Below are 71,906 nucleotides of genomic sequence, written 5' to 3' on the forward strand. Positions count from 1 at the left end.
AGCTGGGAAATTTTTCAAATTTTTGCCACCAATATTTTGTTCAGGGATAATTTAGAGCCCGATAATATATAAGTACTTAATATTAATTGCCAGGCACTAACCGGCAAGCGGCTAGGCAGACTGAAAACCAACACATTTCCATAAATAATTTAGAGTTGCATGAGCTTTAGCGTGCTTAAAAGCAGCTAAAAATATACTATTATCTGCTCTTCTCACCAGCTCTGGAATAAAGCTGAAAGCAAAGCTGATTATTCGAACAAAAATGCATACAAATATTAGCTGAATGCAGCTTCTATGCAGCCGCAACTTCAAATTGTTCTAATATGACATTTGTCATACGTGCAATCCATGCCAGTTTTTTCATAATCAGAAGTGCTCTCATGGAAGGTAAAATGAATTGAGAACAAAACTTTGATGCGACCAATTTTAAGATTGAGTAATTTAATCCCAGGATGAAAGTTAAGATTTTTGCTTTCGATTGCTGGGTTTTCTCTTTTTGTTCGAGTCGTAAATACGACCTCTAAAAAACAAGTTACTCTACTTTTTCCCATTTGATTAAAATCTGACAAGAATGACGGAGCGCAAAACCATCGCATCTCAATGACATGCAATTTTTACTCGAGACTCATTGCCAGGTTCATCATCAAACAAAACTGTTCGTGTTGCAAAATTCAACTTTTTAACAGCGTATGTATTATTATCACGTTATAATCAGACCAGGTAAGCTTCTGCAGAAATAATTACGTTCCTGAATAATATTCTAAAAAAACGATCGAACTCAAACTTACATTCTAAAAATCGACAGAATTTCTAAATTCGTTGCAGTCATACAAACAATCCTATAGTTTTCAACACAGGTCGAGTGGTGAGATTAATTAATGCGCGTAAAGAACTATCTATTCAGCACTTGCAGCTATGATCATCAAGGCCAACTTCATAGTGCAAAACTGTATGACAGAAGTAGCGATGCAGAATGACCGGGAATGCAACCGGGAAGTCCAAGTTCTTCAACACATGCCGCAATGACAAGATGCCTACACGAATGAACAGAATAATAAATTATAAAATTTAATCACTTTACTTTATTTTTTAATAATTTTTAATAATTTAACATTTTAAACCTTTTCTTGTACATTTTCTTAGCAACTCCTTTAAAAACATAAATTGCTTTTGATCTTTTCTCTGTTTGTGCTCGTATTGGATTTATTTTGTTTCCATCATACTATGATATTACGGTTGAATTTTTTTTGGTTATCAGACGACGGGAAAGTTGGTGCTCGATAGAAGGTTGGGTCGTCTAGAAAATCTTCTAGACGCTTGCTATCTGGACTGTTTGTTTGTTTTCGCCACAAGCCAATTCAGGGTCCGGTCATGGAAGATTGAAGAACTGTTTTGTTTTCGGCTTCCGGCATAGTTTTTTTATCATGTTGTAGTTTCATTGATGATTAACCTTTGACCACTGAACAACCACAGTTTACGAAATGTTTAATTGGATTTTTCCCCAACATTTTACCTTTCAACTTTAAGTCAAGATAAATTTCATGATATTTTTTCCTATACCTGCTTTGCTGCTTAATATTCCAGATTAGAAACGAGCGGAAATAGCATTAGAATAGCGGTATTTATTTGATATTCTTAGGATTTTAAAGTTGAAATTAGTAATCTAGTTACCTCAAATTACTTATAAAAAAATTTTCTAGAGCATTATTATGAAGCACAAAAGTAACAAGATTACTATCATTTTCAATTATTTTTAGTAATTATTATTAAGACTACAAGTTATTAGTTATTGTTATTCCAGCGCATTATGGCACCTATTTTAAAATGAAGGCAGCATTTTTTAGCAAAATTCTTGATGCGGTTATCAGTATTTAATTTCTTGAAAACGTATTTTATCTGCTATCTTCGAAAATTAACATTTTCACAATACAAAAAGCAGTTTATGGTCAATCGTTTCTCAAGTTCAAAGTCTTTGTCCTAGATATTTTCAAGGCGCTTTTAATTGTTGTAGATTCTCAACGAATATGCCCATCCGGACTTAACTTCGTCTCACATGCAATCTCACAATCAATCAAATGCTTCACAATAACCTACATCTATTGATCCTCACTTTAGTTTGCACAATGTATAACCACTTTGTACCACGATCCTGGCAAAATTAACTTTGTGCCATGATCCAGGCACAGTTTACTTTGTCCTGGCACAATTCGCTTTGTGCCACGATCCTATCGCAATTAACTTTATGTCACAATCCTGACGCTATCAGCTTGTGCCTCAATCTCAACTATTGAAGGCCGTAATTGATAATTATTGCACGCTCTCTCGTAACATTAAACATTTATCCAAAGACAAAAATAATCTTAAAAAGTTAATAAAAACAATATAACACGATTACGAGTTTGCGACTTTGACGTGAGCTAAATTTCCTGGAAATAGACAAACGAGCAATCAAGCTCGTTATAATCGCGTTAAGGAACAAACTCTTGCAAGTTGATCTCGACTGAAGTTGATTACAATGCAAAGCGGCTTACTTTGTTACGTCGACAAGAAGAGCGTCTTTGTCAGTTACGTATCAAGACTTCATGAGATACATGTCAAGATCGTGTCGAGATCATTTCAAGGTCATGAAATACATGTAAAAGTCACAAGTTTCTGTTTGGGCATTAGTTGAATCATCAGCGTTGCAGAAATGGTCAGGCTTCTTCGGATAACTTTCAGCTAGACTCCTGCGTCTCGAAATAATTTTCTCGAAATGAACCGGGACAAACTGGACGAGACGAGAAATTGCAGGGACAAAATTAACGGGAGAGAAGGTAAAATTTGTCCCGGAATAAATGTATGAATCGGGACAAGACTTGTGTACCGTACTTTGAAACTTGTGTCCCGGCAATTATGAAATGATACGAGACAGGTAGAAATGAAACGAGAATTCACGTAACGAGACGAGACATACCGTGAATTTTCGAGACAAAACGAGACGTTCTGAGCGAGCAGATAAAGGAATAACATATAAGCTCCTGATTGTTAATGAGCAGTTGCGGTAATTTGCAGATATGGAGACATTTCACTGCCAAACTAATTTGGCATTTAAATTAGTGGGCGGAGTAGGCGATGTATGGCTGAATATTGAGTGAATAATGTAGCAGTCTAGCCTTTAATCGCGCCTTACGCGAGAATTGTACGAGTTTAGTACGAGTTCCATACGAGTTCAGGCGCGCATCGCGAATTAGTGACACATTTTCACTAACTAAGTCAGACAATTAGATGACTGCGGAATGGTTCTCTTTTCTCTAGTCGTGTAAGATGCCAAGAGTCATAGGCAATATTAGTTTAGCAAGTCAACCGATGTCATCAGCAAGTACGGCCTCCTCCAGAACCTCTAAGACTACAAATGTCATTTTGCAGGTGCAGGTATTACATCACTTATCACTAAATACACGAGTCCAAATGGAAATAAATCCAATGCAAGGGCTGTCACTCGAGACCCTGTTGCTGGTCCATCGAGTGCTCCAACTGATGGACCTTAACTAGCGGAAAGTTATTTAAATTATAGACTTTATCCCTGAAGACTTTTCTTAACTCTTCATCATGAAAAAATTTATTTAATGTGCGTTACAGTACAACATCGCAAATGGAAAATAAAATATGAAAATTTTCATTATAATTTTTGTTTGCCTTGTCAAGAATAAGTGTCATGTTGAATTACGACATGTAGCAAAAACAATTTTAACTGCCGAGGCCATGATCGGAATTGTCAACGAATATGTCTCAAGTTATTGTACATGTCTGTAAACTAAAAACAAAGTCTACATCCCATAATTAAGTGGTTCGTCTCGTTATGTCTCGTTATGTCCCGCTATAAAAGATATCAATCCCGGAAAATGTTTACCCTCCTATTTTAACCGGGACGTCTCGTCTCATCTCGGTATCGTCCCGGAATTCCCACCGAGTGCTGAAAATCGTCCCGGTTTTTATTGCGAGCCAGGACAAAGCTGATTGTCCAAAGCATTGCCTAAAAGTTCCAAACGCAGGAGTCTACTTTCAGCTGTATAGTTTATGTAAAAGTAAAGTTTGCGACCAAATCATGAGAAGTGATTTTATTGTCACGGTTTTAGCACCTGAAGATCAAAGTTCAATTTGGTTCGGAATGAAGCTTCGTACAAGTAACAGTTTGCAAAAAACCGAGCGTTTGCGAGCAGCTGTGAGATGTCTAGGCTGACATTGATTAAACAAGTTTTCATCAAATGATCGCACAATTTTATGAAATAGCAATTTCTAAATACCTATTATCTTATAATATTTTAGACGCGACATCAATGACTAAATTCAACATCTTCGAGCACTCAGTTCAGAAACATGAAAGTTATGGATATTTTCATGTACTTATTACTAATGTAAGTGAACGCAGGTCTGGTTCCGCACGTAGATCTTTTTATGAATGGTACACGGCCAACGTTTCCTTCCTCAATACGGTTAATTTGAGGGGAAATATAGACTGAGACTTGTGTACGTAATTTCATTTCGATCTGCAATGGACAAATTTGACTAAAATCCCTACAAATTTAAAAGTCACTGCACCGAGCCCAGTGTAACTCATTATATGTGATATATTTTGACGCACTATTAGTTGTATACGGTATTATAGACAATTCCAAAAAATCAGCCGATGAGCTGAAAAAAACTATTTTCAATCGAAAAAACAAATTTCAGATCAATATTTGAAGACAGTTTGAACTGAAATACTTATACGATGGAGAACGAATATTTCTTTGAAATGACGGAAGAGATTGCGAGTTTCATTGGAGTCGGGAATCTTTCAGTGAAGGCAACGGATTATCGACAGCCGATACGCCATGTAAAATACTCGCCAAGTCCTTCCTGGCCGATGAACATCAGCGCAAAAACTTCGCCTAAGGATTCTATTGGGAAAAGAGTAATGCTGCTGGGAATAACACTGGAATTGCCCACGTCCTATCGGAGGCTTGACTATCATGGCAGCTTGTGAAGAATGCGATTTATTAATCGAGAATGCGAGTTGGTTTTGCATTCCTGGCACGATTCGAAACCGTAAGAAGCATTGCCTAGACACAAATGTTGAAATAATCTACTGAGTTCCATTAAATATTATAAGAACACCACTAATATGATGAGTAATTAAAAATACGCTGTAGCTAACTTCAACTGGAGCCTTAAACTCTAATCTCACTAATTTTACCGCGCAAAATTATATTCCCTCGAAAAGTTACACATTCAACTTCAAAACCAATCCTTTTTTAGATGAATATTAACGTTTTAACTATCGAGTATTGTCATTAATACACGGTTCACTCAGAGCAATGAGTGCGTCAAATTTTCCAAATAGTGACCTCTGTCTTATCCACAGCATGAGTGAGCAGAGTACGGAGGTAGCACTGATACATCCTTTAGCCGGGCTCAACTGTGTCAGGATGACTCACAAAAGCGCAAAAAAGTACATAGCTATTTGGAAAAAAATTAACACATTTCTCTGTTTGCAAACGATACACTTCACGGCTGGATTAAATACAGGCGTAGGACAGATAAACACTCGTAGGCGTATAGCTTTGTTCGTATGCGAGGGCACGTCTCGAGGGGAGCGTGTACAGCTCTCGTAATTAGCTCGGTGCAGCTCACGCTTTAATGAGCCCGTCGAACAACGCGTGCTCATCTAAGTCTACCTTAAACAAATTTAGCACGGTTAACGCCTCCCATGGGTACCTTTGAGTCTTGTAATATGGGTAACATCTTATTTTATCTGCTCATCTTCTTAGGCGCTTTTGGAAATTTGGGTATCTTATTACCATCAATTTCGTATTTCTGTTTGTTCAGTTAATTATACTAGTCAGCTTTAAGCAACGAATAATAATATAATAATTAAGCATAAACTAATTTTGAATTACCTGAAAAATTTGTAGTAGCCACCGCTTGTCAATTTAGGGATAATAACGTTTAATAAAATAATAGCATTTCAACAACTGCTACTTGTGTTTAAAATTAAATTTAAATCGCATGAGATCATCATATCCTTATTCATTCCCGGACTCTTATTTTTTAAGTTTATTATTCAGAGCTGGTGCAACCAGCCAGCTAGCTACGGTCACATTAACGAAACTCGAGTTTTCTATCCTTCAAATCAAATCATGTGCATCGTTTGAAGCCCTTTGAATTGACGAAATAAAGTTTCATCGGAAACTCTCGACATAAAATTTTATCAGTCTAATAAAAATCGAATCAAAGGCCAAAAGTCCTCCGCAAGTCCGTCATTGGCTTCGTGAGGTCTCCAATGTAACGAGGCTAGAAAACGGCAAAAATTCTTAGCCAAGTTTCCTTAGAAGAAAAAACATGACGCACTTCAGTCAAACTTGACACGCCCTTTGGTCGAGCTGGCCTTTAATGAGGGCCTTTTACAGTACCGTATCTTAAGACGCTTCCCTCTCGCATGTTATTTAATATGTTGCTCCAATGCCATCATGGACTTCGATTCAAAGAAATACTTGCTAGAAGACGTGAATGGTTCCCAGCTAAACCAATAATTTCTTTATCCATGGAATTCAGAATCAAGAAAAACTCTATTTGTTATATATGTCAGACCTGACTTGGATATAGTAATAGAGGATTAATAAAGCTGGGAACGCTTTTAATAGGAGATGGTCAGTTCTATTTAAAGAAGAGTCAACGAGAGCTGAATGTATAATGCCGTTCTATCCATTAAAAATCGAAATGCTTCAAGGGATTTATGCTTCTGAATTTCTTGCGTTCGTTTACCTCATTGTCGTAAATTTTTTTTTTTTTTGAAGCGTAAATGTGTTAACCAATCAATGCCCATGCACTTCTTTCGCTAGCAACTAACACATTCCATCCATAGCATACTTTTTCAGTATAAAAATACGGCTAAAACAATTGAAATATCATCCGTTTATGATGAAGTTTCTATTGATATAATATCAGCTTTGGTTAATGATTAAAATCACAGTTCTGTTTGGCACGGCTCGTGTGGGAACTCTAAGTGCCGGAAACCTCCCGCCTGAGAAAACAGGATTAAGCAAAATTGCTCAAATTTTACCCGGTACAAAAGGAAGCATGAGGCGAAAATTCGGACTGTCAACAGCTCGGAGCGAGCAGCCATATTCCAATTCGGTTTCGGCATAAAAATGGTTATTTTTCAAACGTCGATCATGCAAATTGGACCGAGAGAACACCCGAAGCTGCCATAACTATTCTTGACTGTAACTCACCAAGTGCTTAGGAAATTGAAAATGAAATTATTTCGTCCGACTTCATTGGGAAAAACTTGAGCGAATTAACATCTACAGCTTTAAGCCTGTCCATAAAAATAAATCTCCTATATAAAATTTATGATATAGGGTCAACGACCGAACAACCAATTTTTGAATTTCTTAAAGAATTAGCAATTTTATTAACTACTTACGTTCTTAGCAACTATCTAAAGGTGGTTTATTCGAAATTCTACTTTTTCTACTTCATCTGCACATCATTTAAATTCTACATCATCAAAACCTGTTTACATTTTGTCTGGCTCTATTCTTTTATCTCGGGCTCTCTTCACTCATAGTACAGCGAGTTATGAAATCGTGTGCTCAGAGTGCTTGTATATTCTTCACAGGCAGCTTGTCGTGATTATTTCGCTGTTCACGTGCAGTTGGTCGAACAATTCAGATGGCCAAATGTCGAAATGCTTTGGAAACTTCAACCACCAGATACTATAGTAATAAGCTCCAAGCCTCAGATTTACATTTGCAATGTATGAGCCCTTTAGCAAGGGCATGAAGCACTTTCACAAATTTATTTTTTTTAATATATTCACATGCAATCATGGTTGGCCCATCCCTACATATAATTGCAAGTTACAGCAAAGTAAACATACATACATTTTCGGTCATTCAATCGTTTTGAGCATTCCCAAGTGCATGGTTCTAGGGATACTAAAAATCGTTTATTCGTTTGTTAATGGCCATGTTTTGTTCAATTGAGAAAATTAACTGTCGCTACGTGTTACTTTGTAAGTAATTCTGCCCTCAGTCTCAAAAACTTCTGTATATAAGTCACGTATTTCATGTTCCGGCTGCGCAGGAAGCGGGTGAAATTTCTGCTTATAATTACACACATATGTTTAGTAAATATCCTGAGACTGTCTCGCAAATTAATTAAAGTATCTTGATAGTTTTCCCAGCGCTCTCATTACAAGCTTTGTTCCTATAATCCTCGACATCTCAAGTGCACCTGATGCGATCATCAAGATTAATTATGGCTGCAATAGCACCATTCTCGGTCCATATCGTACCTGCTTCAGTAATAACATTAACCGCAGTGTTGCCATTCGACTGAACTATGGAGCCTTGATAACACCAGTCGTCGATTATGTCACAACATTGCTAGCGGCTCGAAATTATTATCCCCGGTGTACCATTGAGGCTTATGCTGCAGCTCTAAATACACGGCCAACAGCTGCTTTTTGCTTTATAGAGCCGTACTGCCCACTAAATTCCCATGTTCAGATCCGGTAGTAAACTAAACAGGAATTCCAGCCTGCCACGTGCAAGCGATGCTGACTCGGCAGAACAGCTTGCACCGAGCCATTGTTCCTCCGTCTATTTCATAGGTGCAATGTGATCACATAAACGGGAATTTATCATATTTGTATTATTATTTTACTTAAATTATAGATAAACATACTTATAAAGATTGCAAGAAATTACCACTCTTGATTATCGATTGCTTGATAAATTACCACATCGTTGTTGTTGCTTTAATTGTCCATGCTCGTAGTGGCGACTAGGGAGAGAAGTGATAGGCCAATTTTCAGGGGGCATTCAGGCCACAGTTTTTTCTACGACCTTTACTGGCTGGCAGACCCGCCAGAATCATTTTGATTTCATTATACAACACCCTGCATAAGCCAAAAACTAATTAATTAACCAGAATTCGATGAAGCTGAGCTTCTCGGAAGATTATATGTCCTCAGGTCGAGACACTCAAACCCGGTAGCTGGGTGCGAAAGACGGAATCTCTCATCACTGCACCACCGTACAGCTCTTGCCCCTACTGCCTGGTGACGAGGCAGCGCAATACCTTCCAATTCACGTGAACCAAAGGGATGCATCGTCGCCTGTAGCAACATTGATCCAGAGCAACGATTTTCGCCGCCGTATTAGCTTCAAATGGAAGGGTTTGTCTAATGATCGTGAATCCTAGCAAAGATTTTTTTGTACTCTCTGAATATTTGATTAAATGAAATTATTTATTATTATTATTTTATCTTTAATGTGGAATGTTTCTCAAGATATGATATATTCGCGGCTCAGTGAAATTTAGGTTTGGAGTTAAATAACACTGAGCGTACATTAAATTTACATGAGCCTCCTTCCTACCTTCTGACACTCCTACCTCCTACCCTCCATCCTACCTTCTGCCACTACTACCTACTACCCTCCCTCCTACCTTCTGCCACTCCTACCTCCTACCCTCCATCCTACCTCTGTCTCTTATACACATCTAGATGTGTATAAGAGACAGGATTTATGCTTCTGAATTTNTTCTGCCACTACTACCTACTACCCTCCCTCCTACCTTCTGCCACTCTTCCCTCCTACCCTCCCTCCTACCTTCTGCCACTCCTACCTACTACCTTCTGCCACTCCTACCTTCTACCGCTCCTGCCTTCTACCGCTCATTAAGTGAGCTTCCTTTGCTTGTCGTAATCCCGGTTGCTCACTTAGTTCACTAAATTTAAGAGTATACTCATTAAAATGTATGAAATTAAAGTGAATATTGGCTTGATTATTTCAGGTTGAACGCCAGTTTTTATAGGGGTTGAAATTGTTTTTTTACAGCATAGCGAGGTACTGTAGATCCTGCAAATGAAGAATCCTACGGTCGATCCTGACTTGTCTCAGGAGAACTAAAAACTTTCACTGGTCCTGCAAGAACTTTTTGAGTCCGGATGGACCAGTCTCGGCAAAACGAAAGGGAAGCAGAGACCAAGAACATTTATTAAAAATAATTCAGTTGCGGAAACCTAACGAATATATTATTCTCCTAAAAAATATTCATTTGAATTATGTTTCACTTAAAACTATGGTACGAGATCTGAAAATATCGTACACGCTTATGAAACTGCAAAATATTAAATACCTGCTTTTAAAGTACGCTCACGAATGATTTTGCTGGTATATGAACGTCGGAGTATGACAGAATATACTTCTGAATTTCATAGGAACTGAGTTAATTCAGTGACGCATCTTAATAGTGTATGCTTAGTAAAAAGACATTAAAAAGCGTAGACCGTAATGAATAACATTCAAGATTTGTTATCAAATAATAGAATAGGCGAAAGTTCCAATCAAGCTCGATAGCTAAAATAGTAATATATAAATTCTATTGTGAAAAAGAAGGAAAGAAAGTGAAATCAAGGAATTACCCTGGAAATTTCACGAGATATCACTGATTAGTGGATACATTTCTTTGATATATTGTCATTCGGATGAGATCGTTATGCATGAACAAAAAATTCTTACGAACGAACCATGAACTACGAAAAGCCGTATTCTATTAAAGAAAAGCTCTTTTAATTTGATAAACTTTAAAAATATTTTAAACATAACGAGAAAATCGATTAAGTAAATTTATTAAAATTAAAAACCATTATCCACTTTCAAATTTCCAATCAGAGGGATTTATGACAGAAAATAAGATTACTAGCTAGAACACTTTCTTAACCATTGACAAATAATTGTGTACTCATCAATTATTTTTGTTTATTATCATTGATAATAAGATGAACTTGAGCGCGCAATTGATTCTTAAACGTGTAAGCATTGCAATTCAGTAACAACGCGGACATTCTCTAAAGTTATTTTCCACTAATTCAGTCCACTGTACACGTATGCACCTGACGCGTAGCTGTGAAAATGTAACCAGGTAATCTGGAGCTCATTTGCCCTGAAAGACTTGGGTAATGTTGAAGCGATGTAACCTCAACTTCAGGGTCTTTAGGGCTAATGAGTCCCCAAGCTCAGCTCATTAAAGACAATGGCTGGACATCAGACTACGCCGGTAAAAAAAAGAACCTTAGTTCCTGGTGATATAAAAGCCTGATAAGTCTGAATCACAGGACCTCAGAGAGCGCCTCCTTGCGAGATCGTCCTTCCGGAGCCATTAAAGTTGGGCGCACTAAGTGATTTTCCGCTCAAAACTGCGTAAAAGAAATTCAATCGGCCACATGCGACTCGGAAATTCAATTTGATTTGGACAGCGAAGGAAATTAAACGAGTAAATATCTCGCTTAAAAACGTCCTTTCAAATCATGGAGCCGTTATATAGATCTTAGTTCGCACTTCTTGAACAGGCTTAGATACAAATGGATAAGATAAAAATCGCTGGATAATATTCTAGATACAATTATTGGACGATCAATGTCAAGCTTGATATAATTTTATGTGCATTGGCTATGCATGCAAAATTGAGATCAACCTAACCTATACTGTTAATTGAAATCAATTAGAAAAATGTCGTCACGCTGATTGCAAGTTCCACGGCATACAGCATTAGTCCTACAGCATCCAAATATACTGATGAATACTTCGCCACTCTAATACTTTGTATTAACGCAATTCTTAACTTATAACAGTTATCTCTAGCACTATGATCGATAAAATTTCTTATAATGGGACGAATGGCAGTGATAAAAGCACTTTACAGTGTTCTGCCTTAATAATGGGTTTTATTCGTAATCCCGTGAGAAATTTTAGAAATCAATAACCGCCAAGATCTTCGATTTTTCAGAGCTGCCAAGAGTGAGCCTTTGTTGAGGCTATGAAATGTTGTAGTCTATGTTTAAAACATTTTCGTGACAATGCAACATTCTGAGTAAGTTTAATGGTACGGTGCCGGAAGACGTTCACAGATGTCGCTCACTCATCACGCTACAACAAACGATGTTACGTTGCTGCATGCGAGAAAACATGGGAGTCATTTGGCTGTCATGCCTGCGATAAAATTCTGATTAGCAGGACATGAACCCAAAATTTGGCTCTGAATAATTAATGGCAACTCTCTCACAAATTGAAGCCTAGATTGTGCGAGTAATGCCGAAGTTGCGAGCGCTCCCGCAAGCACAGATTTGAAGGCCAGCTCTTCGTGTCCATGCTAGTTGCAGCCTCGGAAAATTAATGACAAATTCATGACTGGAAAAACCTGCGTTTGACTGATGATGAAGGATGGCTGTTGCTGATGACAATGTTCCTCTAAGCGTTTGCATCAGATTCATCAGCTGACTTATCTTAGAACGCAATCAACACGCAGAGGTGGGCAGTAGTGCGCTACATGTAGCGGCCGCTATATTTTCAGTAGAGGTAGCGGTAGCGACGTATACATTTAAAGCAATTGTAGCGGTAGCGCCTGCTACATACAGAGCATGTAGCGGTAGCGGTAGCGGCCGCTACATTTCAAAGTAGCGCTGCCCAGCTCTGTCAACACGTATTGTTCGTGCATCGCATTTATCAGGCGTTCATCATGCACCACATTTATTGGGCGCTTGTCATGTACCTTATTCATTAGTTGATTACTATATAACACATTTATCAGGTACATATCATGTATCTTATTCATTAGTTGATTATTATGCAACATATTTATCAGGTACATATCATGTGTCTTATTCATTAGTTGATTACTATATAACATATTTATCAGGTACATATCATGTATCTTATTCATTAGGTGATTTTTATGCAACATATTCATCAGGTGCTTTCAGTTACAATAAAACTGATGGTTTGAAAGTTATCATTATTATGTTTGTTTGTAGGTTATTTCTTTCTGTCTTTGATCAAGTAATTGCCTTTAATCTCCCAATGCATTATGTAATGCATTTTCTATTATTTTCGGTAAAAGCGTAGAGTCCGAATCAATAATTGAAGCTTAAGTAATTAAAACAATTAGGAGGAGCATCGCGTGAACGAAATTAACATGAATCACCAGAACGAAGTTTCATGTCGGAAAATTATTGGTATAGTAATAAAAGTAACTGGAATGTCAATACGAGTATATGTAATAAAGTACCACAAACACTGCCACGTTCAATATGATGGTTGGCAGAAAGTGTACCGAAATATCAGGCGCCATGAAAATAGTATGATGCATTTTTTTCCATCAACAATTGATCTATTAGCATTAAAATTATTTCAAGGAAAAGCCTAATTAATTTTTTAAACTTATTTAGGCAAAAACTTTTCATAAGCGAAAATAATACAAGCTTAGAAAGTACAACGAAAAAAAAAACAGAAAATAACTCCAACAGCCTTCGGGCAAATTAAAAGGTTAACAGCATTCATACCGGGCTTAACAATGCTCCTATATCTTAATTTAAAGTATACCTGCTGCGTAGCGTTAATACTTCATTTTACACGAAATATTTAGTATTGGGCGTATTCAATCCTACATTATGCGCGAAAAATATGTAATGCTAGTTCAACTGAACACCCAAGAAGATATTTCAATAATTTTGTTGTTTGCTTTTGCAACGGGTTGAAAGGTGCTTTCATTGGCATTCGTAGATAAAAAAAAAGCTTTCAAAAGACGTTTTAAATATCATAGACGTTCGATTATTACTGATTATCAAGTAAAATGAAGGATTTTCGGTGTTTAAAATTGCGATTGCGAAACAAGTACAAACGTTGGGTGCTATGGATTACTCAAATATTAAAACATGATATGATCCTTATTTAAGCTAATTTCAATATGGTGGTAAATCCGGTGGTTTGAAAGTCGATGCCTGGAGAATCAGGCCCGTCTTGTAGTATTGAGGCGCCACATGCTGATGCTGGTGAAATCTTCTCGTGCCGCGCGAGTAATGGTTAACTAGAGAGCAGCCCTCGAGTGGTAGAGAGCCGCCCTCGAGTGGTTTCTTAGGCTTCTTTGATAGAGTTCACATTAAATACTACTTCTGCCGTACTATACCTAATAGAAAATTAGCGTATAAAATAGGTGTACAGTTCAAAAGCAACACTGAGCCGCTGGGTTCAGGTACGTAGCGAATGAAAACTTGAGAATCGTTGCCAGATTATCTTCTTTGGGTATTAAACTATTTTGTTAAGGAAGAAATTACCGAGCAGCTATCGTTCATGAACAAGCGTACCAGCTGCAATGGCTATCGGTGATATGAGCACCTCAGTTTGGGAATCACTGGCATTGACGGACTCGCTCACTTTGAACTTCATTGATCGTCGCTTGTGGCGCCTTCGGAAACCTGAGAGGTTTATGAAGGTTTTAACCTCCCTCTAACCCAGACAGGGTTGGAGGAAGCATATCACCACCAACCAACATGGACAAAACAATGGCAATAGAATTCAGCAAGGCATTTGACACTGTGCCTCACGCTCAGCTCATCTCTCACATCGCCTCCAATCCCCACCGCGCCAATATCACTCGCTAGCTGATCTGCTACATCGGAGGCAGGTGAGATAGGTGCTCCTACAACAGCTGCATCTCTTCCCCACGCCCAGTCCACGGTGGAATCCCACAAGGCTCCGTCATCTCCCCCGTCCCCTTCAATTCCTGTTACACAGGAATTGAAGAGGACGGGCGAGATGTCGTAGCCTTGTGGGGCTCCATAAGTTTCAGACTTCCAGTCCACCCCTTTGATCGCCTCCTATATATGCGGGCGACTTCAGAGCCGCTGCAGGGGCCGTGCAGATCTCCGAGGCGTCTGCTGTCCTCTCTTCCACTGTGGCGAAGAGAGTGGGTGGGAAGAGAGAAGCTCTCTCTCACTGTGGCTCTCTTCCAATGTGACGGCATGGGCTCGTCGGAAGAGGATGTTTGGATCCATCCCCAAATCTCACACCACCCTTTTCACCTCCGACACCCATCAATCACAAACAGACCCTCATTTCAGCTGGGAGGGGCCTGACCTTCCACTCTGTCGGACCCCGAAGATCCTCGGGGTCACTTTTGACCCCCACTTCACCTTCTCTCCACACATCGCTGCAATATGTCAGAGAGCCCGCCCGCGCCTCAACATCCTCAAATCTCTTGCCGGAACCAACTAGGGACAGCAAAAGGGAAGCCTCATTGTGACTTTCAATGCCCTATATTTCTCTCATCACATTCGCTGCCCCAGTGTGATTATGATAACCTAACGCCTCTCCTTCGGCAATCTCTAAGTTGCAAACCATACAGAATTCTACTCTCCGCATGGCCACGATTTTTTTTTCAAATTTCCTCCGCTTCCCACCTGCACAGCGAAACTGAGGTCTTACCCGTTGCCGAACACCTCTCTCTGCTCTGCTCACAGTACCTTGCCAGCGCCCTACGACCACACCATCCCTGCCACACTATCGTCACCCAGAGACATCTGGGCCTCGTTCCATGGATCACACGTACGCATCAAACCCGCTTCTTGCCTTCAGTCTCTCATATGCTAGAGAAGGGGTCGCTCCCCTCCGACTCCTACTCATCGCCCTCAGCACCCTGCACAGCTTAGCTGTCTCCTCCTACCTGTCTTCAGCACCTCATAGCAAGGTGTTGCTGATCCCAGCCCCCTTTATCTCATCCAGCGAGCTATCCCTCCCCAGGGCGGCCAAAACGACCTTTCCTAGCTCCGCTCTGGCTACTCATCGCTACTCAACTCGTACCTTGCTCGCATTGGAGCAGCAAATAGCCATTTCAGCCCTGAGTGTGACCTAATGGATTAGGAGCACGTGGTGATGACGAGGTGTCAGGAGCACGTGGCGATGACGAGGTGTCAGGAGCACGTGGCGATGACGAGGTGTCAGGAGCACGTGGTGATGACGAAGTGTCAGGAGCACGTGGTGATGACGAAGAGGTGTCAGGAGCACGTGGTGTGGTGAGATGCAGGTGGCGTGATGAGAATCACGTGGAGTTGCAATACGCACGTGGGGTTGCACGTGTTGGAGTAGTGCTGTTATAGGGGCAGCAAAGTGTGCTTAGTTAATGCGGACATGATGTTGCACGATCCTACAACAGCAGCTGCTGGAATAGAAGTGAGCTGCGAGAGATCGACCAGAAATAAGTGTTGCCTACTGAAGCAGTGTTTCGCTAGCATGAATTGTCTTTACACGCTTTTCTTAAATATAAAAGTAGTTATGTAGCGAGATCCGCGACAGCAGCATTTCCCCTTGCATGAGTAACTTACTGACTGCAGGATCCTGACATGCATCAGGTAGTACATTAAAGCATACGTTACTACCCATAGTTTCAGTACTATCGCGCACTCCATCTTCTGTGACGTCACCGTAGTGAGACTCTATTCAAGCTCACCGCCAGTCAATCATAGGCCTAGCCTCTTAGCTGCAGTCCACTCGCAGCACAACTGCAGACGTGCACACTACGTCTATCCTATCGACTCCGGCACTAACTAACCTATTGCGATAGTGTTGTAAACTCCACCTTCTTAGCGAACTTGTATAAAACATACTCCGACCTCAACTTGTAATCATCTTGATATAAGTAATAATATTATGTCAATCTCTCATTCTCCTGCTATAGCGTATGGATAATAATAAGAACTCTGGAACTCATAAAAATCTAATATAAATCGTCTCAGTATAAATGTATCAAAGTACAAAACTTTAGATTGACACAGAAAAAAATACTGACAAATGCGAGCCGAGCTTTGTGTCCGCACGTGAGTTTCTTCTCACCTTTAATATTCCACTCGAGGCAGTAATGATAACAGTACAGAATAAACCCCTGCGTTTGGTACTTTATTTCATTCGAGCTGACACAAGAGGGTTTGTCCCGGTTTGCAATAAACACTGGGAAAATTTTCAGCACTCCGTGGGAATTCCGGGACAATAGAGACGAGACGACCCGGTTAAAATATGAGTTATAATATTTTCCGGAAATTTCATCTTTTATAACGAGACATTGTGAGTCCTACTAGTTAATCCTCACTACGCCGTTAGAATAGTAAATTGTTTCAGACAATATCTGATCAACTGTTTGTCTGTTCATAACGTTTCAGGTATATTGATATGCAAAATGACATCGCTATTGCCTATCTAGCACATGTGAAGGGCAAGAGTGAAATTGAAAACATAATTGTTAGAAATGCGAAGCGGGAGGAATTATTAGATTTCTAAGTCACTTCGTTTTCTGTTTGAAAGAAAAAAATTCAATCAACTGACTAGCGCACAAGTCCCTCAGTTCTGAACGGATCTGATGAAATTTTATAACATACATATCTAATTAATCGCCAGACTTCGACGCAAATTTGTGAATCGAATTCTGGAATACGTGCCGAAGTCTGGAAGGAATCGACGCAAATTTGTGCGTTGCTTTGTTATAACCATAGTTTAAATCGATTTAAACTACGATCTGTAATAATCATAATATATATAATATAACATAATGGTTTCAGCGTTTATTACGCCGAAGGCCTGTCGTCGATTTTTAGCTGCATCGCAGAACATCCACAGGTTGTTGTGGGCTCGAACTCGCAACTCACCGATTCAAATTTTCTTTGCTTGATCGCCCGGCCTCCTTGCCGATTCTGACCAGAAACTGGCGCACGGAGCTGGGATCGAACCCGCATCTCTCTGCTCCAAACTTGGAACTCTGAACTTTAACCACTGGGCCTGATTACCATGCTAGTTGCCTAGTGTACAAGGGTACTACTGCCTGCCTTCAGGGATTAATAGCAAGTAGCGTCTAGTAGCTACCCTACTTCCAGCTAGCAAATTTTTACGCGATATCAGTCAGGGAAAACTATACTTGTTTTTTAACAATATATGGAGTAGAATAAAATGACCGAGAGGTCAAACAAGCAAGTTCAGAGAGCGTACGGTTGTACGGTCCCCTTTGGTTGGAACTAATTTCTCTCATATGAGGTAGGTTACAGGTGGTGATGGCATTGCTTTGCTTGGGTGAGTTAACTTTGTTTTCCTTAACCGCGCGTTCGGAAAGTTCAATTTTGTGCTCGTATAGGAAGAAATATCTTATTTTGTCTAGAATATTTAAGAAATGTCTCGTCTCGAGTCATATAATATTTTACGTCTCGTATTTTTCAGAATTACCAGGACACGTCTGGTCCCAGTTCATACGTTTATTCCGGGACAAATTTTACACTTTCTCCCGTTATTTTTTTACCGTTAATTTCTCGTCTCGTCCCGGTCGTCATAGTTCATTTCGAGAAAATTATTCGGAAACGCAGGAGTCTAGAACAGAGTGCACTTGAATTTCTGTTTGCGGGAACACGGCGACTGACACTGCTGCACGCGCTTCACATGGCCGGTTGCACGAATGTCAGCATTCCGGGTCGCACGAATGTCAGCATTCCGGGTCGCACGAAAGTCAGCATTCCGGGTCGCATGAATGTCAGCTTTCCGGGTCGCAAGAATGTCAGCACTCCGGGTCGCATGAATGTCAGAGCAAGAATGTCAGCATTCCGAGGCGCACAACGCAAATTGTCATCATTCCAGGTCGCACAAATACAAATGTCATCATCCCAGGTCGCACGAATGTCAGCATTTGGGGTCGCAAGAATGTCAGCATTCCGGGTCGCAAGAATGTCAGCATTCCGAGGCGCAAGAATGTCAGCATTCCGAGGCGCAAGAATGTCAGCATTCCGAGGCGCAAGAATGTCAGCATTCCCGGTCGTACGAATGTCAGCATTCCCGGTCGTACGAATGTCAGCATTCCGGGTCGCAAGAATGTCAGCATTCCAGGTCGCACAAATACAAATGTCAGCATTCCAGGGCCGAGTGCAGCCGCATTCTGGACTCATGGTCCAGAAGTCTTCACCAGTCTTGACAGCAACCTTGCGATCAGGATGGCTCTGGCATTTGAGGACGAGCGCATCACCAAGGCCATCGATTTTCTTCAAGGCTTCTTCAATTTTCCTCCAAAGAGCAGAGCTCCGGCAAAGTTGCTGCATGTTGCCAATGATGAAGAGTCCGAGTTTGGCACGCGACAGAGCGACGCACACACGGTTCGCGATCTTTAAGAAGCCAATGTTGCCCGAGTCGTTGCTGCGAACCATGGACAACAGAATGATGTCGTTCTCCTCGCCTTGGTAGTTGTCAACAGTGGAGACGCACATATTGTCGCAGGTAGGGCTGTAGTTCCTTTGCTCCTGTGTAAAAGTAGGCAAAATTAGTAGGAAGGCTCAGAGAAGTTGTGTGGAAATAGAGGAAATACACTCCTAAAAATCTAGCAATGCTTCTACCGAATCGTTTTCCCGAGTCCATATAATTGCCTCTCTTATTATGAGGCAATTATATGGACTCTCTTAATTATGAGGCAAACCGATTATAACAGATGCCCATTATACAGGTATTAATTTCACTCCTGTTAACTGGTGAAAACGTATTGTTACACCAAAAGCATAGAAGAGAAATATGTCACTTTCCCAAGATCTGAGTATGTTATTCAAAATTCATAAGTAAAAAAATTAAAAGTACAAATTATCGAAGATGGAATTTAAAGAGAGTTATTCTATTAAATCTCATACAGGGGAGTTTGGCTAATTTCATATTGAATGTAAGTTTAGGGTAGGAATAAGGCCCTTCATTCTTTATCCAGCAGGAAGAACTGGCCGGAGTAGGGCGTGAGGACATCAGGGTCGTAGCCTCACTTACTTTACGCAGCAGGAAGAACTGGCCGGAGTAGGGCGTGAGGACAGTGATCTGCTCAGGGTCGTAGCCTTGCCGGACGAGGTAACGAGCCAGGCCCATTATGAACGCAGCTTCGTGAACGTTGCTGTGACTGTTATTATCATCACCTTCCTGTGGACGGATATTGAACTGTTATCATTTTTTTAGGACACGATTGTTTATCTGCTGCAATCTCCAGTTTTCTAGGGTCAATCTACCACCAGTGAGACCACGAAATCTACCCTATGATACGTAATTAATCAACAACGAGACCACCGCACGCGATCAAACATTTCAGGACGCATGTGGTCTATACAAATTTTCATTATTGCATTTTCGAAACGTCGCAATCCATTGAAATGTCATTTGGTAACCTGCATTTTGATCTCCCGGCGACAGCAAGAAATTTTGTTCGACTCATTGAAAAAATAAATAAGAACATTATTAAAAATATATATATAGGTATATATAAGTATTTAAGACAAGGGTAAGCTTTTTATTAACAATTTTCTTATTGCTTTATCAATAAGCCGAAATTTCTTGCTGGTGGCGGAAGTCTCAAGATCATCGATGAACTCAACAGGCTCCGTGACGCCTTTGACATTAATGTCAAACCATGGAACTTTACGCAGCAAAGGCCCCAGCAAACGAGCAAGAGTTCTCCAGCAATCTGGTGTAATCTTTGAATTTTGCTTCAAAGAAGGTTGAGGACTTCTTCATTATTTGGACTACATAAGAGTAATTGGAGTAACTGCTGCAACCATGAGCAGCCGTTTATCCTGCCACGTGAGACAAGCTCGTAACCAGACCAGGTCTCAAAGTATTACAATCGAGCAACTTCATCTCAATATTCGCGATGAATTCAACAGGCTCCGTGACACTCCTAACAACGCCAAACTAAACGAGACCGTCACTCACACTGGGCTGGAGGAACCCAACAGCATCGTCTTCCAGGAGTGGCCCGACATCATCCGACCGACGATAGCTGAAGCCCTCGTCTCTACGGAATGGACTCCAGCTATCCAACTCATAACTACCGGATTTTCTAAGCTTTGAGATCGTTTCACAATTATTTTCACGGCTCCAAATTTTCGTGTTGTATCATTTACATATATCATGTTCTTATTTCCAGCAAAATTTCTGAATTCAATGCTTTCTATATAACTCGAAAATTAATGTTGTTGCGTTCTAAATGTCGTTAATAAATTAAAATTACTTCTTAATACCTACATTTTGATCAGCCAACGTCATTTGAATAATTATTCGACCCTAAAAATTTCAATCCATCAATTCTGTGGTCATTAACCGCCATAGTTAAAACAAGCTAATTCTGCCTTCTAATACTAATCTATTTATAAATAATCCCAACGAATTAATTAGGATTGAATTTTGGAATCCAATTGAGGTCTTAAACTCTACACTAAGATTGTGCTACGAACTTCTTGCTCCTTCTCGAGGTGAGACACGAAGAAGACGCTCCTCTCGACACCCCGGATGTGATCTCGGCCTTGCACTGATGGATGATCCTCGAGTTCCGGGTAGATGGCAGGGACCAGGAGAGATGAAATCTCAGGACGCATGCGGTGCTGATACTGCAGGGTATCGTACCTTATGTAACAAATTCTAATTAGGTCACAGTTACTCACAATCAATCTATAGATTGAATTGATTGATACAGCCAAATGAACCAACAGTTCAGTTTGTAATACTGTCATAGAAGAAAATTGCCTTACAGTATCATATAAATTGCATTTCATCCCAGAAAATTGCCAGGATTTCTTGAAAGAAACAGAAATATTCATAATAAAGCTAGCACGCACGCGACTCCGTTGTTGATCATCCGCTCGAAGAGCGACGTGTCGAGCCCGTAGTCCGTGGCGAGCTGGTGAACTGCAGGGCTTGGCTTCAGCTGCTGATGGTCACCTGCACAGTTCTATAAGAAATTATGTATTGAATTGAGCGAGACCTTGTAGAATAAGTTTAGTTTTAAGTTGATTTCTAGATAGCTAGGAACCATTAAAAACAAGAGGATTTTGGAGGCGTGAGCGATTGGTGATACCTAAGTGTTCTGGACTGTTGATTTCTTTATCAACTTTCGAGTGCAATATCATCCTATCTCTTACTAATTAACTTGAATTAATGCATGACATGGGCCCTTTTGGCATTTAATGCATGCAACGTTACCTCTTTGGTTTGGCCCAACAATTTAAAGTCGTCTTTGACGCATTANATTGAGACTAGCCACCGGCTGCCTCAAAATGGCCCCGATCTCCCACCTTCACCAGGAGACTGGCGTCCTCCCATTAGCCGCGCATCTGGACCTGGCTTGTGCCCAGTTCCTCGCCAGCGCCCTCCAGCCCTCTCATACCTCATTCCGTAGCGTTTCTGCCCCCCGGGTGACCGCCCCATGAAAGCCTCCATCCAGTCGAGGTTCGGTCATCTGGTCACACCTTTCTTGGATAATGGCATGATGCCCATGGGTGCCTACGGAGAGACCAAGCGGGCCCTCCGCAGGGAGATCGCCTCCCGCGTTACGGCGACTGACGCCATAAACGCCGTACTCGCAGCCCCGCCACCGCCGATTGCATCAGTGGAGACCTCACTCCCTCGCCCCTACCGCTCAGCGCTATCCCAGCTCCGCTCGGGATACTGCAGCTCCCTGGCGTCCTATTCCGCCAGGATCGGACGCTCCCCTAGCTCCGCTTGCCCGGAGTGCGGGGATCCCCTCCAGTCGGTCCAGCATCTCTTCGTCTGCCCCACCTTCCCCACGTCTCTCAGCGTCTCCTCACTGTGGGACAACCCCGCGGAGGCAGCGGCTTTCCTGGCCACCCTCCCTGCCTTCGCCCATCTCCCCCCTCTTCCGGTGCCAGCCCCCCGCCCACCACCAGAGCCTCCCCCCCGGCGAGCGTGATGGTCGCAACAAACAACAACAACAGTTCTTCATTGCAGCCTAAAATTTTTCAAGTACCGTAATCAAAATTTGAGAATTGAAAAAATAGAGAAATGTGGGATGCATCAGTGTATTTCGTGAGCGAGGAATAATGAGAAATGCCTAGCGGTTCTTTTAAGCATCAAAATATCCTTCCTGCAAGTACAATTCTGTTTATCAGAGAAAGAGAGAGGACACAAATGCTGGTACTATTCAACATGCCGAACTATTGGACTCCCAACTTATACACTTGTTTAAGCAGCTACCGCTTCCAAGCTCTGTGGACAAATGGCCGAAATAATCAAACTTGAATTTAAATAAACAATTCAGCCAAAATAATTCTTCATAATCTCACCGATCATTATGAGATGCTCGCAGTTGGCGTTGAGAGATGCCACGACATGGGCCTCTAATATCTCGGCAGCCTCTTCAATGATCACTGAAATGAACACAAAATATACATCGCAGTTATTATCACTATTCACTAGCGTGGTCGAAACAGAATAAGCATATCAAATCTCTGGGACGAAGTGATATTAAATTGGTACAGAATATAGAACTAATAAGGATGTAATCCAGTATACGGTACAGCAAAACGTCGAAATTGAATTCCTGCTCAACACATAGAAGATAGAACACTCATTCTATAGCAAAGCGAGCTTTTAATCTGCAGATCTATTTCCATGTTGTCTACAGTTAACAAAATAGTACCCTACATTTAGTACCCACAGTTCCTAGACGACGTTCTTTTATTAATGTTGATATTGATCAATGTCCAATCCGACTAATATCAAGATTTTTAGCCACTCGAATTGAGTCATTTTTTTTAATTAAGGTGCAACGTAGTCAATCTTTTTATCCCCACGAGATTTTCTCGTTCGACGCTTAACTAAAGTGAATTTGACCCTGCTCATGGACCATCAGGCCTGACCCCCCAAAAAACATATGACAGGCCTGACCCCCTAAAAAACATATGACTTAACTCAAAGTAATACCGGACATTAGACCAAGATGCTTCATTTGAAGAAGTAATGAGTCTCATGCAAGGCACTCTAACCTAATTTCATCCCCTTACTTTAGAGTGTCCATCAATATATCTCAATAGAAATATTCCCTTGACACTGCGACGACAATAGTAACGCAGACGCTGCCTATGTAACTCCTTACATTGAATGGTACTCAAAGCAAGACTTTATCATAATGCAGAATATCATGATTATGCGATCGCAAGTGCCAAAGTCTTTGCTACGGGAGGTATAGATAAAGCAAAAATATAGCACCTCATATCAGAACATTGCATCTATGGCGTTACTTGAGAAAACATAAAAATTTCGGTAACAAGGGACAGCTGTTTCTCAAGTAGAACATTTATCTTGGCTGAACGTAACACGATTTAAATCAGTTACATTAAAGTTATTATAATTTCGGTCAGAGCTTGAAGATAAACCATAATATTAGGCGAAGACAAAATTATTAAAATATTCATAGTTTGAGACTCGCCTATCCTGGGCTTGAGTTCCTGGATGAAGTCCTGGAACTGCGCAGCTCCCGTGGTGGTGAGGCCCACAACGTCCGCCTGACGCGCCACGTACAGATACTCGGAGTTCTTCACCTCATACGTCCTTTCCCTGAGCCTCTGTATGTTCTCCTCGTGAGTGCGGATGAACTCGTGAGTACGGATGAACTCAAAAGTAGGCATGGTCTCGCGCATTGGCAGCTGAGCTTCTAGTTGCAGCTGAGCTTCTATCTTTTTCAGCTGAGCATATTGACTACTAAACTCAGTTTCGGCGTCATTTAATCTTTTCCGTATTTCATAGCTAGCCTTGCGGAGGGTTGAAGGAAGTTGCCGTTGTTTTTTCAAGGAACTAACAAACTGGTTGATTTGGTATCTCTTGATTATTTCACTATTGCTTCTGCTTCCGATTCGGACTACTCTTCGAGTGAATTTGAGCATGCCTTCCAAAAACTGATCCAACGCATGGTTTTTCTGGCAAATGACGAGAATGGGCGATGTCACGTCTACATCAACTGTTTCTACCAACCTGTCTTCTTGATGCCAAGGAAGAGGTCGAATTTCGTTTTCCTTCCTAGACCATGCCTGCGAATTGTGGAGCAGAACTTGAGCGATTTTCAGACCTAAATAAGTTTTGCCAGTTCCTGGTGGGCCTTGAATCACAACCAGCCGCTTTGTGAGCGCCGAGTGCAGTGCTTGACGTTGGGGTGGGTCGAGACCCAAGACGGAGCATGTCGGCCACTTTTCTATCTCAGCGTTCCTTATGGGAATGGACTGAAGATCTCGGCAATTATTAGGTGGTTCTGTGGTATCACACATTGGAAAAATGTTGCAAGCTTCGGCACGAGCTTTCATGTAATTGGTTTGCAAAACCACACGCAGATCGTAATGCACATTGGCTCTGTTTAGCACATACTGAGGAGGTTGAACAGCTTTCTTAGCGAAGACAATGTGCTCGACAAGCGGGAAGGTATTTTTGTCCTTGGATTGAAGAGCTCTCAGGACGTGATTGTACGGGGTGAAGAAAGTCCTTGACTCAACAGCTGTGTACTCAAGACTGGCGTCCAGTTTAGACACTGAAAGCAGCTTTATGCCAACTAGTCCCTTCTTCAGTTTGTCAGGGTCATGGCTTGCAACAGTTGCCCGAAAATAAGAGGTAAAATTATCCGCACTGAAGCACATGATGTTGCCAAACAGCAGTTGCTTTGAGGATTCATCTTTAAAATTCTTTGGCAAATTTAGCTTCACTAAATGCACAAGATGACCATTCACAACTTCGGCGTCCTGAAATTTTACTTTCAGATACACACGGACATCTTTTACGTCTTTTGAACCACATTTTACTTGGCCAATGCCATTACGCAGAGGGCGAATAAAGTCTTCACGCAGAAGCCTAAAATGCACATCGAGGTAATGGTGCACTCCTCTGTAGGCCCCCTTTGTAATGTTTCTCCTTATGAAAGGAGCCTTAACCTGCAGTAGTTCATTGTCAGTAGGTTCAATAGGGATGTCGCGATAGTCGTCATCAGGTTCCAAGTCGTCGAGGTCTGCAAGTGTTGCAACAGTTGTTCCAACAGGGAAATTTCTCTTTGAGTTATGGGCTGTATTATATTGTTTTCCTTTACCACGTTTGACGTTGTTTTGTCTCTCACGTTTGCGAGGGTGCCCTCTGAAAAGCGCAGTCAATGAAACATGGTTGTGAATTAGGAAGTTTAAATTCATTTTAGCAAGTCAGATTTGAGTGATTGTGAAACATACAAAAAGTGCTTTAATGACAGACATCTGATTAGGAAAAAATATCAAAGTTTTTATTAATTAAGGTTATTATTAATTGGCAATGAGGCTCAGGATTTGAATGGTAATCCAGTAACTTGCGTCAAAATTGAAAACGATCTAGATACTAATTATTCATGTATATATATAAACCTTGTCAGAATGCACACACTGCAAATAAAATTTATAGTTATCAAAATGTCACACAAGCTGAAATTACATATAAATAAACTATTTATTTTACATGAAGAAATAATAAATGAACTCACCAATTTAAAACACAAATTGATTCTAAAAATATAATTTAAATTACTGTAAATTTAACGGAGTCAAGTAGGTACCGTATATACAGTATATAATAGATATGTACCAGATAATATAGTATTTCAAGTGAACATGGATTAAAAAACAGTGGAGCTATGAACAATAACACCAACATATACTTGATGCTTGTTCTATTATGAACACAATAAAGGAGACAACTTTTCGAAATTTTTGGCACCTCTCTCTAAATTCATGTTGGTTCCAGTTGCCTCTTCTCCAAGTTTAGCTTCTACACGGACCAATCTGACAGCATTAGGACATAAAGCCATTAGACAGATCAACCCGCTTTCTCTAGAAACACCTTACCTTTTGTTTTGATGACTGCTAGGCGCACCATAGTCATTGTAGTTTTGCACATTTCTGTGGTTCCATTGGCTGTGTCCATGATATCCAAAACGCCCACGACTGTAATTGGTGCATTATAGTTGAAAATACTAAGCAATGCACAGCATTAGTTTACAACAAGCAGGTATTAGCACAAAATAGATTGATTGGTGTAGCTACACAACAATCAATATTTGATGCACAGACAATGATATAAAATAGATGGCCACAAGAATACCTATTTCATCAAAGGCTTTAGGATGGCTAATATCACCTGGGACTCGAAATTGGTTGCTCTGGTACTAACCAATTAAGTCTGTAATCAAAATGTATCACATACAGTGAAACCTTTAAAAAAGATTAGGTACCTATAACACACAAAAATTACAGTATTTCTGAATGAATTGCAAATCAACCAGAACCAATATTGAAGAACAAAAGTGAGCTAAAAAAAACTATACACTCATTTCATGAGATAGATGAGATATGTAGATCAGTGACAAGAGGAAGATTACTGCTGAAAAATATGGGGTCTGAGATATAAAACATAGCTTCTGAGTCAATTTGGCTATTTTAATGCAAATAGCATGACACTTGAATGAGATTACTTGTCCATGATTCAGATTCATAAAATAGGAAGAAAAATATTCCAATCAAGACAATCACACCCAAATAATATTTCCTAGTTAGCAACCCATGATTTGGTCCTCTTGCTGCAGTGTTGATGGATCCCTGACGAGTTTTAGATCTTGCCCCTTGTTGAGGAGCTGTACGGCTGCTTCTGCCATGATCTCTCTGTCTTGCCTCTGCAGCATCTTGTCTGCTACTGACCAATCCATCTTCTAATTTGAGTAAAAAGAAACATAATACACCAGCAAAGATGGGACCAGCAATCATAATATCAGAATCAGAGTCATAATCAGTGGGAACAACAGGACAAGATGGAATACTCTGGAAACATGGATGTTCACGAAGGTATGCAGGTGGCTCATGGAAAGCCTTGACTTGTCGGTAGTGGACCGACTTCTGCAAGACAGAACCATCTTCTGCCTGCTTCTCAACCACGTATGTCACACCATTGTCATGAACTTTCGCCAGACGATAAGGGCCCGAAAACCTGGGTTTCAACTTGTTCACTGTGAGATTGCCTGGTTGCTGTACTTTTAGCATCACTCGTTGATCAACAACAAAAGGTTCAAAACGAGGGTGACCTGGTTTCCAGATATCCCTGGTATCATTGGTAACAAGAGGTCTGGATTTCACGTCATGTGCTTTAGATAACAAATACTCAGCTGGTGACAACCTAGTTCACAATGCAGTGTGTTATTATACACCATTACAGCATGAGGGAGATGTAAATCCCACTGCTTACCATCTGGAACCAGCCCTCTCAGCATTTCAGCTATGGTCCGATTTGCACGTTCAATTCCGCCATTTGAAGCAGGGCAATATGGCGTTGAGTACGTGTGTTTCACAGAAAACTTCACAAGAACATCATTGAAACTAGCACAACGAAACTCGGGACCGTTGTCTGAGAGGAGTCTGACAGGACAACGTGGAAGAACAGGTAAGACATTAAACTCCAACGCATGTGCAACAGTGAGACCCTTCTTATCCTTCAATGGAACCGCAACCAACCATTTCGAATTCTGATCAACAACCATCAACACAGACACAAAACCTCTAGACGACCGTGGAAACTCGATCAAATCGACAGAAACCAAATCAAAGGGACAAGAAGTGCTCAACTTGAGCATTGGAGGTGCAACTGTTTGGTGCGAAATCTTGAACATCTGACATCTGAGACAGGATGAGCACACATCACGTGCAACTCTCTCAACATCTGGATGCCATACCTACTTGAGCAGCCAAGATCTGCACAAGTTTATGTCGACCAATATGTGCCATGTGTTCATGAACAGTGTAAGCAATTTCAACCAAAAAGTGAACCGTGATAACTGGAACTGATCTTTCACCAACTGTGCACCACAACAGATCGTTCAAGAACACTAAGCGGGAGAAAAACCGGCTGAACCTCTGCAACATTGGCTCTTGCCAATGCCTTGGATCCTCCTTCATAACAACCTTCTCAGCAAGAGTCTGCAAGGTCAAATCACCTGCCTGCAATGCTGCTATGTCAGTTTCAGCAACGATCAAGGGTTGTAACTTAGGGTCAGCAACAGAAGAGTCATGTATCTCATGTGCAAAACACAGCTGAACCGGAGCAGAGTATGCTTCTTGAGGCCGGAAAGGACAGAAAAAGGCTTCATCTTCTAGCTTAAATGACATAGTTCGGTTTGCAAAGTCCAGCTTCACACCATATGACCGAATAAAGTTTGCTCCCAACACAACACAAAACGGCAGCCTATCACAAGCTATCACCGCAAACGGAAAAGGCTCAGTAAACTCATGATCAAGTATCTTGAATCTTAGCAAGACAACACCCTTTACACCTGTGATATCTTCTCCAACTCCACTCAAAGTCAGACCTGACGTGTCAGAGTCTGAATCAAGTTTCATTTCATCTGGTAATGAGCGTAAAACATCTTCCCGAATCACAGAAACCTGAGCTCCTGTATCAACCAATGCACAAAGATGGACAGAACCGAATTACACCACAACTGTTGAACACCACGAATTACCGGGTACCACAATTACAAGACGAATCAACCCACTGAGCACCCACAACCACTTCAGGACTCTCTTCCAACTCATCAACATGGTCCAATAAACAATCTGCGGGAGATGACAAAGCCGGTAATGGAGCAGAGGTGATACCCAAATACTGCCTGGTTTCCTCAACAGGATTATAATGCACCCCAGCCAACCACTGCAAGTGCACTCTACCACCAACATCTGCCAGAGGAGCGCCATGGAAGCGCATGTATTATTGGCTTCTCCATTCCACAATGGACCCAAACTTGCAAACTATACAGTCCACAAAACGCCAAAAGAGCTTCCTTGCACAAGAGTTGACCAGGACTCTTCATGACCATAAGTTCACCCACACCAGGATCAGCAATACCTTCAACACCATCATCATCTGGACGCACCACAGCATGACCCAACACAGAACGAGATTCCTCTGCCATCCTGACACAACACACGCAAAAAAATATAATTACCAGAAAAATACAAAGATTACAAGAAAAGAAAATGGGTCTGGGCACCAAAATGTTGGGGGTCAGCCCCTCTAAAGGTCAACGGTCCGGCCGGTATAGTACCAGCACGTGAAGCCAAGCAAAATAAACTCAGGGAAACAAACGGAGGAAGAACCAGGCAAAAATATATTAAATAGAATCAGTGGTACATGACGGTGAAATATGATGGTTAGTAGGTTAGTGAAGATGGGACAGCCCAGGGCTATGAGTGATGGGGTGAACCTAGCATGAGAACATAAATAACCAGCAGCCCAAACTGGTTGAACAGGAAAGAATAAACAAGGATAACTAGCAAATGATCAAAACTGGGCCAGGATAATGAGTGAACTAAATCTAATCAAAAATACACAAGAGAAGATTGCAGTCTTGAAAATTGGTCTTGAGTTTAAGCTTGGCTTTATCAATCCTCAGGCCAGGGTCTGGGAATATCAGTGAGCAGAGTCCATAGGAAAACAAGAACGCAGTGATCTTACCGGTGGTAAGTAGTGGAGGGAACAGAATGGGCTTGCCGCAGTGGTTACAGCAGGAGTAAGCAGACTGAACGTGGCTGGGCATAAACGAGTCCCCAACACTGACTCCAAACTTGGATTGTATATGGCACCCGAGTGGCCCAAGACTCTGCTGACATGCAGTTCTGATGCTCGTCCAGAAGCGGCAACACTCGCCCAAAGATTTGTCCCAGACTGGACTAGAACGCGCTCCAAACTAGCCAAGAATATGCTCCACGTTGGCCGCTCTGCAAAAGTGCAGGAACAACAACACATAAAACCTATCCAACAAAACACTTGAAACACATACATACACTTGAAACGCATAAATACACATTAGCTACCTACTACTAAATTCTAGAACAATTTAAAGGGATGATTGATATTTACAAACATTTACTGATAACATTCAATAATTAAAATTTAGGACTGAGATGTGTGGCGAGAGTATTCCCTTTACTCACCTATTTAAGAGCCATGATATTCATATCAGGTCAGTGATGAGTCAGCATGGCAGTAAATGACCAGGAAGCAGGTTTGTTTATAGCAGGTTAATCAGCACGAAATAGCAGCAGATCAGTATTGCACTGCTTCACTCAACTAGTCAGACTGTCAATGAATGTGATTTTACACTAATCTGAATTTATCTGGCTGTCGCTCAAGTAATCACACACTGGGACAATAGAAAGAGAGGATTAATACAAGACACTGGTAACAATTACTAAATAGTTTATATACCAGCATGTGGCCCCTAACACCATAGTTTTTTTTATACGCATTTTTCTCATTTTCCCCCTCCCCCCTTCACCCCCATATATAAGACGAACCATACACAAATTTAAAAAAAAGATGTTTGAGTCAATAGGTATAGTCTTTACGAATCAAATAGCATATGTCTCATTGCTGTAGCTTGAAAACTGTAGGAGGAGATAGGTTTGCCGTGAGAGCAATAGGAGGTTTTCACCATGCCCAAAAAACTGCTGTGTGGCACGTAAAATGACGTAAAAGTCGTAACGTAGCCTAGATACCGTAACTAAGCCTCAAACCAAGTCAGGGAAGCATAGAGCAACTGGCTGCACACCTCTCACCTCGCTGTCATGATGGGCACTGACTGCTTTGGCAGCAGCAGGCGGTATTTGTAGTTCTGCTCTCGAAATTCGAATTACGCCCATAGGAATTAGTGAAGGCCGCCCAATACCGCCCCCCGTTCCACGGCGCGTCGTGTACGTAAAAATCACAAAATGCAGGTAGAAAGATGGTTCTGGTACCATTCAATGCGTCAGAAAGTAAGCTTTAAGATGAGTATAAGCACCGGATAATGCCATAATTGGCTGCTTTCAGTCAGACCATAGTGGCAAACCAGTGATTTTTTAGAATCAGTTCATTTTTAATTTTCTCATTTACCCAAGATTTAAGCCATTAAAGCCAATATCTTATGTATGATGATGCTGTTATCCATGATACTTTTCTGGTCTACTTATAGGACTTGAAATTGAACTTGAAGGAGAGTCTAAAAAACTCTCTGTTTTGCCACTATTCATCAGAAGTTCCTTTTTAGTGTGTCCAGCCTTCGAATTAATCCCATAGACTTTACTGAAGGGCCCTCAAAACCGCCTCCCTTCAGGGAGCTGTCACAAAATCATTTTTCGACGTAGAGAGATGAATCAGATGATTCTGGTACCGTTTGATGCGTCAGAAAGTAGGCTAAGCTTTAAGATGAGCACAAAAACCGGAAAACGCCAAAATTGAAAATTAAGGGGTAGCCGGTCCCCTTAAACGCATAAAAATATAAAAATCACACAAATAAAAAAATCCTGATTTTTTTTTCTTTAACTCAAATGATTTAATCACATGATTTAATAAGTTTGCTTTGATCTTTGCCAACCCTAGTTTCAGGCTTGGTAATTTTAGAAAAAAATTTGTCTCAATACGTAGCCTACTTGCATTTGCTTTAGCCCTGTCCCTGTAGCCCCTGTCGGCTGTCAATGTCATAACACCTGTTGTGGAACTTGTTTTTCTTGGTATTTTTATGAGTAGGCTAAGTAGGTAACATGGAGTCATGGACTTTCACTTTGTAGGGTAAACGAGGTATATTCCGTCACATTAAGGACGCAATGAGAAATGAAAAACTATAAAAAAATAACTGTATGCGTTACTCAAGTTCTGTTTGCTTTATGTGACTCTCAAAACACCGCACTATGCGTCAGCAACAACGAAACGTCACAAAATGTTGCCATATTTATTTAAAAGCCTTTAGAATGCAAACCTACCAAATCCCTATATTCCGTCACTGTGTGTGGCTATATCCGGCACGTGGTGAGGCGTATTCCATCCGCACTTCAAATTCTACTGATACGTAATGCCTTCATCCACGTGTTCGAATTCCGTTCGCTGTGTGAGCTGTATTCCATACTCAGGATGATGTATGTTTTCGGTGAATTTTCCTGCGCATTTTCACTTTTTTAAGCTATTGCTGTGCACAGTTGGCACAATGTAATGAAAATTGATTCTCTTGGCGCATGTGTTCGCGCAATCCCGGCCATCAATTCTACGTCGCGCTGCCGCATACGAGCAGTTTGTGGAGGAACAGACGTAATACTCACATTAATCAGTACAGTATGCCTTTAATTATCTTTCAATAATATATGATTTTTCTTGATACGGAAATTTGGTGAATGAGAAATCTAGAACTTTATTTTAGAAGAAATTTTCTCCAAAGTCATATGGCAACACTGAACACCATCTGTTTACATTTCGTATGTTTAATAGCCACAGTTTACGACATAGTGACAAACCAGAGATTTTTTAGAATCAATTCATTTTTAATTTCCTTATTTACTCAAGACTTAAACCAATTTCTTATGTAAGATAATGCTGGTATCCATGATACTTTACTGGTCTACTTATAGGACTCAAAAATTAACTTGAGGGAGAGTCTAAAAAACTCTCTGCTTTGCCACTATGGTTTACGATTACCGTACGTTCCGTATCCGGCAAGCGGAAGAGTCAGAATTAACCCGGACATGTCTTACATTTTATTATTGTCAGTTTGACTCGCGTAGTCAATATACTCACATATATTGTTGACTAAAATAGTAGAACTATTTTAGCTTTCTAAAGTACGGCGCACGGCGCATTTTTTTACCAGCATTGTACGGCGCATTTTTTTTACCAGCATTGTACGGAGCACCGCGCAAGTCGTTAAAATGACAAAAAAAAATTCCCGCGCACCTGGCACATCTTCCTGACCATGGGCTGTATTGGAATACAACATGGCTTTGAAGTTTGAATTAGAACACTAATGAATATTGAACACTACTTAATTACGCTTTTAATTAACAACTAGGTATTAAGCTTTTAATTAAGCAAATTTTAATTTTTGTACATACACAGCTTGGAACGATCTGTGTGTGTCCAATTCAAGTTGTGACGGAATTAGTTTTCATGTGTCTAAATCCATTTCTCAACTTAATCATCTATTAATTTATTTACCACTTGAAATCAGCGAATAAAAGTATACTTAAAAACTTAACTGCAAACCAGGGCTTTTTTAACACGTTCCCCACGTATCCAGATTTCCCCAGTATTCCCTTATTGCGGAAGGCTTTCAGTGGTTGCTGCTTCAGTTAGGTGCCATTGGCCATGACAAAAGAAGGTGTGTGCAGCTCTATGGCATCATAGCTTTGCATAGCTGCACTAAAAATGTTGGGACACATGTGGTACATTACGCAAGCAAATAATAACCACATGTTGTTCTTGCGTATTGTACCACCGGTGTACCAAGTATTTATTGAGCCATATATGTACCATAATAGAATAGAATGGAATAGAACGGAATAGAAGTGAACAGAAGGGAATAGAAGGGAACAGAAGGAAATAGAAGGGAATAGAATGGAAGGGAATAGAAGGGAAGGGGATAGAATGGAATAGAAGGGAATAGAACTGAATAGAAGGGAATAGAAGGGAACAGAAGGGAACATAACCCTTATCTTCCCTTATCTTCCCTTATAAAGGGAATAAAAGGGAATAGAAGGGAATATTAGGGAATAGATGTGAATAGATGGGAACAGAAGGGAACAGAAGGGAATTATTTGTTAGAATTTGTACAGTTACTTATCGTTTGTTCAAGGAGATTTACGAATAAAATTTTTGTCCATTGATTTGTTTTACTTAATAATCCACTTTTTGAGTGAAGATTAACATTATAAAAGAGAAAGTTTAAGTGCGAAATTTCGAGTTACATGCGTTTTTTCAAAACGGCGTATAATACTGCGTTTGGTACACCGGTGTCCCAATACGCAGCAGTGGAATATCACTGTTGGTACACATATGGCCCAATACGCAGGGAACGTGTTAAGAATCAATTCATTTTTAATTTCCTCATTCACTTAAGATTTAAACCAATTTCTTAAGTATGATAATCCTGGTATCCAGGATACTTTACTGGTCTACTTATAAGACTCAAAAATGAACTTGAGGGAGAGTCTAAAAAACTCTCTGCTTTGCCACTATCTTCGGGTATATTTATTAATTTAGATGTTGGCACCAGCATAGACCTGATCACAGAGTGCAAGGAGGTGGCACTATGTTCACAGACATATTTAAAAGTCTCAAACCATAATATTTTTCCTATACAAACAGTTATTCACTATTTGGTAGAGCAAGGTCAACTGTCAAATTTGACACATTTTTTGATGATCTCACTGGGTATAGCATGCATTGTCTCTCTTTGGATCTCAATATTTTCCCGCTAGTCTCTAGAGTCTAGATGGCCAAGACGGTATCGGTAAGACTCACTAAGACCTACCTAGTGTTTTGGCAGTAGTTTGACGCGCAAATGTATGAAGTCACCATTTCAACCATCAACAAACGCATACGCATGGAACTAAAACAAAGCTCAATATAGAGGAAAAACTAGAGAGGTGACGGAATTACCCACGATGTCGGAATATTCCACGTTTACCCTAGCATTTTAAAGTGTAGGTAGGGTAGGAAGTGAGTAAAGTGGCATTAAACTGAGCAACATTTACAGTATATGAAATTTTTATTCATTATTGTGTGTCTCTTCACAACCGGCAACCAGTTTTTAAATTCAGCAATCAGCATCACCAGCCATCAGTCAATCACTGTCTATGTCCAATTTGTCCATCCATCACCGTGACGTAAGAGTCGTAGGCTAACCATTCTTCTCTGAAAGAGTCAGAAAGACTGTAGTCTTCTTTCTTTCTTTGCAGGGTGTCCACTTGGAGTGGACTTAAAGCCGCAGGTCTGCCAGATGGATGACCGTTGGGCCTGAGAGCTTATAGCTTGGGGTTTTCAGCTTCTTTGTATATGAAGTTAATTGCTGCCATTTAGTGAGGTTGACTGATGTAAGCTCAGTGCAGGATTGGGTAGAAGTTTACAGGGAACATATATTAGTAAATGAAATGAGTTACTGCTAATGTAATTTAGATAAGTAAGGGCTGCTAATCTAACAGCCTTCATTAAACAAAAAAAATAATAATAATAATAACAATAATAATAGAAATATATACATAATTATAATAATATTGAAAAAAATACCTAGATGATCTACTTGCTAAATTAAAACATATATCAGCAGTAGCCGTGCATTAACAATTCTATCATGTTTCCATATATACTGCTCTGCAAGGCGCTCATCTAAAGATCACTTAGCCTACCTGACTTTAAAATAAATACATTGAAAAATTGAGAGATTTTCTGTGACACCTTATCACTAAAGTTACCTCCCCCCAGGAGATTACAAAGGTTAAGTTCTACATTGATGCTTCTCAAGTTACTTAGTAGCTCCTGTCTTGGTTGCACATGACGTTGACAGTCCAGAAGAAAGTGAACAATTGTGTCTGTTGTGTTGCAGGTGGTTTTTTCTATGTCAAATAGTTTTTGAGTTGTGGGGGTTTTTGTTAAAAAAACAAAAAGTGGTCTAAGTTACCCCGCCGGTCTAAGTTACCCCATTTTACGGTATAAAATGAGCCTAAATTTGTTTATGAAATGTTTCATCGTAAGAAGTTATTAACAGTTATCAACAAAAAAATTATCAAATCTGTCCCGAGTAGCCCCGGTTGACGGTAATAGATGAGTACACTCTGCATGCTTCAAATGTTTGAAATTAAGTTTTATTTCAAGTGTCCCTTTTTACCCCATTTCAAGATTAATTCAGGAGCCTTTTATATTGCATCTAGCATAAATAGCATAAGGAATTTTTTTGAAGATGCCATTTGATAGCCCTCGCAAAGAGCTATAAAATGAGCCTAAACTTGTTATGAAATGTTTCATGGTAAGAAGTTATTAACAAAAAACGCTCAAAACTGTCCCTTTTTACCCTGTTTGACGGTATTGCACTTTGCAGCTGCAAGTTTTTTGTATAAGGTAGGAAATTTCCTATCTTGCATGCATTGGTGTAAAAAAAACACTGCTGTATTTTCTATTTTTATTTACTATTATAATATATGATTTTTAAATTGATTAAGTAAATGTAAAATAATAGCCTAGTAAATCATTATCTTGATTCTTTAATTTATTTTGCAGTGACTCTAATGTTGTGGGAGCAGCAAATATTTGCTTGGAGACGGTGGGTGAGGAGGAAGAAGAAGGGGTGAGGAAGGTTCTGCACATGGAAGAAGACCTTATTGCCTCTCAAGGACATCTTGTTGTTGAAGACGCTCTACCTGATGTAGGAGGTGAAGTGAATGTAATAGTGCACATTTATATAAATATATTTATTTTTACCCTATTAGCTTTTGATGTGATCAATTAGATAATCCCATTGCTTAATTTTTCATCATCATATCTAACCCAAACATTTGGCTGCTCCAAGGTGTGAGGAATTCTAAAATCTTTTTTTTTTTTCATTCTGCAGTAGGTAGTTAAAATAAAATATGAATTCAGCTGTTTCATTTGCTGGAAATAATGACCATCCAATTGTCCAAAGTTCTTGTTACTATTAATGAATATTGTCAATTGTTGCCGTTGGAATTTTCTTATGGTTGCCCTGTTTGTCAGAAAGTCTCTTCACTTGCTTCTATTTTCCAACAGACATCCCTGAGCACGAGTACCCAAAAGCAACTCCTGTGAGGAGCCGCAAAACCAAAAAGAGAGGTCCAGATGATTTCATCCTTAAGCAAATTAAAACTGAAGATGGAGCCACTGTGGAAAAGAAAGTTAAAGTTTACACACAAAGGTAAAGATAGATGTGATATTCCTCAATGCCTATGTTTGTTTAACAGAGAATTAGAATAAAAATGCTCTGAAACTTTCACACTTTGCAATATTAAGTGTTATTCTTTTTATTACTATTTGGTTGTTAGATTGTAAAAACTTGCCATATTTTTAAAATCAGGATGATGTAGAGGTTGTAATTTTTTTGCCGTAAGAAACAAATTTCCGCAATAAATGTCACACTTGCAACTTGAACCACATTATCAACAAGGTACCGCAAGGCATGGCAAAGGTTGCCCGAGTGTCGCGGTTGGTTACGCATGGGCAGCACCGTGGAGCGCGCGCACTGTTCTGTGTGTAACAAGGAGCTGACAGCCGGCAAGAGTGAGGTGCTCAAACATGCTGCAGGTTAGTCTAAAACTTTGGCATGTATATTCTGATCTATTATTATTGACTTTTCTGTTTCTATTTCCAATGCAGATTAATGCCATGCAAAATATTTGGTCCGTGTCAGAGTCTCTTGTATCTGTATCTCTGTGTCCAGGTATTTTGAATATTTCTGCATCCTGATTTAATGCAAAAGAAAAATTCAATTTATAACAAGTTATTTGATGATCAGGCAAGAAGCACCAGCGGCGCATGGAGCTTGCAGCAGCAGGACAGCTTGGTGGAGCAGGGGCGCCCATAGAAGATGCTGATATGCCAGTCATGCGCACTGCTTCTATTGTAAGATTCTGTCAATTGCTATCGTAATATAAACATTAATCGAAATAAGTCCAAGTGTAAATAGTCGTAAAATTTTTGTTATTTTATATGTGTGGAATTCTAATAATAATGAATTAAACGAACTTCTATTTATAATTAAATTTAGTGAGAAGTAACAAGTGAACTAAATTCAGCTGAACTAGATTTGCTTTTCAACATTCAAATGATATAACATACCCAATACTTCCACGAGTTCTCAATAATGATCACTGATATATTTACAGCCTATGTTTGTCTATGTACCATGCTGTCATTGGTTCTCCCGTAATACTGACATTAAGGTGTGATTTATACATGTAGTCAATAAATGGAACACAGTGAATTTAAACATCACAACGAATGGAACTTAAGATTTGCAAATGCCCAGTCCACGTGTTGATTTGACTATGCATTGGTCTGCTGATGAACGTAAAATTTTAATTTATAAATACATTACTGTGTAACATTAAAAGGCTAATGTTAAAAAAAATTCAGTCAATGTAGATAATTAATAAAAAGCTTCTCCGTGCCGGATTACAGTGGACGGCGCCACGAAAATAAATTACGTGTGATAGAAATGCAACAAAGGAAACTAGCTGCAACAGGGCTGCGGCCACAACAGTTTAATAAATTTCAATTCAGTAGAATGATCACAAACTGTAGATTAATAGGGATGCCTGTGTTTCAGGGACCTTTGGAAGGAGCTCCTCATCACACGGTGGACCTGCGAAGTGACACCGTCACATACCCCAGCATCAAGATGAAGGAAGCCATGTTTAGGGCCCCTGTGGGTGATGACGTTTTTGGAGAGGACCCCACCGTCAAAGGTGCTTCTTGATCATGTTCTGGCTAGTATTTACTTTCTTAAGCCTAATTCCTATTCACTGAAGTGCGATCATGAAGTGCCACGCGTACAAGTATGTTGTACCATGTCTCATGTTAAATAATGCTCAGCTCCTGCAGTACAGAAATTGCGTGACTGCATACACTCGCGCCGATACGCATTTCGTGTGTACAAAAGATTGGATGTGGAATGAAAGTCTTCATACGTGAAGAATGAACTGATTTTAAAATTATATATTGCTCTATCCATGGATGTGTATAATGGTGAGATTAATTCTTAAAGTATTAATATGATTATTTGATTCCACATGTCCATTGTGAATTTTTTAATTGCCACTGAAGCCTTTCTTATATATCTACTTCAGCTTATATTCTCTACAAGTGTGAATGGATAAATTTTTAAATTTCACCTCATTTTTTACACTTTGTAAATTTTCAGATTTCTAACGAGTGTTCAAATTTGAGTTGTTGAGATTCGTAGTAAGTATCTATATATGCTGTTCAGATGATCTAGCTGGTCAAAGAAAGATTTTCACTGACATATTTCGAATTTCCCTTGCTTCAATATTTTCAGTTTATCTGCAGTCAAGTATGTAAATTCAGTGCCTTATTTTGTTTGACACAAGGCTTAGATGAAATCCCTGTTTAAGCTGGAGATAAAAACTACCATGTTTTTACACTGAAATATTTGAGTATTTCAATAAAAAGTGAACCTTTCTTTGTCGGTTCTATACTAGCAGTAATTATGTGCTAGTGAAATTTAAAGGATTATCTGCATTTTCTGGGCATTTTTCAATGTGCTAGGCCTTTAGAAATGAATAATTTCATATTCAATTTGCTCTCACCATTGTAAAAATTACTTTCCTATACACTTAATATTCAGAAGAAACTGACTTCATGCTCCTTTGGATTCGTTTATACCTAATTACGCGATCAGCAATTCACATAAACAATTGAAAATTAATTCACTTCCAGAGCTGGAGAAAAAAATCGCGTCCCTGCTTGGCAAAGAGTCTGCTCTTCTTGTGCCATCAGGCACCATGGCTAACCTTATTTGTGGTAATTTCTCATTTATGATGCTCATTTCTCCTTTATCCCAGATGTGTTATTGCCCCTCCTCTTTGAATGGTGTAATTATTAATCAGAATAAGAATAATCGGAATGTTCAAAGGAAGGTTTTTACCACCGACATATTTTGAATTTCCTTTGCATCAATGTTTTCAGTTCATCTGTAGTCAAGTATGTAAATGTGGTGCCTAATTTTGTTTGACTTAGGGCTTCTTGTCTTTTGGTAATGCAGAAATTGACCATATTTGATGTATTTAAAAATAAATACGTATATATGTTGAAACTTTTTACATTGTCTTATTTTGGCAAACTGATTTCGTGACTGCCATTTGTTGCATGAATGGACGTAAATATTTACTCCATTTTACATTTTGTTGATGAGCATTCTTCAATACAAAATCATTCTATCCATTAATAATTGAAAATTTCAGTGCTAACACACTGCTGGATGCGGGGCTCCGAGGTGATCCTGGGTGACCAATCACACCTTCACGTCTGGGCTCAGGGAGGCATTGCCCAGGTAACGCGGAGGCTGATTCGCTCCTATATTATGTCTATTGGAAGATTTGCTCCTATATTATGTCTATTGGAAGATTCGCTCCTATATTATGTCTATTGGAAGATTTGCTCCTATATTATGTCTATTGGAAGATTCGCTCCTATATTATGTCTATTGGAAGATTTGGTCCTATATTATGTCTATTGGAAGATTTGCTCCTATATTATGTCTTTTTTAAACTTGGGAATGATAGAGTATTTCAATAATTTTCAGAGAATACTCAACATGGTTATCTTACTTTAAAGTATTTATTATAGTTAGAACACTTTTCCGAAATTAGGTTTATCTTAAACATAAAAGAGAATGGCCGTTAATTCGTCAGAATTGAAAATGGAGCCATTAGTTTGCCATTTTCATCAAAACAACAAACACTGATGCAAATTCTGAAAGAGTTTCAGGCTTGAATAAATAATCATTTGTAGCTAAAAAGCAGATTTGTCCCAAATTACAAATTTTATACCTATTCATATTCCATCTTGAAAAACAACAGCACATAAGTTAGATTGACACGGAAGTTAAAAATGATTTATTAACAAATAGTGTACATAGGTCTAACATAAAATAGTTTCTAAACTCATTTTTCTTAATTTTTTTAATAAATAAAGTGAGAAAAAATGAAAAAAAATAAAAATGTACAATTATTGAGTAGGATATGGTGATTAAAATATGGTCACTTTGCTGTGAGGGAGATATCTAGTGATTGCATTTTCTATTTCACATCATTGTGATGTGTTCTGAATGACTATTGAAAAAGTTACATAGTAAAATCGTACTATTCATAACATTATTTATCTAGTGAATTTTCTTAATAAACTGTGACACTTTTCATTTTAATAGAAATTATCGATTTAGTGAGTTTTCTAAATAAACTGGAACAATTTTCATCTCAATGGATAGTACTATAAATGATCCACATGCATTTTTACTTCATGTCCTCCGCTAATATCCTTGGTTTTTATATATAAAAGTATCAGTTGAATTCGTTTATAGTTTTCTTTGAATCTATTACATGTGTATGTTAACTGAATGCGTCAATGTTTGTTAACTGAATGTAATTTGTCAACAGATCGGCAACATCCACCACCGGACGCTTAAGAACTTGCCTGACGGCAGCTTCTCGTTGACGGAACTGAAGGCTTTGGTCCGCGGGGACGACCCTCACTGGCCCGTCACGTCTCTTGTCTGCATAGAGAACACACAGAACATGTTGGGGGGCAAAGCCTTGCCTCTGCGATGGCTTGATGAGGTACTAGTGTTCTCATGATAATGTCTTCACCAAAGTAGCATTGCTCACTTGGAAGTTGATGTGCATGTTATGACTTTGAAATATACATGCTTTAATTAAGTAAATAATTTGTCATTTAATTGCTAGACCACAGCTTACTTCATAATAATTTCAATGCATTGCTTAAGAATTACAAAGTTACTGTAAACATCAGCACCAGAAATAACTTTCGCAGAGACCTGCATACATGCTCGACAAATAAGTTGAATTATGGAGGTATTTTTTAGTAGTGCTTCGTCATTAGACATCTTGCAATTAAACTTTAAAATACTTGCGCAAAAGCACACATGTTTTCCAATGTGTACCTGGTTCTGAGCATTGTTGTATTGAAAACCAGGCCAAATTGCCGTATTGTGATCGTTCCTTGGTCTTGACTCATGACCCAAAGCAAAGTTGTCACGTTTGTATGTTCACTCAACATTTATGCGCAGATAGGCGCAGTGTGTCAGGAGCTGGGGCTGCCGCTGCACTGCGATGGTGCGCGGCTGCTGAACGCGGCGGTCGCCGTAGGCCAGCCTCCTTCCCGGCTAGTGCGCCACTGCCAGAGCGTCGCCTTTTGCATTAATAAAGGCCTCGGTGCTCCCATGGGATCGCTTGTGGTCGGCAGCAAGGAGTTTATCGAAAGGTACCCAAGCTTAGTATTCGCGCAAGGATTCAAATGAAATCATCAATCTTTATGTTCAGTATGAAATACAGAGTACCTAAGAATTGTTTAATGGAAAATCATTATTAAAGTTAAAGTGTATTGACTAAGTCAGGCCTACAAACGTTGTGTTGATGACAGAGCCATCAGAGTACGCAAGGTATTGGGAGGAGGGCTGCACCAGGCTGGGATGTTCGCAGCTGCAGGACTGTACGCTCTCGAGCACGTCGCCCCCAGACTGGCTTGGGACCACACACACGCCAGAGCCATTGCACAGGGTGAGTTTGACCGCGAAATTATGTGCATTAAAGATCAGTAACTGTGGCTTTTTAAGCACTCTCTTCACTTTAATGACTTATTTGTTATTAGAAAGTTTTTATGAACGGTTACTGATTTGTTTCTTCATCCATTTTGTTTTCAGTCTCAATTTCAGCCTTTATTTGATGAGGTCCGATTTTAAAATGGAGACTTCATTCGTTAAAGTGATGCATTCAAAACCAAAATATTCTGTTACTAGAAACTTTGATTATCCCGGAATAAATTTTAACGTGTTACATCATTTTGGCAACTTAAAATCTACGTTCAAGAGCTAGCTGTTGATTTTTTTTTGTTTTCGTACTAAAATTAAGTATTCTACTTTTTTTTAAACCGGCTCGCGTGAGCCGGTTAAAAAAAACGGTTTTAACAGTTGCACGGCTGCCATTGCCGTCCGGAACTATTTTCGTGACCACTAGTGAAATGTTGTAGAGAAAATTAGTATTCTTATATGCATTACCTTATCATGTTTCTTTTATATGAGCTTTTTTTAAAGTAACGCGGTTGAATTTAAATATCTTAAGTCCAATCTTGCTCATTTGATGTAAGATTTTACTAAATGCAAAGAAAATGCTGCAACTATCGGAAAAGGACAATATGTCGAATTTAATTGTAATATGAATGATTAGTAAATTTATTCATTCAAGGATACTCGCGACTGTTAAGACATGATAAAAATGCCTCTAATATCGATAAGAGATTCAAAGGAGATACCCTATTGCAGGCGTGAAGGAGATGCACAGCAGCGCCGTGACGGTTGATCTGAAGGAGGTTCAGACCAACATGGTGCTGCTCACCACCGACAACATTCGCGTTAATGCTAAGAAGCTCTGCGACAGACTGGCTATGGTCAGTAATATGATTCAACTTCGATTGAAAAATCCATATAATGATGCAACATTTGGAATGATTATTTAATTTGGAGCTACGTCCGTCATATCTAAATCATATCCACAATTTTATTTGTTGCCTGATGAAGGCAATTGTTTTAGGAGCTGCATGTTTAAACTATATGGAAAAAATATCGTAACTGATCAAATATTTGTTCATAATCGACAAACTTAGCATTGGAAATTTAGATGAAAGTAAAGTTCAAACGTGGAAAAATCGCTCACCGGCAAAATGTATGTAAATATGTTCATGGTAGGCGGCAATTTTGCTGCAAAATACTCAACATTTTACGCATTTGTTTTATATCATGCAACTTGGTGTATCGTATAGCGTATTCTGACTTTACAGAAAGTTGTGAGGGGTATTAGAAGATGTGTTTGTGTTGCAGGTTAGCGACGAGGAGGCTGAGGAGCTGGACGAGCAGACGGTCGTGATGATGCTGCCCATCACAGACACGGTGGTGCGGTGCATGACTCATTGCGCCCTTACCAAGAGCGATATAGCTTCTGTTGTTAAAAAGTTGAAGTTCGTAATCAACGAATACGATAGCATGGTCTTCTTGGAATATAAAATTGAAGTCGGGCAAGGCTAACCTCGCTTTCGTCATCATTTTTATTTTAATGACATTGAAGTGATTACGTATGAAATATTTCAATTACTTGGATATCCTCATTCATGTTGAAATTTTATTTTGCAGCAGTGTAAGATTAGGCCTCAAAGAGCTATTCTTTTCATGTCATTGAGGTTTATATAATTCAGTGAGGAAGTCAGTTGTAAATTTTAATTTTAAAAATAATTAATCGTGCATGGATGGTATTCACCGTCTGGAAATTCAGTGCAGTACAATGCACGTGCGATGTGAAAGTGGCTCGATCTTGTGGTTACTTGTTGGCTGTCAACATGAGGTACATTTGATATAAAAATTTTCAACAATGAAAAATAGTTGATCGATGTTGAGGTGGGCATTGTAAGAATCTTCTGTCTGGTACCTAATCGCAGACGCTGCCTTCTAAAAATGGAGGCCAGGAGGGCAAAAAAAACTCGTACGCGGCATTGAGAAATAATCGTATAGAAAGATTGAACACGTGTTTCAAGCGCGCTGTGATTACTTGGTCCTTGTGCAATGTTACGCTGAGTTAGCTTCAGCAAACTTTTCACATGATATTTACACTTTTCGTCCTTGATAGGTATTTCAATATTTACTTAAGATCTTTTGCGTCATTTACTATCGCAAATCTTTGTGTAACATGGTTTATAAATTACACGAAGTACAGATCTGTGACGAGTAAAAAGTAAACCAATTCAGTCTGCAAGTATTCCCGAGACTGCGCTGTTAACATAAGTCAATAAATTTTGATTAATATCGAATTGCTTACTTTGTTATACAAATTTGCCTTTGGAAACCTTATAAAGGTCATAAATGTTACTATTGATAAGACATCTACCTTCGTAGTCAGCGATGTCAATAACATAGTAGGATCCCTGCTGCAACATAACTAAAGCTAGAACACAAGTGTTTCTATTTCTAGCTAAATGTGTAGCTAAATCCACGTGCGATTAACCCACAGCTCATCTGCCACCATGAAAAACCGACATTCTTATCAGCGAGCGCGACACGTACGCGAGCGCTTAATCTCAAATCTTAATCACTACTTCACGCCTGTCATGCGATAATTATTCGCTTAAATAAAATGCCCATTACAAAGACATCTTAATTAGTTCCTTGACGTGTACAGCTTTCAATCCTCAAGCACAAATTACGAGAAAGAACACATAGGAACGCTCGCCAGTTTTTCCTGCTAAAATCTGTAAACTCTATACTGTACAAACCCTGCTTTGCCCGGTGTGACAAGTCCTCTGTGTATACTGCTCTTTTATGAGCAAATCAAAGCAGGAATTTATTACCAAAAAAAGTATTCAAGTCTTATGAAGACTGATGACGTAGCGCGTCGATAACGTCAGCAAGAGTCTGCCTGATCTCAGCGGCGCGGTGCCGAGGCACGCAGTTGGTGCCCAGAGGGGCGCCCGTTGTGGCAGCGGACGCCGCGTGCTCGGCGTTGAGGAGGACGAAAGCGCCGCAGTCGTAGCTGTTGTCCTGCTGGGTGCACGTCGCGTCCACAAGAACCGCGTCCCGCTCCAGGTATCTGAAGGAGGTTATCAGTTACGAACAACTTTTTGGGCACGCGAGATGCGTACGAGGTATCAATTTCTGGTAGTGGTGTTGATTAGTTTCTTCATGCTCCCTGTGAAGTTGAGGCCATTCCAGATTCGTTTTATGCTATTAAAAGGCAGGCCATCAATTCAGAACCAAAGCAGTGCAGTTGGCTAGATTAAGTTATGTTATCTGAAGAGTATTTTAGGTAAGCCTGCAACAAACTTCATCACATTGTAGATCATTTGCGAAATGTCAGGGTTTGTGTTTCGTAATAATATTAAGTTTTGCAATAGTTAATAAGAGCCCTACATTCGACCATGATTTTCATTCCACTATACATATAAGAAGAGCTAATTTTGGTCCGGGCTAATTAACCATGCAAATTTTCTTTAGAAACCAGACACTGAAAATAATTAAAGAACGTTCCATTCCATTCTCTAGCAGTAGATTTACAAAAAAAAATTTAATTTGTTATCTCTTTTAATACAAAATCAGAGCTTCACTGTCACCTATTGCAAATAGACAATAGACATAGGTACATATATAAACCTACGATAGAGGAGATTTTCAGTTTACGAACTTATTCGCACAAGCGAGTAATAGAAGCAATCACCTGTTTATCCGTTGAACAAGACTCCTGGCGTGCTGGTAGTTGGAGCCTCTCATCGAGTCGTAGTGATACCACTTGAAGTCAAACCTACTGAAAACAAGCAAGCTCCAATGACTGCCACCAGAGGCGATGGCTGAGTTGTTATCATTGACAGGGAGGAGGATGAAGTCTTTGTGGTTAGCTTCTAGTGGATCCAATACGACAGCAACTTCTGCAGGGTCGCACATCTTGAGGAGTTGGGTGACCTCTGGCCCGACGCAGAGCACGCGCGTTTGGTCAGGAAAGATTGTGTGCTGCAGATACTCCAGCCAGAAAGAGATCAGGGCGTCGTTGAGCCAGTGCCGCCCTTTGAGCAGACGCAGGTCTGACTCGTGCAGCAGGCTATCGTGGAAACTTAGCACTACAGGATCCGACATTTCAGAATGCAAGTTTCTTTACACTTAAGTTTACTAATGATGCACACCAAAGCTATACCCTAAGATAGTTCCCAGCTGCTTTTCAGAAGTTCACAACTCACTTATTACTGAAAAAGAGAACTTTATTACAAATTTCCGATTTAAATAAACTGAAGATGATTCATTATATAAGACGTCAACTTCGAATTAAATAGGGAATAAAAAAAACAAGCATTTACAAATTGGGAAAAAAATAAGTTGGAAAGGGAGGATGAGACAAGCGTGGCGAGGAAGTAGACACTGCCAAGTTTACACTCGTCCAAATATGTGCATACAATTTGCTGGTGAACCATTTGAAAAGAAATGAAACCCGTAAAAAGTTAACAACGTTGATGAGGGAAAGGCAAGCGAAATGAAAGCACCACACGCACGCGTGAGTCACGCTCTAGCCCACTACGTCGGGAGTAGGTAAAAGGAATCGGGATAGTTCGCTTAGCACTCAAAGAGACACGACACTCACGGGCGCTTATTCCGAATCGACCAACGCTTTGGCCAGGTACACGGTTCACAGAATAGAACAGTCCTCCACTTTCATGAGTTTCTGCAAAGTTTTATAATGTTTCAAAGCTATGCTACAATTTTCTCAGGCTCTCTTCACTTTTCATGAGCAAAGTTCCAAACTAAACGCGTCACTAACTTCAATCCAACGAGAGATGAGCTGTTTCGTACACTGCAAAACAGTACACATATTCTTCATGCTTGCAAAATACAAAAGCATTAGATTTATGATCACCACAGAATCATTGATATCAGGGACATTTCAATACAATTCATTTGACCCCTACACTGCATGTTTTCAGATATTGCTTTGAGAAGCATGGAGATCACAACATTTTCTGCGAATGACCGTTAAGTGCACTTGCAGGAGAAATATTTCCAGGTGACGACACTCGAGGTGAGCCCATAACACCTGCGTTAGATATGCTCCCTACAGTAGAAGACGTCATGATATTACTGCTTATAGAACTCATCGGCACAGGAGCAGAGTTGAGGATAGGGCCGGCCATCACCGATTGGTTAATGTTCAAGTTCGGATTTGAAAGCCCAATATTCAAGGTCGGGTTAGAAAGCGCTGCAGAAGAGGCAGGAGTGGAGCTGCTGACGGGAGCGGCAGCGGCAAGAGTTGTGTGGCTGCCGGCATTGAGTGGCAGTGTGGTGCTTGTCGCAGCTGGACTGCGATTACCTGCCAAAATGAGAAGCATGAGAGTGCGAAAATTATACATAAATGCAAAAGATAAAAAGAATTTGTTTGAAAAGTTACCAGCATTCATGAGCAAAGTTTACTTCTGGAGATGCATATGAAACATGTACAGATTTCTTGATGGGATATTAAACATCTTTAAAGGCATAATGTGTTTTTTTACCAGTTAGGATAGGAGGCATAGGTTGAGTACGTACACAGTCTTGATATTAGTACATGTTTTTCACGCCTAGCAATAACCATCGATTAAGGTTGAACTGTTATTGAAATGAATGAACTTTGACAGAATTTTATCCTCAGCGTGAGCAAGATAATAATTTCATTAATAGACATTTCTATCTATAAATTGTATTTATGTCCAGTGATCATGGTTTTTATCAAAATTGTTATTATTTCAACCTCATGAACAGAATGATGTGTTTATGATTTGACAAAAATTGTATGAATACCGAAATTACTGTTTCTGCCAGATATAACATAATATGAACCTGCTCTTACTCCAAATATGGCTGAAGGTTATACTGTGAAAAATTAGGTTAACCAAAAATATCTAGGTAACTTTGAAAAAAATGTTACCAAAGATTACCTTTTGTATGCATGGGCTGGTTTGAACTGAATCATAAAGGTTGATTGGGTTTCACACTGGCATCATCAATCAGAAGGCAATTCAATTAATTTTAAAAATGATCTTGCATGATTATTTGTTAATTATAGAGAGAAGAAAATTTTCTCTACCTATGGTAAATCTGTAAACATCAAAAATTTAAAACAATATTGTGTACAAAAACTTTTTTGCATTACGAGTTAAATAGAGGCAGATTACTTACCAGCAGGTGGCGTGCTGTGCAGCTGGTGCGCAGGTGACCCCAAGACTGAGCCACCTCCCCCACACAACACAGCTACGTTGCCTGACGTATTCTGGCTACCTGCTCAACAACCAAAATAATTTTTTGGCAGCTACTGATCTCTGTTTGCTTTCATTCTCTTGGTCTTTTGTATTTCAGTGAATAAATATAAATAGTATTTCTTGGTCTTTTGTATAAAATGTATAAAAAAAATTTTTAAAGACCACGTTTTTCATGTGGAGTTAGTTTTATATATATATTTATATATATATAGTCATAGTATCATGACTGTATAAATGTGCTAGCTAGCGGGAAAGTTGGTGAAATATCGATTGCAAGATTTGATCATCACAGACAGAGGGACACGAAAGCGAGCTAAGAAAAACGTGGTAAAATGCACATCAACCCATTTGATGTGCAACCAAAAAATATATTTGACAAATAAATAGTTTTTTAAGTATTTCGATTTAGTGGAAGTAATTGTCAGATAGAAACAGGAGTTACTTAGAAGTTTAGTTGTTCAATAAAATAGGAATAATCCATAAGTATATTTATAGAAAATTTTCAGTAAGCAGAACTGGTAGCTGGAGGATGGTGTTAAGTATAACAAAAACAATGAAACCAAAGAATAGTTGATGTTAACTGAGAAAATTCTGGAAGATACATTTAATGTAGCAATTTTTTACCTGTTTCAAGGATCTTCATGCGCTTGCGTGTGTAGTGCTGCCAATGCAGGATCATCTGGTCATCTATGTACTTGGCACACTGCCCATTTACAATCTCCTTGCGGAAACTTTCATGCTGAAGCAAGTCTAAGAAGTACAGGCACATGGGATACCTGTAAATACAAAAAAATTGTTCATAAGTTTTATATGGAGAAACACTTTTATTGACCATGCATCTAGCACATTTAGACACACATATCTTAATGCCATTCTTTCTATCTTGAAACCTATAAATATTTAATAAGTTCAGCACACTTAGGAGAACATGACTGTAACAATAAATTTGCAAATATATTGTAGCAGCTGAGCTACTCACTTGAGATGCTTGGCATACTCAGGTTCTTTCCAGTAGAGGAGATGCTTCAGGTAGTTGACAAATGCTTGATCCTTGAAGAAATTACGTTGTGCCAAAACTGTAATATTTTAAATATTTTATCATAAATCTACTTGATAAAAGTTTCAAAACCTTTCTATTCATTAAAAATTGCAACAATTTCTCCATGGCAAATTTCTTTCCACTCACACAGAAACAAGTACAAAAAAAATTAAATAAAAATAAAAACTCATCTTTGCTTTGAAGCTGGAAACAATATTTGTAAAAATGATGACAAGTAAGCCAAATTTCTCAGTTATTTATATGTTTTAACTCATTTTGATCTGACAAGAGGCACTTTTTACCAAAATAATATGATCAATATTGCTGAGAAATGCAATTCTTTAATCTAGTTAATGTTTTACTTCAAACAATAGTGAACATTTTTTCTGAAACCCCTAAACTTACTGGAAAATGTTCCATGACTATTAGTTGCTTACAAGCTACTAAATTCATATTAAATTTTGGGCACAAGTTTATTAACATGAGCTTATGTCTAGAATGTCATTTAATTTACAGTAAAAGGTCACAATTCACCAAGTTCCCGCAGTGCAATACAATTCAACTCACAATGAAGATAGCTGGGGTTTGCTAAACACTGCACGAATTCAAGCTCAACTTGAAATCTCAGTCGCTGGGCCTCATCTGTTTCACCTACAAAATAAATTAGCATATTAGTGGATTGTTGACATTTGTTGACAAATGAAATAAAATGTACCTATCAAAATTACTATTAATACATAAATATATGATATTATGTAATATTAACAATATTACATACTGTCAACCGGGCCAATCGGGATGATTTCAAACGTTTTTCATTCATAACTTCTTACCATGAAACATTTCATAAACAAGTTAAGGCTCATTTCAAAGCTCTTTGCAAGGGCTATCACATGGCTTCTCCAAAAAAATTCCATACGCTATTCGTAAGGTGCCAGAAGCAAAAAAAAAAAAAAAAGAGTGTAGCCCCGTTCGACGGGGCTACTCGGGACACTTGGAATAAAACTTCATTTTAAAACATTTGAAGCATGCAGAGTGTACTCATCCATTACTAACAGCACTCATAAGTCCTCCTCTTTCATTGTAGATGATGTAGAGGTAGAATAAATGAAATTTTCTGTGATTTTTACTTGTTTTTCCTTTGTTGATATGATATTACCATAGACATTTTTTACCGTATTATTGATGCGATATTACAGTATCCATGAACATGCCATTGAGCATTTACAACAACCTTGTCCACTGCAAGCTTCATATCAGCAGCCTTATAGCATTTTTTCTGTATCTGTTAGCTTACAGGACGACTTGTAATTTCACACCATTTTAATTGGGTTAAGTGAATTTACTATAAAAAAATATAACTCAGTACTCACTGCAGTGAGTGACAGAGCGCATTTTCTCGTTGACAAAAACTTGAGGTCACAGACGGACGGACAGACAGACAGACGGACATTGAGAATAATAGTGCATCTTTTCCATAAATGATAATTTGCGCTAAAAAGATAGTGAAAAACATACCTGAAACAGAAAGGAATGTTTTAGTGACAACCATCATATGTTTTGGAGAAATAAATCATAGTTTAGGTCAATTACTTTTCATTCTATGATGCCTGGTGCACAATTCTAAATATGACATTCTATGCACACTTTTGTGATGACCAATGATGCACTAATTTTTCGATAAGTGAACTTTTTTTTTGCTCAGCGAGGTAAATGTAATCAATACTCTTTGTTTTTAATCAATTTTTTCCTTAACTGGAGCCTGTGCTAACTGAGGTTCCACTGTAAATGCGCCTTTGGGGGTGTCCCGAATAGCCCCGAGGGGTGTCCTGAGTAGCCCCGCTGTGCAGAAATGACCGTCATTTTTTTTTGGAATGAGATAGGCAAAATCTGTCAATTACGTTTTCAAGTCGACACCTGGGTGCAACTTTTACGTATAAAAATTTTTTAATACGGTGAATATTTTTTTTTACTACAGACCTTAGCAGAAGTAACTCAACAAAATATTGTTTTTCACCAGTTTTTTCAGGAATTTTTCAAAGCAAGTGAATGTAGTATTTTTGAACTTCCTTTATACTACATAGATAGGAAAAATGTTGATGTTTACGCCACTATATTTAGTTTCCAATTAGTTTTGCTACTAAAAGTTTTATGCCGTGTCGGAGGACTGTCCTGAGTTACCCCACCTGTCCCGAGTAACCCCGGTTGATGGTATAGCTAATTTCAAATATTTAGCTACAAGAATGAGATTCAGAGATTGTTATAAGATTTGTAAGAAAAGACATTATTGTTTTTAATATTAATTACAGAATGTTTTCAATATAAAAGAAATTCCCACATCCGCATAAAAATTAGTAGTCCTCACTCACTTGGCAACTGCCAACTGAAATGCAATTAAGCACCAGCACTAACATAAGTCTGGACCAATCAGTGTGATGTACCATATGCTTTTGTTATGTCTGTACATTACAGTACATATATCACTTTGCTCCCCCAAATGGTCTCTGCAGTGCGCCATGTTGAGCAGTAAACTTTGCTTTTTAGCATAAGATGTTATTAATCTATTTAAGTTTAGTTCATTGTCTTCAATTAATGTTGATAGACTAATAAATCATATCAGTTTAATTAAATTTTTTGAATGTCTGTATAAAATTTCAAGTGATTACATCATATGGCCTTGAAGGAGGGAGTATGACTTTTTCTCGAATTATTAAACACAGCCTTTCAATTTTTCAAACTTAAGTTTTTGAATAAAAAAACACTGGCCTACATGGATCAAAAGTAATATATGAACTACCATTTATAGAATTCCATCCTACTTTGCTGTCTAAGCTTCTGTCTAATTTTCTGCTATGGGTGCTAAACTGCCAGGGTGCAGATTTTGCAAGCTGTGTTACCGTAAAATGGGGTAACTTTGACCACTTTTCTTCAAAATTATGTCATTTTTTTACTAGATAAGTTAAACTTAAATTGAAACATGCAAAATACAGGTCTATACTCTAGCTTCAATAACCACAAATTGCTGGCTCCTGCCTGTCATAGTTTTGATGTAATTTCAAAAAAAGTAATGGTCTTTGTTACCCCAGCTCTTGGGGTTTCTTTGACTGGGTGGTAAAATCAATTTTATTTTTTGGTAAAATAACTCCAAATAACTCCAGGTTTTGGTGCATTGTAGTAGAACTCTTCTAGTTACATATGCAAATGACAAATTTTAGGAAAGTGTCATAGTTTGCAAATTAGGGGCACCGCACCCCAATGGGCGAAATGTGACCACCTAGTGGCAGCTGTGACAGGGTAACAATGACCAGCTTGGAAATTAAGTTAAAATTACCATATATAAGACTCTGTGTAGAGTCTGAAACATATAGAAGAAAACATTAATAGGTGTATCAAACCTAAAATATATTATATAGGTACCTATGGTAATTTAACTTAATTTCCAAGCCGGTCAGTGTTGCCCCGTCATGGCTGCCATTAAGTGGTCAAAGTTCCCTCATCGGGGGGTGGCACCCCCCATTTGTAAACTATGACACTCCTAAAATTTGTCATTTGCATATGTAACTAGAAGAGTTCTACTACAATGCATGAAAACCTGGAGTTATTTTATCAAAAAATAAAAAAATTGGAGGGGGTTCTTTGACAGGCTTTAAATAATAGCTCTTGTTTTGTGGGTCACATTTTTAATTTTTTAACCTATTAGATATGCAAACTTTTTAAATCTTTCTATTGTGTTATGTAGCCTCAGTATTAGGCCTTTATTAGGCATTCTTCCTTTCTTCTTCTTTTTTAGGCCTTTATTAGGCCATTACTAACAGTACTCTGAAGTCCTCCTCTTTCATTGTAGATGATGTAGAGGTAGAATAAATGACATTTTCAGTGTTATTTACTTGTTTTTCCTTTATTGATGATATTAATATAAACATTAATTACTGTCAACTGGGGTGACTTAGGCAGCGTTTTTTATTTTGTTTTGCAAACAAAAAGGGGGTCCTAAACACCGGGGTCATAAACTCCACGGTCGTAAACAAGGTCATAAATGCCTGAGTGACTTTGGCCATCCTTTATGACCCCGCTTTGGCCATCATTATGGAGGCAGCTGAATCGCTTTGGCCAGGGTAATGTATTATTGATGTGATATTACTGTATTATTGATGTGATATTACCATATCCATGAACATGCCATTGAGCATTTACAACAACCTTGTCCACTGCAAGCTTCATATCAGCAGCCTTATAGCATTTTTTCTGTATCTGTAAGCTCACAGGACAGCTTGTAATTTCACACCATTTTAATTGGGTTGAGTGAATTTACTATAAAGTCAGTGACAGAGAGCGCATTTTCTCGTAAACGAAAGCTTGCGGTCACAGACGAATGGGCAGATGGACGGACAGGCAGACAGACGGACATGGCAAGCACAATAATGCTTGTTTATGCGCCATGCGCTTGTTTATGCGCCATTTTAATTGGGTTAAGTGAATTTACTATAAAAAAAAGATCGTGAAAAACATACCTGAAACAGGAAGTTATGTTTTAGTGACAACCATCATATATTTTGGAGAAATAAATCATAGTTTAGGTCAATTACTTTTCATTCTATGATGCCTGGTGCACAATTATATATATAGCATTCTATGTACAATTCTGTGACGACTGATGATGCACCAATTTTTTGATAAGTGAAATTTTTTTCGCCAAGCGAGGTAAATGTAATCAATATTCTTTGTTTTTAATCCATTTTTTTCTTAACTGGAGCCTTTGCTTACTGAGGTTCTACTGTAAATGTGTTTTTGGGGGTGTCCCGAATAGCCCTGGGGGGGTATCCCGAGTAGCCCCACAGTGCGGAAATGGCTGCCATTTTTTTTGGAATGAGATAGGACAATTCCGTCAATTACGTTTTTAAGCTGACACCTGGGTGCATCTTTTATGTAAGTAAAATTTTTTAATACGGCGAATATTTTTTTGGCTGCAGACCTTAGCAGAAGTAACTTTTCAAAATAGCATTTTTCACCATTTTTTCAGGAATTTTTCAAAGCTAGTAAATGTAGTATTTTTCAACTTCCTTTATACTACATAGATAGGAAAAATGTTGACATTTACGCCACTATATTTAGTTTTGCAATATTCCAATTAGTTTTGCTACTATAAGAGTTTTACGCCGTGTCGGAGGACTGTCCCGAGTAGCCCTGCCCGTCCCGAGTAGCCCCGGTTGACGGTATGTCAAAAAGTTTTTTAGTTTTGGGAGTTTTTGTTAAAAACAAGAAAAGTGGTCAAAGTTACCCCAGGAGTCAAAGTAACCCCATTTTACAGTACCAAGATATGGATTTTTAGCCAAAAATGTAGCCAGCCATTTTCAAGATGCATTGCTGGGTAATTTTTAATACAAAAATGCTGCTAACAACTTTGATAGTATATCCTTATTCTCCACGCATTGCAACACTTACACTCATTGCAACTGATTTCCGGACAAGCTTCACTGCATACTGATCCATCCATTACATACTGGAAAAACATAATGTGTGCGCTTGCTGTTTTTTAGATTTTCAACTATTTTCTAAGTAGTTGGCAAATATCTAAAACGTAGTACTTTCAATCCAAATGTCAGCAAGATCTTCTGAAGGCGTAAATTTTGCCAATTCATCCCCAAAGATCTTGCAAATTGCGATCTTCACCCACTTTCTGCACCTTGGCTAAACTGGAAAACTAGAGAAGCCACCTATGGCTGAGATATAAATAAGTTTGACCATAATCAATTTTATTGGTGGATATTGCCCATTTCCCATTTCTCTTATGAAGAAATTGCACATTTTCATCTGCAATCTTCAATATTTCAGATTGGCTGTTGCAAAGTTAGTAACATTGATGGTAGGTGTTGTTAGCTTCTGCCCAATTTTTAAATCTGGATTTCAATCTGGATTACTGCTTTGTAACTCATCTGCTAGACAATTTTACATTAAAAGTGCATAAACAAGTAATCAAATTAAAAATTCAATAGAAACATATGAGTGATGTGACTTTAAGTTAATTAAACAGAGTTTAAGGGGAGCGTCTTGGCTAAAAAAAATTATCTACAGACAGATCATTTTAAAACTTGGTACACATAGGAAAAACAGAAATCTGAAACTTTTGTTAGTGTAAATTTATAGAAAAATTCGAGAAATTGTGAAATTCATAGAAAACGGCAAACAAAAGAGGAGACTGTGAAAATCTCCTCATTCAATCAAAGTTCTACAACATCAAGACTTTGAGAGACATATTGATATCATTCAATTTGTAAAAATCATATCTAGCAATCATCCTGTCACTTTTTCCAAATTCTAATTTTTTGGGATGGGAAGGGAAGGATTTTAAGATTTTTTCAATTTTTGCCACCCACCCATTTTTTTGATAGATATTCCAAAGTACAAAGAAATAAGAAAAACTGAAAAAGTGACCAGATAATTGCTAGATAGTTTTTTATGAATTGAATGGTATATCTCTCAATTATGCTGTAGCTTAAAAATCATAGGAGGAGCTGAGGAGATAGATTTATAAGATGGAAATTCCAACTTTTCAGGAGGGCAAAAAAAAACTGAAATTTGTTATCAACTTATCATAGAAGCCAAGTAAAGGTACTGTAAAATGGGGTAACTTTGACCACTTTTTTTTCATAATGATGCCATTTTTTTGCTAGATAAGTTAAACTTAAATTGAAACATGCAAAATACAGGTCTGTACTCTAGCTTTGCTCACCATAAATTGCTGGCTCCTGCCTCTCATAGTTTTGATGTAATTTTAAAAAAAGTGATGGTCTTTGTTACCCCAGCTCTTGAGGTTTCTTTGACCAGGTGGTAAAGTCAGTTTTATTTTTTGGTAAAACAACTCCAAATAACTCCAGGTTGTGGTGCATTGTAGTAGAACTCTTCTAGTTACATATGCAAAAGACAACTTTTAGGAAAGTGTCATAGTTTGCAAATGGGGGGGCAATGGGCAAAATGTGACCACCTAATGGCAGCTGTGACGGGGTAACATTGACCGGTTTGGAAATTAAGTTAAAATTACCATATATAAGACTCTGTAGAGTCGGAAACATAAAGAAAAAAACATTAATAGGTGTATCACACATAAAATATGTTATATAGGTACCTATGGTAATTTTAACTTAATTTCCAAGCCGGTCAATGTTACCCCGTCACGGCTGCCATTAGGTGGTCAAAGTTACCCCATTGGGGGGAAAAAATTCATAGGGGCAAAATGTTTTTTTTTTACATTTTACGTATGTATGTGAAGTTTCATGACAATCGGATAATAACTGTAGAAGTTTTCGTATGAGGAGGTCGGTCCCCTTAACAGGCCATGGGCGTATTTCTTCAGTGCCGACATTTTTCTATATAACATTTCCCGATGAACCCCTCAAAAAGGACCAGCCAGATGCAAGGAACTAATCTGAATATTGCGATGAAAGTCTACAGCCCTAAAAAAAGTGATAAGCATTAACAAAAAAAATGTATTGCGCGTGAATTTAAATTGAATTTTTCTAGCTGGTTTAACCTACTAATGGTGTAGTTGTCATTATTGCGTTAAATGGTTGGGTATAATGATTGATTGAATAATGCCCCGCACTCTGTAAATCACGAGTTTCTCAATCAGTACGATATTTCTAACTGACTTGCAGGATCATACAATTCATGATCACTCTAGACTATTTATAAAATTAAAAGTCATATTGTAGTTTTAGAATTAAATTTTATCAAAGTATATTCAATCGTACGAACCTGGATTAAATACATCAGACAATCCAGGTTTTTTATATAGGTAAATTTTACTAGGTACTTATATAAAATATAATTTTTTCCTTGATGAAAATTACACAATTGACAACAATGGACAAAGTAAATTTTATTTGTCAGATGCAATTCAGTTATCGTAAAGTGGGCTACAGGGGTAATCATGGTGCGGTGAATTAATCTAGTTTGGCACTCCCTATTCATTCAGTTTGTGACCAATATTGATTCTCATGCACATTTGTTGACTTGTATATGTTCTAAAATTAATAGAAACATTAGTGAAACACTTAAATTCGTTATCAATCACCCATAAAAGTGCTCCAAATGGGCGGGATTTGTTGTCATTTACATAACAGTGTGTGAAGGAACGCAAAAGATAAAAAAAATGTATAATACTACACATTTGCTTGCATAGCAATACCACCTTGGAAGCGCGTGCGATGATTTATTAAAGCAGCAGTAATACTAAGCAATATCTATGTATACTAAACTTTTGTGCCCCATTGATTCAATCTAGACATATCTCTGGTACGTCACGGATGAAATGATTAATTATTAAACGCAAAAAAATTTAATGCGGCATATAATGATGTCCACCTAAGTGAATTTCTTGCCAAAAATAGATGCCTTGAGAGCCATCTTGTTGAAAAAATAGATAACCAGTTGAAAAGTTTGCATGTAAGACTGTAGTTTGCAAGTAAAGACTCTAATAAAACGATTAAAATTATAATAATTTTATTGTCGTCAATGCCACAGCCACATCGATCAGCTTTAATTAAGCAGCTACAGCACCTTATTTGCCGCTCGTCAATTTAAGTCATTTAATATTGGTCCGAACTATGATTTGTAAGGTTCGATTGCTACACAATAACTAAATACTTTTTCTATCATGCCACAAAATTTTGGCTTAGTTTTGTTAACTAAATAGATCGTTACTTATGAAGGCCGGAGACAAAATGTGTTGTTACCTGTAACAAAGTTAGTGGCATTGACAGTACAGTAGATTGATTGGGAAATCTCATTCAACGTTTTAAGAGATCGTTTGTACTAGCAAACATTCGCGTTTCTTGTGGTAAATGCAAGAAAATTGAGATATATTACACTGCACAGAATACTGAAAAACTAAGAAATTTATAATGAAGAAGATGGATTAGTCCTTGGTTTTTTATGAAGCAATGTTCGAAAATTTGAATGAACTTTGGAAGACACCGACAGCCGACACATGACAGCACAGTAATGAGTAACATTCTATGTCTTGAATTGAGAGCCTTGCCTAAGTTCCCACTCCTATTTACTATAGAAAAATACATCATATCAAACATACATTATTTAGTTGCAAAGGAATGAAAACCAGTTAAACTCACCATTGGTTACGGTGCTCGAACAATTCAGAGATGTGTTATATCATGAAGGCAACCCCACAACAGTATTAGAGTAAACTGCCCACCCGCACATTAGCAGAAGGATGTCAACTGCAAGGTTGCTGACTTGCTTAGTTGTCTCATTACTCTCGTACTTGGTGTTGGTAAGCCGAAGGGCGGTATTCATACATCGCGTTCACGATTGCATTCACGTCATATTTGCTTCTTGAGCAATACGACGGTTGAGTAGGTCGACGAACATGAACATTGCTCCTGGCCTAAGTGGAAAAAACGCGACATCAGAGGGATTAGTCCACCTGTTAATGAATTCCGTAGTGGGCCTAGGCTGCAAAAAATTGGCACTAATTCCGCAGGATGCACAAAATTGATAATGAATTCAAGTCAAATTCCACAGCGCAATCAGGAAAGTGAAATCCGCACGAAGTTTGAAGCCAGAAAATACTGAAGCCAGACGCGCGATCGAACAGAAGCTACTGGACCAGGAGCAACATTCAAGTTCGTCGAACCACTCGACCGTTGTATTGCTCGAGAAGCAAATATGACGTGAACGCAATTGTGAACGCGATGTATAAATACCGCCTTTCGGCTTACCAACACCAAGTAGCTACGAGAGTAATGGGACAAATAAGCAAGTCAGCAACCCAACCTTGCAGTTGACATCCTGACTTGCTAATGTGCGGGTGTGCAGTGTACTCTATTAGTATTACTGTTGTGGGGTTGCCTTCATGATATAACACATCTTTGAATTGTTCAAGCACCGTAACCAATGGTGGGTTGAACTGGTTTTTATTCCTTTGCAACTAAATAATGTATGTTTGATATAATGTATTTTTCTATAGTAAATACGAGCGGGAACTTTGGTGAGGCTCTCAACTCAAGTCAGACATAGAACGTTACTTATTACTGCGCTGACACCGTGACACGTGTCGGCTGTCAGTGTCTTCCAAAGTTTATTTAAATTTTCGAACATTGCTTCATAAAAACCACGGACTAATCCATCTTCTTCAATATGAATTTCTTAGTTTTTCAGTATTCTGCGCAGTGTATTATATCTCAGTTTTCTTGCATTAACCACGAGAAACGCAAATGTTTGCTTGTATACAAACGATCTCTTAAAACGTTGAATGAGATTTCCCAATCAATCTTCATACTCTCAATGTCACTAACTTCATTACAGGCAACAACACATTTTTTCTCCCGCCTTCGTAAGTATTAAGCAACGATATATTTCGTTAACAAAACTAAGCCAAAATTTTCTGGCATGATAGAAAAAGCATTTTAGTTATTGTGTGGCAATGAACCCTACAAATCGTAGTCCGGACTAATATTTAATGGCTTATATTGACGAGCGGCGAGTCAGGTGCTGTAACTGCTTAACGGTGACTGATGTGGCTGTGTCATTAACGATAAATATATTATAATTTCAATCATTTTATTGGAGTCTTTACATGCAAACTACAGTGTTACATGCAAATATTTCAAATAGTTATCCATTTTTTTTCTCAACAAGATGGCGAATACTCGAGGCATCTATTTTTGGCAAGAAATTCACGTATGTGGATGTAATTAAATGCCGCATTAAATATTTTTTTTGTTTAATAATGAATCATTTCATCCATGACGTACAAGAGATAAGTCTAGATTGAATCAATGGGGCACAAAAGTTTAGTATATATTTATTTTGCTTAGTATTACTGCTGCTTTAATAAATCATTGCATGCTGCATGTACACGCTTCCAAGGTGGTATTGCTACGCGAGCAAATGTGTAGCCTTATATATATATTTTTTTATTATGCGTTCCTTCGTACACAGTTATTAAAATGACAACAAATTCCGCCCATTTCAAAAACTTCTATGGGTGATTGCTAACAAATTAAGCGTTTCACTAATGTTTCCATTAATTTTAGAACATATTCGAGTCGACCAATGTGCGTGATCATTACTGCGTTAGCGTGGGCCACACCGGCGTGACTGCTTCGGAACACCCCGTACATAAAATTTGTAACAAATAAATATGAATTAAATCCACATATTCCAATGCTCACGGGGCTGTAGTGGAGATTTTTTTCGCATATTTACCTCCTTTCGTTTTTTATTAAAATGATGAAACAAGTTAATTCAACCACTTTGGCACGCCCCATTTCTTTAATTCATATCAAATATTTATTAAATTAAATATGCACATTTCACAGCTCATTGTGCCGGTGCAAAAATTTTTTCGCACTCTTGCCTTCTCAGGTTTTAAATTAATAAAATGGGTGAATTCAACCATTTAGGTGCACCAAATTCCCTCAATTCTTGATCAATAATTATGAAATTAAATGAAGAATTGGGACATTTTTAACACATTACTTCAGGTTAACGTCTGCATTCAGGTAAGGTTAGGATTGGTTCCACCTGTTTTACCATTTTAGTTGAAAACGGGAGGTTGTGAAAATTAAAAAAAAATTCTTGTCACAGCGCAATGTTCATTAGAATTTGCTTATTTAATTACAACAATATATATTTGTCACGAATTGAGGAAATGACATTTAATGAAGTGGTTGAAATATCCAATGTTACCATTTTAATTGAAAGCAAGCGGTGGCAAAAATGAAAAATCCTTACCACGGCGCTACCGACATTAGCGCTATAGGCTTATTTACCTTTATCAATATTGGTCACAAACAGAATGAATGGGTAGTGCTAAACTAGTTGAATTCTCCGTGCCGGGATTACCTCTGTAGCCCACTTTACAATCACTGAATTGCATCGGACAGTAAAATTTACTTTGTCCATTGTTGTCAATTGTGTCGTTTTCATCAAGGAAAAAATTATATTTTATGTAAGTACCTAGTAAATTTATATAAAAAACCTGGATTGTCCAATGTATTTAATCCAGGTTTGTATGATTGAATATACTTTGATGAAATTTAATCCTAAAACTACAATATGACTTAATTTTATAAATAGTCTAGAGTGATCATGAATTGTATGATCCTACTAGTTACTTAGAAATATCGTACTGATTGAAAAACTCGTGATTTACAGAGTGCGGGGCGTTATTCAATCGATCATTATTCACAACCATTTAACGCAATAATGACTGAACTACTACACCATTGGTAGGTTAAACCAGCTAGAAAAATTCAATTTAAATTCACGCGAAATTCATTTTTTGTTGTTAATGCTTATCATTTTTTTAGGGCTGTAGACTTTCATCGCAATATTCAGATTAGTTCCTTGCACCTGGCTGGTCCTTTCTGAGGGGTTCATCGGGAAATGTTATATAGAAAAGTGTCGGCACTGAAGAAATAGGCCCATGGCCTGTTGCCGTTTCTTGTACTTTTCATAACTTGATTCACAAGGTATCACAAGGTGCGGTCATTGCTGCTCTTAGCACTATACTAGCAAATGCTAAGTGTGGATGTGGATTGCGGAGTTGTGATTTACATTGAATAAGTGATTGATTCATCTTATTTCAGCCCTGCACACAAACTCTGTGTGTTTGAACCAGATTTTTCCAAAACTGACGATTGATTGAGATAGCTGCTGGATTTATTGCCTGGTCAGTAAGGTGGTACAGCAATCCCTTGATTAACGCGGTTAATAAATCCCCGAGTTTTACCGTGTTAAGCAAAACCGCGCTAATCAAACTTAAGAATATATGGGAATAATTATAATGAATCCTCAAAAATAGCAAAGGAAAGGAAAATTATGTAGTTTGATAAAAGTGAGCAGTAGATATGGCAGCGATCTTGACCAGTTGAAGGCTAACGAGTAACTAGAGCATCAGCATGGCGCACTTACCGGCAAACGTTGCCGAACTCGACCATTCGAGTTATGAACGAGACAAGGCGCGGTTAAACCGACTCTGTAGTCAGCACGAGTGCCTACGGAACGGGACCTTATTTAAAGAATTATTGGCTGAAATTTATAAAGTAACAACATTTTGCAAATTTTTCCAAAAGTCATAACAAAAGTAACAACATAAAATCTAATAAGCAAAAAGTAACACTTTTGTTATGAACGTAACACCTCTGGCTAGAGGCGGGAAAATGATGCGTTGTGAAAAAAAAGTCGCGCTAATCAAAACTGGCACCGCGTAGATTAAGGGTAGGTCGCAAAATTTTTTTCCGCGTTAATCAAAACCGCGGTATTCAAAACCGTGCTAATCAAGGGATTGCTGTATGGGCATAGCTTTGTCTAGTAGCTTCGTATATCAGCAAGCAGTTTTCCAGGTTATTTCTGTCACAATCGTTACAAAGCATGGATGGGTCCTTGGCTCTATTCTCTAAACAAATATAATTTTACCATTAGAAATATGCACAAGACAAACCAACATTAGAGTGATGTACCGAATGTCGAATTTATAACACTGAGATGTAAACGCGTAAAAGATATATAAATTTGCGTATAAGATGTATATCAGTGTCAGCGTTCATTAGGCCGTTAGACCTGTTGCCAATTCTTAGCATTGCAGAAATATTTACTGCTTGTTGCAGGTCTCAAACACCCAACTCACTGCTTCAATATGCTAAAATAATACGTTCTATTAAAATGGCAGCAGTGGAAGGTGAAGGCATTTATTTGAAGCGGCCCAGCGATAAGCAACGTAGCTGCGGCTTTGGTTAAGAAAAACTCAATCATTATTTCCGCCTAGCAAATTGTATTGTTTTCTGCCTAAATTTTGGTAGCACATTTAAGTTCTTCCAAACATGAAAGGAAATATAGAAATATAGGTTCGTTCATCATTTTTTTATTTTCTTGAGTTTCGTAACCGTCATTGCTTTGCCCAGAGATGCTTCCACCATAACACTTATTGACTTGATCATATTTTACAATTACAAGAATTTTTATAACTTGTTGCTAAAAGTTTCATCATCACTCAACCCATTGAATGCAATATCTACCTTATGTCTACATGTGTTAGTAAGTTGTCCGAGTCGTAATGTGTTACCATATTTGTGAAAATTGCATTTGTGCATATTTTACATAATAAATCCTTGCAAAAAATGCTTAGAATATTTGAATAGCTATCATCAACAATGCCACTAAGGAGTTTCTCTATCTATAACTCAGTATGGACGTACATTTAAACATTAAAACACGAGCTTCTGTTTACGTGATCCATGAGAGACGTTTCAGACAATTTGAATGCTGAAATTATATAGCATTTAAATGTTGTTTACATTATGTTGATAGGACACTTCGGTCAGTCTGTCTTTATCTCATGCTTTTTATTAGAGCCCTTTATTATCGAATGAGGAAACATCAATAGATGCATAAACAATTTTAAAATCGGACCGCCAATAAATCTTGTTTGCACTCATCTCATTAGTATTTCTATTATTTGAACAAAACTATATTATAGTATATTGTATATTGGTTTCGTCGCTCATTAGACCATTAGACTTGTCCCTAATTCGTAATTTCACAGAATATTTACAGCTAGTTGCTGTTTCGAACATGCAACTCACTCAGCACGCTCCAGTTTTGATGTGCTAACCGTTTGGTTACCTCACCTATTTGACCAGACCTGTAGCAGGTAGCTGCATGGGATCGAACTCACAAGTCAGAGCTCAAATTATGGTAGGTACTCTAAACTGTACCAACATGGCCACCCGAAAAAAAATTATTTTCAAATGTGCGCAAAATCAATGGCATCAGTTGTAGACTTGTGATAGATTTAGGTAATTAGGTAGAGAACAAAATATACATGCACATCGAAATTTGCAAGTACGGTAAAAATTACTTCTTGGCAAACACGGAAGCAGCAGGATTGGCGTGATCCAGTATGACAGCATAGCTAGTTGAGAAATACTTATGAACGAAGTTTACGAAACATCAATGCTGGAAACAATGTGTACATATTTGCGAATTTTCTGAATGAAATATTTAAATTAATATTCTAATTGGATATTTATAAGGAAATTATGCATTAAAATGCTATTTTTATGCTAATAGAAGACAGTATTGTCAAATATCTTGATATTTTAAGGTTGCGTAGGAAATGACCAGCTAAGGTAAGGGTAAATTTTCCTGCATTTTATGTAAAATAGGTCCGAATACGTTAAAATCCTTATGACCCATGACCCATACTTGACTGTACATTGTTAGCATCTAATTGTTGTCCGTCCTTCCAATGGAAATTCCAAGAAAAAGTACCAAGGAAAGGACAGTGATTACAACGCTCTGACAGCAGTCAGTGCAGATTTTTTCATTATTCGGGGCAGCCAGTTGATGATTTGGAGAAGATGGTTGGTGATGTAACGATGAAGTACAGGGACGGATGATTGCTGCGCCTTTGTGGTTGTTCCGTCTCCTTCCTATTCCTGTCTCCCATCCGTAGTATCCAATTCGCTTCAGTTTCACCATGATCCACTCTTCACCAACAGCCCGGGAACCAGGACCTCTCACCCTGCCCATTAATGGACTGATTCATCCATTGTGGCCAAGTCTTTAGACCTTACGCTCTTAGTCCGACAATTAGGAATGCGCAATTTATTGTCTTGGATGGTGTTTTGAGTAAGAGGAGTTCTATGCCGCTTCACGACCTGAATTTAAAATAAAGATGAAGGGCCGAGTTAATTTTATGTACACCAACGAATTTATTTAATGGATATATTAAATGATTAAACGATTATGGAATAGACTGTAAATTAATATACATCTGAATTGATGTAATATCCGAAAACTGATAAACTGATTTTAATTGATCTAACTGGCTGCTATGCTTTTGCTTTGAAGGTGATGCATGCTACCATTTGCTACGTCATATCGAACCCGATGTCATTCACCTTGCGCGATGTCGGTCCTTCATTGAACGAAGTTTGGCAGGGTTTGCACTATTTAATTAAACAAGAGTTTATACGTCCTCCTAAGATTTCAAGATCATGGCATGCACGGCTAACTAAATAAAATTATTCCAATGGATTACAAGTATTCATTTTTCCCGACATAAATTTTGTTATGTACATCATTGGAAAACCTTTTTGAAATCTTATCTTATTAGATTTATTAGAACGATGTTATTGAATACTGAAAATGAACTGTGAATAAGATTAATTACATTACCCTTTATTGAGAAAAATCAAGTTTTGATATGAACTGAGATCGTTGGTTTAGTTGGTTTAAGATTATTGACTTTATCATTGCATGATTGAAATGTGTACATTTGTTCTTAAAAATCTGTTCCTAGATCAGTTTTTAGTGAAAAGCATCACATAATGTTCGAACTTATTTTAAAAACTTTGCTGAAATGTTACTGCTCCCATTTCTGCATTATATGAGGCGACAACAGGCAACGTTGCGTATGCGGGCAGTTAGCCAGTGAAATTGTTTGTGGGAGAAGCTACAATGGCACATGAAAGCATTATAGTACAACAATTTGCGTTTCTTTCCTATGCTTTTGGATTAAGGCAATGAAAGGAGTAATCTTTTTTAGACTAAATTGAGATGTTATTCTTATTCGTTGAATCGTAAAAACATAGCAATTCCGTGAGAATGTTCAAGATCTCTTACAAAATCCGTGCAATGGCAGTTCTGTGCAATTCCGTGAGAATTGTGAAAATGAGTACTCCTGTTCATTACCTTAAATTTCCAATCGGGGCTCCTGGTCCAGTACTAGCTTCTGTTCGATTGAGCGTCTGGCTTCCGTATTTTCTTCTTGGCTTCGAAATTCGCGCAGATTTCACTTTTCTGATTGCGCTGCGGAATCCAACTTGAATTCATTATCAATTTTGTGCATCCTGCGGAATTAGTGCCAATTTTTCGTAGCCTAAGCCCCCTGCGGAATTCATTAACAGGTGGACTAATCCCTCTGATGTTGCGTTTTTTCCACTTAGTGCCAAAGGGCGGTGTGTCGGAATATAGGGATTTGGTAGGTTTGCATTCTAAAGGCTTTTAAATAAATATGGCAACATTTTGTGACGTTTCATTGTTGCTGGCGCGTAGTACGGTGTTTTGCGAGTCACATAAAGCAAACAGAGCTCGAGTAACGCATACGGCTATTTTTTATAGTTTTTCATTTCTTGATGCGTCCTTAATGTGTCGGAATATACCGCATTTACCCTACAGCTTTTTTCAAAGCTGCTGTGAATGAACAAATAAACACACAAAGTCACAAACATGGCTATGGGCTTTTTGAATGTGGCAGTTCTTGGACCTTTAAAATCAACCTATTAATTTACCTAACAAACAGAAAAGTCTAAATATTTTATTCTCGGCCAAGACTGCAAGACACTCCCCTTACAAATTAAAATTGAGGGCAAAATAAATTCTAGCAAGACTGTGAGACACTGAGTCTGTGACTAGGGTAAACGCGGTATATTCCGACACATTAAGGACGCATCGAGAAATGAAAAACTATAAAAAAATGTATGCGTTACGCAAGTTCTGTTGCCTTTACATGACTCTCAAAACACTTCACTACGCGTCAGCAACGATGAAACGTCACAAAATGTTGCCATATTTATTAAAAAGCCTTATTCCGTCACTTTGTGTGGCAACATCCGACACGTGGTGAGTCGTATTGCGTCAGCGCTTCAAATTTAACTGATACGTATTGCCGACATCCACGTGTTCGAATTCCGTTTGCTGTGTGAGCTGTATTGGGATACAACACGGCTTTGAATTAGAACACTAACGAATATTGAACACCACTTAATTACGTTTTAATTAACAGCTATTAGGCTTTTAATTAAGCAAATTTCAATTTTTGTACAAAGCTTTGAACGATCTGTTCGTGTCCAATTCAAGTTGTGTCAGAATTAGTTTTCATGTGTCGAAATCCAACATCTCAACTTAATCATCTATTAATTTATTTATGACTTGAAATCAGCAAATACAAGTATACTTAAAGGATTCCTAATATATTCACAGACGCATAGTGACAAAGCAGAGAGTTTTTTAGACTATCCCTCAAGTTCATTTTTGAGTCCTATAAGTGGACCAGTAAAGTATCATGGATACCAGCATTTTCATACTTAAGAAATTGGTTTAAATCTTGAGTTTTGGGAAAATTAAAAATGAACTGATTCCAAAAAAGCTCTGGTTTGCCACTATGCACAGACGTATTTAAAAGTCTCAAACCATAATATTCTTCCTATAAAAACAGTTATTCACTATTTGGTAGAGCCATGTCAACTGTCAAATTTGACACATTTTTCGATGATCTCACCACGTGGCATGCATTGTCTCTCCTTGGATCTCAATATTTTCCCACTAGATGGCCAAGCCCCAGTGTCCACTGTGGACAAAGTGTCAGAATATTCAAATATCTTTGGCGACTAATTATCAACTAATTTTATGCCTTCAGAAGATATTGGCGACAAATTTACCTTAAAATAATTCATAACAAATGTATAAATTCACCTTCGGCGACTCCGCTACCGGAGACTCCTCTCAGTCTCAGCTGACCCGCCCGGTAGGTAGAAATGACGCGACGCGCTATCACAGGCTCACAGCCACGAAAGAATGAGCCTTCTACTAGCACAAAGAACTAGTAACTAGTAAGACTTCAGGGTTTCACTATGTCATAGCGATACCCAATTTCCTCAGGTGACAATTGACGAGACAAACGAAATGCGAGTAGGAATGTTCATTGAGTTTACGGCAGTATATAGAAGGTTTTAAGCCAGCAAAAGTGAAAAACAATTACCCTCATATCGGTATATCGTCATACAATTGAACCAAATACAGCATAAATGTAACGCCGGTTGTCCACGTTTGGACAGAAGGTGTTAATTATTTATAACTTGATGCAAGGATTTAAACGTCATTTGATCAACGAAAGCGGTGAACAAATTGTACCCTACTCTGTTATTTCTACAAGCCCTGTCTCTTTCTATGTCATATTCTAGAAATTTCGTTGATAGCACTGCATCCAGCCGGTGTAATTTCTGCACTTGACTGAGTTGCAGTACAGACTGCAGCGTATTGAACCGAAGCAAACTTGGAAATTTTTGTCAGTTATGTTTAGACAGCCAGACGTGTTGGATGTGGATAGTGTGTTTCAAGCGCAGTTGACGAACTTAATGTTCAGTAATTAATATTTTGGAGCTTCCTTCATGTCGACTGATTGTAAAAGGCTAATTGGCCACCTCGAAGGTGGGTTCCATGTTTAATTATTTTTGTGTGTGTCGAAGCGGCTTGGATTCTTACCGACTGCCATTGCCCGTTGGGCGTTTGCCTGTTGCCGACTCCCAGCCCTTTGAATTATGATTCCTAATTCATTATACATTATTTAGTTTAATTTATTATTAAAAGGTAATTTTAAGGAAGGGAGGTTAGGCAAAATTTTGATTTGTTTGGCTGCGAAAAAATTGCCTTTTTTCAATTAAATATTAAGTAGGTATTAACTAAGTGACTTGAAAGTTACTAATAATTCGTAAACCTGCCTATTGCCAATAACTGGTTCTATGACTTATTTCCTGAATCTCAAGAAGATGCGTTCATAACTAAACAAGTAATGAAGTGAATCAAATGATAGGGTAAGTTGCTGTAAAGTAGCGTTTTGCGTACGTGTCCGCTGGTTAGTTCAGACGTAGAACCAACAAGTGTGAATTGAATATATACCATACAAATGATACAATAGAAGCGAATAGAATGTTTTCTTTTCTTTTGGGTTCTTTGCGTAAATTAACCACTGGACTCCTGCGTTTGGTATTTTTTTTATCCGAGACGAGACAACAGGCTCTGTCCCGGTTCGCAATAAAAACTGGGATAATTTCCAGCCCTCCGTAGGAATTCCGGGACGATACCGAGACGAGACGAGACATCCCGGTTAAAATAGGTAGCTTAAAATTTCCCGGAATTCATAGCCATTGTAACGAGACATAACGAGACGAATCAATTATTGATGTGGTGTAAACTTTGGCTTATCATCATTCATTTAGATAAAAACTTGAGACGTTTCCTTTTACTATTCTGATTGGACCTCTGCAATTGAAATGATTTTTGCTAGGAATACATGTTGTGGTTTAATATGGTACTTAATCTTGACAGGCAAATGACGCCTGTCAAGGGAACTCCCCTTTATGGGAACTCCCCTTTATGGGAACTCGTACGGTTCCCATAAAGTGCCATCGAAGCCTTGGCCCTTGGTTAAGACTTAAGGGGATCGACCTAGCTAAAATTTTCAATTTTGGCGTTTTTCGGTTTTTGGGCTCATCTGAAAGCTGGAATTCTGCTCTTTCCAATGGTACCACTGCCATCTCTCTATTGTTGGCTACGTTACGACTCTTTTACGTCATTTTACGTGCCGCGCGGCAGTTTTTTGGGCGTCCTGAAAACCTCCGATTGGTCGCACGGCAAACCTATCTCCTCCTACAGTTTTCAAGCTACAGCAATGAGACATATACCGTTCGATTCGTAAAGACCAGGCCTATCAAGTAACTCATCCCTTTTTTTTAATTTCGGTCTGGTTCGTTGTTTTTTTATATGGGGAAGAAGGGGGGGGAGGGGTGAAAAATGTAAAAAATGGGAAAAAAACATCATAAAAAAACTAGGTGGAAAATGAAAAAAAGGGATGAGTTACTCGATAGATATGGTCTTTACGAATCGAATGATATGTGTCTCGATGTTGTAGGATGATATTTGTGGAAGGAGATAGATTTTCTGAAGTACCCCTTTTTAGCCGTTTTCTATGAATTTCACGTTTTCTATCAATTTTTTCGAAAAATACATAGGAGCAAAATGTTTTTCTTTTTACATTTTACGTATGTATGTGAAGTTTCATGACAATCGGATAATAACTGTAGAAGTTTTCAAAATGCTAGGTCGATCCCCTTAAAAGTAACATTTTTTACTCAATAGTCGGACATACATTGACAGGTTTGCGGTGTTGGTCGGACCACTAATTAACTGCCGTGTCAAGTAGTCAGACAAATTTTGCTGAATCTGCAATTAACTAAATTTATGTGGTAAGTGTCTATGGCCCTGTTAGCAATAAAGGACTACCTTGGTATTCTTCAACCCATGTTTTCGAAATGATTCGTATCGTAATCGAAAAACTTGTTTTGTCTTTAAATAATTAACATGCAAGGGCTCAGGCTGAAGGTGCCAGACGGCAGACACCACCGCACAGAAACGCATTACCTTTCTCATTAAAATTTAATAGTACACTTTGAAGAAAAATATCTCGCAGACAGACGATAAATTTCAAAGATACTATTTGAGGTATGAAATACCACATTGGCCTCCTATTAGCAATAATATATGAAGTTATGCTCTTCCGTACGAGACAACAGCAATACGCATTGCAGACGAGTCATGAACGACGTTCAGTCGAGGTGTGTTGCGGCTGCCATCACCTAGCGATGCTTGCTTCAATGAAGAAATTTCACTTAATTATATCGTGTTATTGGCCTCATGGCTGGATATTTTCTCACTCTGATGACTCATAGTAATATTTATATGGTACTTTTTTCAGAAAGAGGTTTTATTTCTGACAAAAGATTTGAAGCACATGAGAACCACCATGAAAGTGAAGCGTTCGATTAAGACAAATCTCGTCTCGTCTTGTTATGTCTCGTTTCAAATCTGTCTGTCTCGTTGAAGAGGAGCATATTGCTCCTCTTGCTTAATCTTAGATTATTAGGTTCTTACTCTTCATTCCTGGCACTTTGGTGTATTTCTTACTTTAGGTTATGCTTCCTAATATGGTTTGCTCTTTCCATTTAATTTAGGGCTTTTGTGACTGTTATTATTAATGAATGTTTCCT

General features: G+C 38.6%; 4 protein-coding genes across 6 annotated transcripts; 1 reads left to right on the forward strand and 3 right to left on the reverse strand.

Moving 5' to 3' along the window:
- Positions 1-17,538: 17,538 nt before the first annotated feature.
- LOC108668499 (NFX1-type zinc finger-containing protein 1-like) lies at positions 17,539-30,892 on the reverse strand. 3 transcript variants are annotated; one of them, XM_018155732.2, is made up of 11 exons: positions 30,626-30,892; positions 30,147-30,409; positions 27,207-27,354; positions 26,495-26,593; positions 24,079-25,760; positions 22,934-23,017; positions 21,470-21,572; positions 21,089-21,257; positions 19,635-19,781; positions 18,434-19,129; positions 17,539-18,395 (listed from the first exon to the last, which is right to left on the reverse strand). In XM_018155732.2, exons 2-11 carry the CDS (start codon positions 30,226-30,228, stop codon positions 18,213-18,215), a joined length of 3,393 nt encoding a protein of 1,130 aa, XP_018011221.1. In that variant the 5' UTR covers positions 30,229-30,409; positions 30,626-30,892; the 3' UTR covers positions 17,539-18,212. The 3 variants fall into 3 exon arrangements, with proteins under 3 accessions (XP_018011221.1, XP_018011219.1, XP_018011220.1); XM_018155730.2 differs by lacking the exon at positions 30,626-30,892 and having other exon boundaries at positions 27,207-30,215; XM_018155731.2 differs by lacking the exon at positions 30,626-30,892 and having other exon boundaries at positions 17,539-18,366; positions 18,429-19,129; positions 27,207-30,215.
- A 5,823-nt stretch (positions 30,893-36,715) lies between these two features.
- LOC108668492 (probable low-specificity L-threonine aldolase 2) lies at positions 36,716-45,060 on the forward strand. The gene is made up of 12 exons (XM_018155723.2): positions 36,716-36,862; positions 37,218-37,362; positions 37,612-37,748; positions 37,960-38,066; positions 38,773-38,911; positions 39,903-39,986; positions 40,427-40,515; positions 41,621-41,800; positions 42,271-42,464; positions 42,624-42,760; positions 43,522-43,646; positions 44,077-45,060. The coding sequence occupies exons 1-12, from the start codon at positions 36,796-36,798 to the stop codon at positions 44,278-44,280; spliced, it is 1,608 nt and encodes a 535-aa protein (XP_018011212.1). The 5' UTR covers positions 36,716-36,795; the 3' UTR covers positions 44,281-45,060.
- Positions 44,455-47,375, reverse strand: LOC108668493 (sentrin-specific protease 8-like). Its single transcript, XM_018155724.2, has 2 exons — positions 46,457-47,375; positions 44,455-45,832 (listed from the first exon to the last, which is right to left on the reverse strand). Exons 1-2 carry the CDS (start codon positions 46,867-46,869, stop codon positions 45,613-45,615), a joined length of 633 nt encoding a protein of 210 aa, XP_018011213.1. The 5' UTR covers positions 46,870-47,375; the 3' UTR covers positions 44,455-45,612.
- A 67-nt stretch (positions 47,376-47,442) lies between these two features.
- Positions 47,443-50,725, reverse strand: LOC108668491 (mediator of RNA polymerase II transcription subunit 31-like). Its single transcript, XM_018155722.2, has 5 exons — positions 50,623-50,725; positions 49,996-50,092; positions 49,641-49,792; positions 48,937-49,035; positions 47,443-48,091 (listed from the first exon to the last, which is right to left on the reverse strand). Exons 1-5 carry the CDS (start codon positions 50,723-50,725, stop codon positions 47,733-47,735), a joined length of 810 nt encoding a protein of 269 aa, XP_018011211.2. The 3' UTR covers positions 47,443-47,732.
- Positions 50,726-71,906: the final 21,181 nt, after the last annotated feature.

This window comes from Hyalella azteca, unplaced genomic scaffold, assembly GCF_000764305.2.
Source record: "Hyalella azteca isolate HAZT.00-mixed unplaced genomic scaffold, Hazt_2.0.2 contig6341, whole genome shotgun sequence".
In the NCBI taxonomy this organism is placed as follows: Eukaryota; Metazoa; Arthropoda; class Malacostraca; order Amphipoda; family Hyalellidae; genus Hyalella; species Hyalella azteca.

Excerpts from the sequence above, each read along its gene's own strand:
- LOC108668493 (XM_018155724.2), bottom strand. The coding sequence starts at position 46,869 with ATGTCGGATCCTGTAGTGCTAAGTTTCCACGATAGCCTGCTGCACGAG. Across the intron at positions 45,833-46,456 it reads CTTGTTCAACGGATAAACAG|ATACCTGGAGCGGGACGCGG; the intron begins GTGATTGCTTCT and ends AACCTCCTTCAG.
- LOC108668499 (XM_018155730.2), bottom strand. The coding sequence starts at position 27,682 with ATGCTAAAAGTACAGCAACCAGGCAATCTCACAGTGAACAAGTTGAAA. Across the intron at positions 19,782-21,088 it reads ACCTCGAGAAGGAGCAAGAA|GAAGGTGATGATAATAACAG; the intron begins GTTCGTAGCACA and ends ATCCGTCCACAG. Across the intron at positions 18,396-18,433 it reads GTGCGCCTCGGAATGCTGAC|ATTCTTGCGACCCGGAAAGC; the intron begins ATTCTTGCTCTG and ends CGGAGTGCTGAC.
- LOC108668491 (XM_018155722.2), bottom strand. The coding sequence starts at position 50,725 with ATGCTAATTTATTTTGTAGGTGAAACAGATGAGGCCCAGCGACTGAGA. Across the intron at positions 49,793-49,995 it reads GAGTATGCCAAGCATCTCAA|GTATCCCATGTGCCTGTACT; the intron begins GTGAGTAGCTCA and ends TTGTATTTACAG. Across the intron at positions 49,036-49,640 it reads CATGAAGATCCTTGAAACAG|GTAGCCAGAATACGTCAGGC; the intron begins GTAAAAAATTGC and ends GTTGTTGAGCAG.
- LOC108668492 (XM_018155723.2), top strand. The coding sequence starts at position 36,796 with ATGGAAGAAGACCTTATTGCCTCTCAAGGACATCTTGTTGTTGAAGAC. Across the intron at positions 37,749-37,959 it reads GGTGCTCAAACATGCTGCAG|GCAAGAAGCACCAGCGGCGC; the intron begins GTTAGTCTAAAA and ends TTTGATGATCAG. Across the intron at positions 43,647-44,076 it reads TCTGCGACAGACTGGCTATG|GTTAGCGACGAGGAGGCTGA; the intron begins GTCAGTAATATG and ends TTTGTGTTGCAG.